Source organism: Theropithecus gelada, chromosome 18 (assembly GCF_003255815.1).
Source record: "Theropithecus gelada isolate Dixy chromosome 18, Tgel_1.0, whole genome shotgun sequence".
Classification (NCBI taxonomy): Eukaryota; Metazoa; Chordata; class Mammalia; order Primates; family Cercopithecidae; genus Theropithecus; species Theropithecus gelada.
The window spans coordinates 23,307,914-23,380,002 of record NC_037686.1 but is presented as its reverse complement, the minus strand read 5'-3'; the positions used below and the strand labels follow the sequence as shown (position 1 = coordinate 23,380,002).

General features: G+C 35.4%; 2 protein-coding genes and 1 non-coding gene across 4 annotated transcripts in view; 1 reads left to right on the top strand and 2 right to left on the bottom strand.

The window, feature by feature from the left end:
• DSG4 (desmoglein 4) overlaps positions 1-5,010 on the bottom strand; it is a 39,480-nt gene extending 34,470 nt beyond the window's left edge. Inside the window, exon 1 of one of the 2 annotated variants that reach the window (XM_025365462.1) lies at positions 4,834-5,010. In XM_025365462.1, the coding sequence (XP_025221247.1) occupies positions 4,834-4,902 (69 nt within the window). In that variant the 5' untranslated portion in view covers positions 4,903-5,010. The remainder of the gene's footprint in view (positions 1-4,833) is intronic. The other variant, XM_025365461.1, reaches the window with a different exon arrangement.
• A 17,665-nt stretch (positions 5,011-22,675) lies between these two features.
• On the bottom strand, positions 22,676-58,074 carry DSG1 (desmoglein 1). Its single transcript, XM_025365251.1, has 15 exons — positions 57,815-58,074; positions 49,537-49,572; positions 49,148-49,279; positions 47,501-47,656; positions 45,924-46,068; positions 44,092-44,258; positions 42,251-42,385; positions 41,803-41,988; positions 39,412-39,671; positions 37,591-37,730; positions 36,020-36,289; positions 32,272-32,405; positions 31,859-31,928; positions 29,665-29,873; positions 22,676-27,609 (listed from the first exon to the last, which is right to left on the bottom strand). The coding sequence occupies exons 1-15, from the start codon at positions 57,860-57,862 to the stop codon at positions 26,554-26,556; spliced, it is 3,144 nt and encodes a 1,047-aa protein (XP_025221036.1). The 5' UTR covers positions 57,863-58,074; the 3' UTR covers positions 22,676-26,553.
• LOC112611804 lies at positions 30,397-30,498 on the top strand. The gene has a single exon (XR_003116765.1). It is a non-coding gene; the product is annotated as a U6 spliceosomal RNA (small nuclear RNA).
• Positions 58,075-72,089: the final 14,015 nt, after the last annotated feature.

The following is a 72,089-nucleotide window of genomic DNA, read 5'->3' as shown; positions in this document are numbered from 1 at the left end:
CTCAAAAAAAAAAAAAAAAAAAAGAAAAAAAAAAGAAAAAAGAAACTAAAATTTATGTCTGTGCTAATTTCTGAGAAAGAAATGAAGAGTAAGACACAGGCCTAGAAAGAGTGACATGTTAAAATAGGAGGCAAGCAGGAAAATAAAAAAAGATATTGGGATGAATTAGGCAATGTAAAGGAAGAATGTATAGGGTTGGGCATTGGCCCAAAATGGAAGAGAGTCACTGCTGGCAGAGTGGAGTTTTGGGTTCACATCCTGACTGTCCCAGTTGTGAGCTGTCTGATTAATTTATCCCTTGAACATTTTTTTTTTAAATTTGTAAGATTTACCTTTCGAGACTTTTGTAATCTCTTCAAATGGTTTTGTTAACTGTGAAATGTTTTGTTAATGTCAGGTGTTAGAATGGCAATGTAGTGGTTGGCAGCTTCAGAGAACCAACACCTCGTCTCAATTTGAAGCAGTCGAGCTCTTTTTAAAGCTTACTAACCATATTAAAGTTGCTCATCAACATGTGGGTGGGAAATATATGATGAAGTGACTTGGTAAGAAAGATAAGTTAGAAACTAAATCCATTCATTCATGGAAACATTTTCATTGACGAAGCATGTGACAGACACTGTTCTCCATGTGCAAGACAAGTTTTGACCTGTAATAATATATATATTCCAGAGAGGAATAATAGGATATGCCATACTCTATTGTCATCTAACTTTTAGAAAATTGCAGAAATTTTTCTGAGTCTTGCTTTCTCTTTTAATACTTACTTCTAGAGAGAACACGATGATTTTATATAAGATATGTAGACTCTAAGTCATATATGCTTCTTGCAATATTGGAATAGATATTGTTCTCTTACATTCTGAGTGTATTTAAAGTAGTAGCTACAGAACAAGGCTATTTTTTCAGCTCTATGACTTACCTTTTTAAAGTAAGTAGTCAGTTTTGAAGTCATCCGCATATGTAGGACCAACTTATTAATAAGCAGTTCTTTCCCAAATAATGCTTATAATAATAATTGAGTAAAGCAATTACCATCCTACCAGGTCTACGGTAGAGTTGCCAAGTTCAAGCCTAATTATACCACTTTTGTTTATAATTGCAGGTGTATCAATAATGGCGTTTTAGTTTGTAAGCCATGTAATTTTCTGCATAGAAAAGAAGGGCAAACATTTCTCATGCAAGTTATGTCTGAAGTTTTCCCTCCAGGCACTGTTGTCACACACCCTGTAGTCAGAGCTGCTTTCCACGAGTGAGGAATTCCAACCGTGCTCCCACTTGGGGAAGGGAAGGCAACATTACTGCAGCTTAAACAACGGTTTCACTGCTCTGTAAGGAACTCCTTCCTGGATACTTAAGAACGAGAAAAGAGTCATCGGACTATGTACTCAGGATCCAGAAGCTCTCCCCGACACACAAAAAAGTATCTTTCAAAAAGGAAAAGGGTCGTACAATCCCAAGGGCCATGAAATCTTTTTAGGGCAGGATTTTTATCCTGCAAGTCAATAAGTAGATATTCCTGAGAAAACGATACTAAGTTATAGGTCATGGTAATACCAGATATCTCTTGGGATATAAAACTTTTTTTATATGAAGTTCTCACCATGGACTCTGCAGGAATTTGAAGGCAAAAAATATAAACTTATCCACTGATTTAAAATACATTTAATAATTCCTTAGCCACTTATATTAACAAAACAATAATAGAGGTGAGGTTTGCTTTGATGTAACCTTTGGGGTGATGAGTACATTCTTTCTGTAATAAGCAGTATTGAAACTGATCATTTAAAGCAATCTAGGGTATTCTGTTTAGTACAAATATCAAACCAAATCAGATAAGGTGTTTTTCTCTCCATCATATTTCTGGAAATTTGCCTGACAAGTAAATAAAAACAAATTTCTGTTCCATGTTTTAGAATAACGTATTTGAGTGCATGTGAGAACTAAATTGATAAGTGGCGAAGTTAGTTTTAAATGTGTTTTCAAATTTTGATGCCTGCTCTCAACTTGCAATGAGATAATAGCTATATTTAGCCACCTACCTTCTTTACTTCCAGGAATCAGACTATTTAATGGAAGTGTTTACATCTTATATGTAGCATGAATGGTCACCACACATAGAGAAAAATTCTTATCTGATAAATGGTTGTCTTTTATGACCTTATCAACTTTATATAATATAGGCCTCTTCTAACTAATAACTGTCCTGCCTTAAGTGATTCCTTCCTTATAAAATTTATACAATCTGTAGCATTACCTAAATCCTCAGATTCTCCAGCCAAATTTATGAAAACTATTTATGAGCCAGAAATGAACTTCTACTACGTAAGTATTCAGTGGAGATAATTTTAGAATTGCAGAGTTTCTACAGTAGAAGCAACTTAATAACATCATGTCTAACCATATATTCTCACATGGGATCAAAGGAAGCCCTGAGAAGGTGAGTCCTTTTGCCAAAGTCACACAGCCACTTTGAAGAGGAGCTGTGATTCAAACCCGGGACCTCTGAGTCTCGATTCACTGTTGATTGTCCCGCACCACCCCTATCTGTTTTATAGGAGAAGAACACGATAAGCATCCTTAGGAAGAAAATGCTAAATGACTCGTGATAAAATCAATGGCCTATTGTAATCTAGAGTTTTGAGTACCTTTTACTGGTTAGCCAGTCAGAACTTTGTTTAAAGTACTCTTTGCGGTTGAGATGTAGCTGACACAAAGTACCTGGGAGTCTCTGAGAGGCTGCCACACCCTCATTAGTGTAAGCTGCAATGATGCCCCAGAAAGTCTTTGATTTAGTTAATGAAGAAGGGGCAGAGTTCAAGTTCAGGAAATTAAAGACAAGTAGGCATGCCTACTTTCTTATAATATCTATAACATCATATTGATTCTCCTTAAATAATTCTTGTATTTGTTTCAATTTTGAAACATGCTAGAAGTCTCTACCTCCCAATTCCAGATGTTATTGATTGATATGGTAAGGGATCTATTATACATGCATAAAGAAAAAATACATAAAGAACTTTTTCACAATTACCATGAAATGTCAAACACAAAGACTTCAATATCAATGAGGAGTAGGAGGAATTAAGTATTAAAAACACTAGTGTTACCCAGGAAAATAAATAAATACTACCAAAAAAGGTCCCGAGAGTCTGAAATACAATACTCTTTCAAGATCAAGGAGAGTAATCAACTCTTCAATTAAATAATATTATCATAAAACATGCCTGTGCAGAAGGCAATGGGACAAGATTTGGTGCTCAGAAGTGGCCTCTAAAATCTTGACACATACAGTTTTCCTTACAGAAAACCAAAAGTTTATCTGAGTCAAAGCATGAAAAATTCAGAAGTGTAACAAGAGGTATATACTAATAACTTACTATTTCTATTGAAGACCAAGTTCGATTCTTGCCTCTTCTTTTAGTAACATTTATTTTTTGCAGTAAATAAATCGTGATCATTGTAACAGAATATTGCCCTTCTAGCTTGTGTTTTTAAGTTTAAGAATATTTTTCAAAAATTGTCTTGTTTAATATTCTGTCTCCTAAACTCAGAGGATGCAATATTCTACCACTGTTCTCACGTTCCCTTTTGAGCTCGGGGTTGTGTGCCCTTTGGCAGTGTTTGGCTCCTGCGCTGCTCTTGAAGTTTAGATATGTGAATTCCAGAAGAGAAGCTCTCACTGTGCCTACTGGAGAACGACGTGCTCCCATCTCTCCCAGCCCTAGCTACTCTCTGTTTCTTACAACTGATGTTCAGAGGAGTCTGGTATAATTGCCACTTGCCTAAGAATAGGATGGGAATCATTTTCTAAGCGTAGGTTGTAACACTAATGTGGATACTGCTGGGAGATTGAAGTGTGGCCAACTATAATGCATTTGTCTTAATTTGAAAAATTTGTACAATTCCTAATAATCCTGTCCTCTTATCTTCCCACTTATTTTTCTCAGCTATTTGGACTGAATTGTTCTATCATTTAATCATCAGTAGACTTAAGTCTAGTCTAGTATAACTAATTCTTTAAACAAAACTTTTCTAATTGAATTGGCAATAGTTTAGTGATTGGCCAACTGGAACTCTGTTCTTTGGAATTGAAATTATCTCTTTCTAGGGTAGGATACTTGCTATGCATGCTGCCTGTCTGGAAATCATGTCACACCTTGGGCACCCAAAGGTTAGAGGAAAGTAATATAATATCCAAAATGCCATGTTTACTGTAAAGAAATAAGTCATTTAAATATTTCTTTGCTGGTCTGTAGGAATGTATTAATAATTTGAGAAAAGGTTTGTCTTGATGGCTGGGCTTCATTTTTCTTTAGCAATATCTGACTGGAAAAAATTTTCATGACTTAAATATTTCATCCTTAGTTGCAATGTAATTTCAACATGGCTATCATTCCTCCACTTTGAAAGAAACTCATAGGGAAATAGCTGTTGAAAAGAAATGGGCTCAATTAACTTCCCTTCAAATTTAGAACCCATTTGCGCTGGGAGTTTTCACAGCAATCTATCTGATTTATTTATATGACCATAGAATATGAATTTTATTTCCAATTAAAAATTTTAAAATAGTCCTAGCACTTAAAGTGAAGTAGATTATGTCTCTGAGGGCATATAAATTTAATTCAGCCGGATTCTCACCCTGCTTCTCCATGGCACTTTGTTCCTCAAGGCACAGAGAGTTGTTTGAAATTAACAGAGGCTGGACTTCTAGAACTCTGTTTGTAGGAAGGGGATTAAAAATGGAATAAATCCCATGTAGAAAGCCCGATCACTGATAGAGACAAGACCTTGAGGCTGCATTTCCTTCCCACCTCTTTAAATTCTACTTACCACTAGAACGATCAAAAGGCAAAAGTTTCTGAAGAAGAGCCAATCCATTCCTTTGGGTTTCTCTTGCATACAAATCCTGTGAGATTCAATTTGAGCCCTTGTCTTCTCGGTTCCGAATTCTGCTCTACAGCAAAATACGCTTCGAGACACCCTTTTAGGAGGGCATGGGTGATAACTCTGGTGATCTCTGGGCAGAGAGATGAAGATATTCTATAATGACTCTGTTTCCCCACCCCAAACTCTCAGGCTGGTCTGGAAGACTGGCATTGTTTGGGCTCTGGGTAAGATTTTAGACACACCTTGATTCTTATTGCAATGAAACCCTTTGTTGGACACCAAAGAAAAACCTTACAGAGCTAGGACAAGATTTACAGGGAAGATAGCCAATGAATAATAAATTACTCACAACATAAAAAATAATTAAAACGCTAGGGCCTATCATCATGCTGAATAAAATTAGAAGCCTTCTTCTTACTGCCAACATTGTAAAAGCAAAATTACATATACTGACAACACATACACACACATGTCCACTACAGAACCCACTTCAAGGAATGATACTTTTAGCAGAGGCCATTGTTGAAAGTCATCAGGCCTCAAGTATGGTATAGGAAGAAAGATAGAATAATGAAGCTCGTCTCAATTCAGTTGATTCTTGCTTCTGTCTTTAAAATGTCTTGTAGTTGAACTGCACTCTCAATTTTAAAGATGTTCTTAAATAACAAAATTAAGACGAAGGAACTCTTATTTAACTAGTACCAGTATGTTTGTTTCCATACTTTGGCATTTTCTTTCTTGGTTATTCAGTCAAACCTCTACAATATGATATTTACAAAATCATTTTAAAGTAACTACAATATAACATTCTCACTTCTCATGGTATTACCACTGATAAAAAGTACACAGTGTGGGTGAAGAACACCGTTTACACCATCACAAACATTTATCAAGGAGAAACTGAAGTTGGAAATGTGAGAATTGGGATCTGGATATTTTTGAATATTGTTTCCGTTTTTTCATGTCTCCCTTTTCCTTTGTTACTATGGGTTTGAAACAGGTTATAGAGTATCCTGATACAAAAATTGCAGGCTGGCAGCAACATCAATAAACTTAAAAGAAAATGCAGTTAACTATTCTCTGATTTATAGATAATACATGTTGGTTGGAGAATTTCAAAGGGAGACTGCTTCCTGTCTTCACTATCCCATCACTGTAATTCAGAAACAAGGTTGACCCTGGTAATAGAATGTATTTCTAAGTATTGCTTACTTTTTTGAGAAAAGTAGTTTTAGCATTTTTGGAAGACAGATAAAGTAATTTATTTTTGCATTATTTCATGTCATGTTGAATTAGATAATTTAACTTGCCTAAGATAATTAATGAAACAACACTAGGTCCTTATGTGACATTGCTTTTCACAAGGGAAAAACAACATTCCTCTCTATTGTTGTGTTTGAAGGAGATATTTCACAAAGATTTCTACCGTTTGTTTACACTATAGATGATTTCTTCAGAAATATAAGATTTTCTGTCTACTTGAATGCTATTTATAGGATGGGTTTTAAAGAAAAGAAACAGGAAGCAATAGAAATAGGTACTAGATCATTTATGTGGGTACCTCTAGCTTTCTCCATTTGAAACTCCTGATTTCAGTGGTATCCAGAATTTGAATACAGATTATAATCATGAGCATATTTAGAAGATTCTTCAATAACTAAGGAGTGACTACCTGAAGCCCCATCATTTCATTTCTATTTACTCCTTGGAGATTTGTGGGAATGATCTTTTGTTTTAAATTTTTTTTGGAGACAGAGTCTTGCTCTGTTTCCCAGGCTGGAGTGCAGTAGTGGTCCGATCACAGCTCACAGCAACCTCTGCCTCCTGAGTTCAAGCGATCCTCCCACCTCAGCCTCTCAAGCACTTGGGTTTACACGTGCATATCATCACACTTGGCTAATTTTTAAAATATTTTGTAGAGACAAGGTCTTGCTATAATGTCCAGGCTGGTCTCAAACTCTTGGGCTTAAGTAATCCTCCTGCCTTGGCCTCCCAAAGTGCTGAGATTACAGGTGTGGGCTACTGTTTCCCACAGGGGATGATTTTACAGTGGAATTCTCAAAGACAAAACTTCGTTATGGTTCTGAGCTTGTGTAGATAAAGAGTAGCTACTTCTGTTTCTCTTAAAGAGTATCAGTCATTATAGAAACAGAGCACAAAACATTAATGCTTAAAGATAACCACAGAGATCATATAATCCAATCTCTCCTATCCTCCCTCTCTCCTACCCATGTGATAGTGATAGTCCAGAGAGGCTGTACGGTTTATTAGAGCCAAAGATAGGCAAGAATTCCATCTCCTCTTTCAAAGTCTTATATAAATACCAAACCACTTTTGGTATTTATATAAATACCAAACCACTTTTGGTATTTATATAAATACCAAACCACTTTTCATTATTAGCTATGTATATAAAGGCAAAATAATTGATGGTTTAACACTATTAGCTTTAAAAGACTTTCCCATACTTTAGAGTTTACTGAACTGTTGGTTCTATGAGCAGAATATTTTTTAGCAAGTTTTTTATAGTATTTATTTTTGATGTCAAACCAGTGACATTTCATTTGCTCAGATGAAACCGTACATTGACTTTCAGGGATGCTATTGATATTTAATTATTGTTCTTATGCTTCTGTAATGTTGTATAAAGTAGCAAGACACCTTTATTCTCCACATCACATCTGTGTAGAATATAGTGAGAGCTTTAACACACGTACTTTTCAAATCAATGCTACAGAAGGCAAAGAATTCAATATGTACCAATACAAGTTCTCTTTGAAAACAGAAATGTAATTTATACAGGCAAAGATATTGTGGAAATGACATTAGGGCAAACTTTTCCATCAAATTATTCTAGTCTAGGGTTACTACTGGATATTATTCAAGTATCCAAGGGCAATTCTATTTCTTGAAAGCAGGAGTTAGGGGAAAGGAAATTTAAAAAATATTTATGGTCCTAAAGCATGTTGGTCAAATGCAGCACAAGTTGTTTCTAGAACTGACACAAGCAAAGGGTTTTCAATTAGTCTGGGCCTGGGGAGCAGGGGACAAAAGGTAAACAAGGCTTGTCAAGGTTTTGACCTAGAGTAATTGCTGTGAATACATGTCTGTTCACCTACCACACTGAAGATAAACATCCTGTCCCCTCATTAAAGGCAACTTACGTATGGCAACAAGGGGCCGGCCAACCAGGTTATTTAGTGGGTGTTAGAAATCATAGAGATTAAACATCAGTTTCCTAGTTATGTTATTTCCATAAAGATGATGTTAGTTTATGCCCTAAAATCATACTTACATCCTGACAGAGATGCCTTGTTGATTATCTCTGTGACTTCACAGATATAGGATATATTCCAAATAAGTGGAGACGGAATAGCAAGGCTTCTAACTTTATATTAAATAAAGTGTATTACTTACATACTTATTACATAGTTGCTACATACTTATCTCGGAAATACCATCTTAGTTTACCTCCTGCCTCCCGATGACTACAGTGGCAGCCATTCTACAGTGTGATAATGACTTAGATGTCACTCTGACTTCTTCAGTGACACTGGCAGTGCCCCTCTTATGACAAAGTTGTATCATGTACCTGATTAACCTTTGATGCTGTTCGTTATATATCTGGCAGCCTTGACTATGGAATCTGGTCAGCTCAGGATGTCTGAAGAAGAAATCCAGCAATAGGAAAGTCAAAAGGTAGGCAGTATTTTTTGAAATATATTTCTTGGGCCATTATGTAGAAAATGCAGATTTCCTGGCCCCAAATTTAGTGAATCGGAATCTTTGGGGATGAGATCTAGAATTATTCATTCTTAACACGCTCTTTAGGTAATTCTGGGGCGGCAGGCTGAAGTTGAAGAATTACTGAATCAGGGTAATCACCTGGCCCTGTGGGTGGCCCAGGGAGAAATGGCACCAGGTAAACAAGAACATTTTTATTTTTTTGAGACAGCGTCTCCCTCTGTCACACAGGCTGGGGTGCAATGGTGCAATCTCGGCTCACTGCAACCTCCACCTCCTGGGTTCCAGCGGTTCTCCTGCCTCAGCCTCTTGAGTAGCTGGGATTACAGGCACCCGCCACCACGTCCGGCTAATTTTTTGTATTTTTAGTAAAGATCGAGTTTCACCATGTTGGTCAGGCTGGTCTTGAACTCCTGACTTCAAGTGATCTGCCTGCCTCTGCCTCCCAAAGTGCTGGGATTACAGGCGTGAGCCACGGCACCCAGTCAAGAACATTTTTCTAATGTGAATAAGATTAGCATCTCTTCATGGGGTGGGCCAGGGGCTGGAGAGAGATACTGGTTATTTATATTTCTTTTTATTTGAAATACTTATTTCCTTTTCCCTGGTTTTCCACTGGGCTGCTGATGTCTTTAATACTGGTTCTTTCATATACTTTTGTATATGAGAGAAATGAGCCTCTGTCATATGTGTCACAATTCACTTGTTTTTTTCTTTTAAATTTGTTTGGATTTTTTTGCAATTGATAATGATTATATTTTTGCATAGGATAGGTTTTTATAAACAATTCCGCTTTCTGTATTAGTTTGTTGTTGTAATAAGTTATGACAAACTTAGTGACTTAAAACAACACAAATTTATTATCTTACTGTTCTGGAGGTCTGAAGTCCACAATGAATCTTGGGCAAGGTTGGTTCCTGCTAGAGGTTCTAAGGAATAGATGTATCTCCCTGCTATTTCCTGCTTGGAGAGGGTGCTTTCATTCTTTGGCTTATGTCCTCCTTCCAGCGATCACATCATCTCTGCTTCCTTCCTCATGTCTCCTTTATGTCAGCAAATGTACATGAATCCCCTAGGTTGTATCAAGGTGTGGAATTTCTGGGTCATAAGTTAACGTTTTTTTAACCTGCTAGAGAATACCAACTGAGCTCCCATCAGCAGCTGAAGGAGAGTTTTCTTTGCTCACCAACACCAATATCAAAAGCATTCTTAGACTTTTAAATTTTAGCCAATTTGTAGGATGAGTATTATATGTCATTTGCATTTCTCTGATTATTGCTGTTAGGCATCTTTGCATATGTCTATTGGCCATTTGGATTTTTTCCTTTGTTATTAGTATTAATTGTTAATATTAATATTAAATTATTTAATTAATGTTATTAATATTAAATATCAATATAAACATTTAATATTTTCATATTAAAGTGTTTTCCCCTTTTTAAACTGTATTATTCTCTTTGCTAAAAATAATTTTTAGTGCTCTACGTTATGCATATCCATGTATTATTTGTTGGTTACATGCATTACAAATATTTTGAACTCATTCTGTGGTTCATCTTTTAAATTATTTTAATGAGTTCTTATCATGACTAGAAACTCTTATTTTCGGTCCTCATTTATCAATTCTTTCTTTTATAGTTAATGCTGTTATGTCTTCTTTAAGAAAGCTTTTAATGTACCTATAATATATTGCCTTACAAGTTTATATCTCTATATTACCTGGAGATGATTTTTGTAAATGGTATAGGATCAATTTCATCTTTGTTTTTATATGGATACCTTAATGTCCTAGCACATTCATTGAAAACAGTGTGTTTTTTGCACTGCTTATAATACCAGCTATCATAAGTCAAAATCTGTGCATAAAATACATAATATACAAATAAAGATATTAAAAATATAAAAATTTTAAATAAAAATAAGTGTTCATAAAAGTGTGTATCTTTTTAAGTTGCATACTATCCCTTTTTTCCTTTTACTTATTTGCCTATTCTTATGTCATTGCTAATTTCACTTTAATTGCATAGTTTTGTAGTAAATCTTAATATCTGATAGAGAAAGTTCCCCCACTTTGCTCCATCCAAGTGTTTTGGCTATTCTTGGCTAATTGTATTTCCTGTACTTTTTAAAATCAGCTATCTGTTTCACAAGTGAACTAGGATTTTGATTAGGATTGCAAAATATGTTGAAGTAAATTGGAAAGAATTATCAAATTTCATTTTTGGCTCAAGTATTAGAATACATAAACAGAAAAATCTCTTTTTTAAGGTTTATTTAATACAGTTTAATTATTTTTCACTGTCAAGGTCTTACAGAGACATTTCAAATACTTACTGTTTGGTACTTGAGATTTCTTTGATGCTAGTAGAAATGTTATATTTCGTTAATTACATTTTCTTTCAGATAGAAATGCAATTGATTTCAACCATTTGATTTTTGTGTCCAGTAATTTTGTTAAACCCATATTTTAAATTTGAATGATATTTCCAAAGATTCTTTTGGAGTTTTGACTATGCAATCATTTAATCTGACAATAATGATAGTTTTCTTTTTCTTCCAGTCTCTATAACCTTTCCCTCCTACTTTTTGAACCATCAATGCCATGTTAAATGAAGCTGTGATAGTGAACATCATTGTTATTTCTGTATTTCAAAGAGAAAACCTTTAATATTCCACTATCAGGTATTATATTTGTTTTATTGATTTTATAGAAATTGTGTATAAGGTTAAGAAAATCTCCTGCTCATAATTTGCTAAGAATGTTTATCATAAGAACATGCTGGATTTTAGCAAACATGTCATATATATTGGGAAGATGATATATTTTTTCTCAATCTACTACTGTGTATATTACACGGATAGATTTTCTAATGTTAACCTGATGTTGCATTGTTGGTAATAAATACAAATTTGGTCACTAGTATTTTTGATATATTCCTGGATTCAGTTTGTGACTATTTTGTTTAGGAGTTTTCCATCCAGGTTCATTACAACCAAGATAATGGACATATCCATTATCCCTAAAAGTCTCCCCATGCAACTTTATAATCCTTCCTTCCTACCCTACCCAGGCAACATTAATATGTTTTCTATCACTAGAGATTAATTCACATTTTATGGAATTATATATTATGTTATGTATTTATTAAAGTATAGTTTATTTTTTACGTATGGGGTTACACAGTGTGTTCATTTTTTGTTTGACATTTGTGAGCACAATTATTTTGCAATTCATACTCAGTTTTGTGCATCCATAGTTCATTTGTTTTTTATTGCTAAGTAATATTTAATTGTATAAGTATAGTACAAGTTTTTAAATTTGTTCATCTGTTGATGAACATTTGCATTGTTATCAACTTGGGGCTACCCGAAATAGAGTTGCTATAAAAATTTGTGTACACATCTTTGGTACAGATTTATACATATTCATTTCTCTTGGGTAAATACCTGGGAGTAGAATGTCTGGCTCATGGTGTAGATGCACGTTCAACATTTTAAGAAACTGTCAAACTGTTTTCCAAACTTGAGATATCATTTTACTTGCCCACCAGTACTTGGTATGGCAGACTTTTTAATTTTAGCCATTTTATTAAGCACGTAGTGGTATCTCATTGTAATTTAAAGTTGCATTTTCTTTTGTAAAAATAATTTGAACTTTAATTTTAGATTTAGGGTGTACATGTTGTTACATGGGTACATTGTGTGATGCTAAGGTTTGGGATATGGTTGATTCCATCATCCAGGTCTGAGTATAGTACTCAGTAGTTAGTTTTTCAGTCCTTGCACCTTTGCCTCCCTCCCCTCTCTAGTAGTGTCCAGTGCCTACTGTTGCCATCTTTATGTTTATGAGTGTCAATGTTTAGATCCCACTTATAAGTGAGAACATGTGGTATTTGGTTTTCTGTTCCTGAATTAATTCACTTAGCATAATCGCCTCCAGCTGCATCCACGTTGCTGCAAAGAACATAATTTCATTCTTTTTTAGGGCTGTGTAGTATTTCATGGTGTATATGTATCCCGCTTTGTCCACCATTAATGGGCACCTAGGTTGATTCTGTGTTTTACTACGGTGAGTAGTGCTGTGACGAACATACAAGTGCGTTGTGTCTTTTTGGTACAATGAGTTATTTTCTTTTGGATATATATCCAGTAATGAGATTGTAGGGTTGAATGGAGGTTCTGTTTTAAATTCTTTGAGAAATCTCTAAACTGCTTTTCACAATGGCTGAACTAATTTACATTCCCACCAACTGCGTATAAGCTTTCCCTTTTCCCTGCAGCCTCATCAGCGACTGTTTTTGGTTTTTTTTCTAAACTTTTTAATAAAAGCCATTCTGACTGGTTTGGGATGGTATCTCATTGTGATTTTGATTTGCATTTCCCTGATGATTAGTGATGTGGAGCATTTATTCATGTGTTTGTTGGTCGCTTGTATGTCTTCTTTTGAGAAGGGTCCATTCATGTCTTTTGCCCATTTTTTAATGCAGTTATTTGGTTTTTGCTTGTTCAATTGTTTAAGTTCCTTAGAGATTCTGAAAATTAGACATTGTTGGATGCATAGTTTGCCAATATTTTCTCTCATTCTGTAGGTTGTCTGTTTACTCTGTTGATAGTTTCTTTCACTATGCAGAAGCTCTTTAGTTTAATTAGGTTCCACTTGTCAATTTTTGTTTTTGCTGCAATTGCTTTTGAAGACTTAGCCATAAATTTTTTGCCAAGCCCGATGTCCAGAATGGCATTTGCTAGGTTTTCTTCTAGTGTTCTTATAGTTTGAAGTCTTACATTTAAATCTTTAATCCATCTTGAGTTGATTTTTGTATATGATGAAAGATAGCGGTCCAGTTTCATTCATCTGCATATGGCTAGCCAGCTACCTCAGCATCATTTATTGAATAGAAAATCCTTTCCCCATTGCTTATTTTTGTCAGCTTTGTCAAAGAGAAGATAGCTGTAGGTGTGTGGCTTTATTTCTGAGTTCTCTGTTCTTTTCCATTGATCTATGTATCTATTTCTGTACCAGACCCATGCTGTTTTGGTTGCTGTAGCCTTATAGTATAATTTGAAGTCAGGTAATGTGATTGAAGCAAGCTTACTTTATATAGACATTAATAACATTAATGAGGGCTCCACCTTCACAAGCTAATCACTTCTCAAAGGTCCCAACTCCTAATACCATCACCTTGGGGATTAGGAATCCAACGTATTAATTTTGAGAGGACATGAACATTCAGACAATAGCAACTCTGAAAGAGAGCTGAAGGAAAATTAACTAGTTCTAAATGTTAGTAATTTGGATACAAATTTTACTGTATTTAGTAGACATTATTTGTGTTGTGTGTGTTTTTGGGGCAGAGGGGTTAATAACCATTTTTAGGCTCTTCGTGAAGATGGGTTATTTTCCATTTTTATTTTATTTATTATTTGTTGGTTTCACAGAGCTGAGTAAAGTAAGAATGTCTTGACTCTGATATCATTTACTGCACATTCTCAATGTCTTCATTTTTGTCATCTTTGGCAGTTTCCTCTTTGTAGAAGCTAAAATATATATATATTTTAGCTTATTTATTCCTAATTATGGCTTCTAGTTTGTCAATAGTTATCTAATTATATCCCTATTTATAATTAAAGTAAATGTACTATGTCACTGAGGCATATTAAAACGTATACAAATTTAGATCTGCTCCAAATTCCAAAACTATTAACTTGGTTTTTTTTTCTATAACTTAGCTCTCTAAATTAGAATTTCCTTATTTCGCTCCCTAGTGAATTTTGGGAGATTAAATTAGATACTTTTATGTAAAGAAAATAGCACATAATTTCTTCTCTTTTAGTGTGTTCCACTTTTCAGAATTTCTAGTGAGTGTTTACATATTTTACCTGTTTACTAAAACCTATAGTATGGGGTATAGATCTGACTTGATTTTTTCCACATATTAATATCTAATATTTAGTGATAGTCATTAAATATGATTTTCCTTTTTTTGTTTGCTACTCTGGTTCATAATGCATAATTTGTGATAATTGTCTCCCTGTATTTGAAATTTGATATTATATTGATTTTTAAGTTTTATTTTGGCTTTCATGACTATTAAATATATTATTCATCTTAAAAAAGAATTCATTATCCTTACTTCACAAACCATAATGTTGTAAAAGGAAGGCTTTTAGGCTTTTGATAAAAGTGTTGGTTAAAGAAGACCAACCAGAAGGCTTCCAGGATTTTTCTAAGGAGGATTGAGCTCCATTAATAATAAAACCTATTAATTATGTCACTTGTCTAGAGTTTCCCCACTGCAAGTCTTATATTCCTGTTTTCCAGTCTCGTGTTTATTTTTGTCTTTATACTGAAAGCAGATTAGTTTTCTTGGTGATGAATTCTCAACAGTCAAGTTTATAGAAGATGATGTATAAAGCAAAATATGAATTTATTAATTTGCAGTGAGTAATAGCTCTTTTCATGGGCAATAACTTTGAAGTTCATATCCTCTCTGCAAAGGATGCCCTCTGCTTGCTCTGCTTGCCCTAGCAATCAAGGTAGCAGTCCAAAAATTATTCACTGGTCATGAACAGAGAGCAAAGATGAATAGATATTTTGACATGCCCTTCGCCTAAGCTGCAGGAATATTTGATAAAACATTTTTGTTCTAGGAGAGGGAAAAATTACATTTATCCTGCCAGAGAACAACACTTGTTCTTGAGTTCAGCAGGTTCAGAATCTTTCCATACGTTTGATTTCATCTATCAGGTGATCTTTTATACTTTTTTTAAATTTATCAATCTCACGGAGTTCTGGGAGTACATTTCTACTGCTACTATGATTTTTTTTTTTTTTTTAAGTGAAGAAAGATACATTCTTGTCCCAACTTTAGAATCCCTTTTTTGGACTCTATTTTTCAAATCTTTGACAAATGTTTATGTAAAAATAAACCATTTTTTCTTTATCCTACAGCTCTAACTAAAAATTAGTTAAGTCTAAATTTTTACATAGCTCATCTTTTCCTAAAATGCATGTAAGATAATTGGCTGAGACACATTTTACAATCTCACAAAATGTAGTCATATTGTCATTCAAAGAGGTGCTATCACACCAATGGGCAATTTGGAAAAAGTAGTTCTGTTTGGAGTGGTGAGAATTTGATAAGCAATTTGCTGTAATCGAGGGTGTCAGTTCTCTTATAGAGTGTCAATGCAAAGATGGGTTTTAGAACCATGTGAGTATAAACGAACTGCATTTATTCATGTGCTGAACAAGTTTCTGTTTGTTGCTGTGCTGACTTCTGTGCATCACACATTAATTCAACATTTGTCATTTAATTATTTTCATACCCAACTAATGGCAATATAATGTAATTTTTTTGTTGTGCCTTAAAAAAAAAACCAAACAACAACAACAACAACAAATAAATGGGGTTTTGCTCTTGTCGCTCAGGCCGGAGTGCAATGGCGTGATCACGACTCCCTGCAACCTCCGCCTCCCAGGTTCAAGTGATTCTCCTGCCTCAGCCTCCCAAGTAGCTGGGACTACAGGTGCCCGCCACCATGCCCAGCTAATTTTTGTATTTTTAGTACGGACGGGGTTTCACTACATTGGCCAGGCTGTTCTTGCACTCTTAACCTCAAATGATCTGCTTGCCTTGGCCTCCTAAAGTGCTGGGATTACAGTCGTGAGCCACAGTGCCTGGTCTGTTGTGCCTTTTAAAATAAGCTAGGTGCAAGAACATGTCTCAGAGAGTGGGTAAATTGGTATGATGTTATTAGTAACAACTTATTAAAATGTTGGGCTTATGTTTACAAAAAAATGATAACTTTGATGAATTCATAGCCTTTCCTTCTGGCAGTAGATATCAAAACCAATTATTCAGGCCATTCCTAAGTTTGTAATGGTAAAGCCAAGTCATGTATTGTAGAAAAATGGTTATATGTGTAAGCACTCTATGGGGGGCAAGCATCTGATTAACATAAATGATACGAAAGTTAATGACACAGGGGACCTGAAGATATTTCTATTTCACACCATTGGGTATTGTTACCTAATCTATTAATATGGTAGCATCTGACCCATTCTTATTTACAGGGAAATATTCAAAAGGCCTGTCACGTCAGCAAATTCTGAGGTTTCTCATGGCATCTATTACCAGAGTGCCGCAATATCCCAATAGCTGTTAACAGACCTTGACAAGGCTTTCTCCATATTTTTCTCCTATCATTTCAGTGCCCACTCACCCAAAGGGCCAGCTCCTGCATTTTTTCACTTCACTGATGCCAAAGCCTCTTTGCCCACCTGTGCAGCAGACGCAGGGAATTAACTATTTCCAGAAGTGGCCCTTAGTTATTCACTGATGGCAGCTGGTATGTATAAATACACTATCTCCCTTATTTATCCGATGGCTTAACCACAGGGCATGTACTACAGTGGCTCTCAGTATTTTCCCCAGGAGGACTAAGCTTCGATTGCCCATGGTTGTAACTGGCTTGATAGGTACAATTTATTGGTAGCTTTCCCTTGCATGTTTCATCTCCCTGTTACCTACCAGTGGTTCCTTTACCTCCTTCCAAAATTGCTCTGTAATCCTGTCTCAGAGTTTGCATTTGGGTGATCCCAATATAAGGCAGTGATCAAAACAAGCTGAGAATCACATGTCTATAATTTATTAAGCTGAAACTGGCATATACTTTGAGACACACAGTTAATAAATTGAATGGATCAAAATATTTTTCTTTGAAAAAATGTGACAAATTATATTCTGGGTCCAATCAGATGCAAACTTTGGTAAGAATCAGAGCCTGATATTCTGAGTAGTTTAGAGAAAGTTCTGGAGGCAGAAATTCTTCCTTCTAGGTTTTATATAAAAGCTAAAGAAAGAAGAGGTATGACTGAGAAACAGGCGCAGACTGGGATATACCAAGTTGCTTGGCTTCCTTTGTAAAACTAGGAAAAGCAGTTCTCTCAGGGTCAGCCGGAATTTGTCTTATTTGAACTCAATAGCCAAGCAGATGACTAGAAATTGGCATCATTTCTAAACTGTTCGACCAACCTAACATTCTCCATTTGTACTTATTATGTTTGAGTTTTTTCAAGGCAATTCATAGTGAGATTTAAATTTAATCTGTTGCTCAGTGACCTTTTTCTCTACTTTTTTTTCTGTAATTGATCTGTCCAGGGCTTTTGTTTTGTTTTTGTCACTTGTTTTGCTACCTGCTATGGTTGGATCACTCACTCACTTGGATTATCGCAGTAGCTCTTTAACATATCTTCTTGATTTTTGTGACTTCCTTCCCAAAGTGTCAACCCTGTAGGTAAAATGTTCCTTTAAAAATACAAATCCAGGCTGGGCACAGTGACTCATGCCTATAATCTCAGCACTTTGGGGGGGCAAAGTGGGAGGATTGCTTGATCCCAGGAGTTCGAAACTAGCCTGGACAACATTACAAAACTCTGTCTCTACCAAAAATACAAAAATTGGGAGGGCATGATGGCTCATGCCTGTAGTCCCAGGTATTCTAGAGGCTGAGGTGGAAGGATCTCTTGAGCTCAGAATGTTGAGGCTGCAGTGAGTCATGATCATGCTAGTGCACTCCAGCCTGGATGACAGATCAAGAGCCCATCTCAAAACAAACAAACAAATAAACAAACAACCCCAAACCTGAACAAAGCACCCCTCAGCCCCAACTCCCCAGTAGCTCTCCATTACATTCAGAATAAATTTGTTAGGATGGCCTGCAAAGCCAAGCTCAATCTCAATCTTTTCCTCTGGGATCCTACCTCCTGCTGCTTTCCTTCTTTTAATCTCTGCACACACAGAGATCTTGCTCTTGCATGAATATCCCTCTGTCTGAAATGTCCTGTACCCAGATAGCCACATGGCTTGCTCCTTAATGTTCTTTACATCTCTGTTCAAATATTACTTTTCTAATAAAACCCTGCCTCAATTACCCTATATAAAAGTACATCCCTCCTGCCCTGCAATCCCTTCCTGAATTATCCCACTTTATTTTTCCCTTGATCATTTACTGTCATGTAACATACCATATATGTACTTGTTTATTTCTTTACTTTCAGACTTCCCTCATCTCCATTCCATCTTGATCATAAACTCCACGAGGAGAAGGACTTTATCTTTCACTCTCATGTCACCACTGCTTGGTGTAACTATTTGGAATTCAATAGATATCCATAGAGTAAATGAATGAATACATGAAAACATTGACGAAGGAAAGAATATATGAGGAAATAATATTTAAATTGCTACATGAAGGATGAAAGGATGCTGCTATATAAAAGTAAGGAGGAGAATGTTTCATGCAGAGTGAGTACCATTTGCAAAAGCCAAAATGTTTCCTTAATTAATTTCTTTTCAACTTTTCCATTACATCAATCACAGTGCAAATTAACGTCATCCACTGTGGACCAATGCTACATCAGACCGCTCCCTGCAGGCTTTTCTGGGACATTCACTGGAAATCCATTGAAATTTTAAAAATAGGGGGGGTTGACTAGACACTTGAAAAAATGCTCATCATCACTGGCCATCAGAGAAATGCAAATCAAAACCACAATGAGATACCATCTCACACCAGTTAGAATGGCGATCATTCAAAAGTCAGGAAACAACAGGTGCTGGAGAGGATGTGGAGAAATAGGAACACTTTTACACTGTTGGTGGGACTGTAAACTAGTTCAACCATTGTGGAAGACAGTGTGGCGATTCCTCAAGGATCTAGAACTAGAAATACCATTTGACCCAGTCATCTCATTACTGGGTATATACCCAAAGGATTATAAATCATGCTGCTATAAAGACACATGTACGCATATGTTTATTGTGGCACTATTCACAATAGCAAAGACTTGGAACCAACCCAAATGTCCATTAGTGATAGACTGGATTAAGAAAATGTGGCACATATACACTATGGAATACTATGCAGCCATAAAAAAGGATGAGTTCATGTCCTTTGAAGGGACATGGATGAAGCTGGAAACCATAATTCTGAGCAAACTTTCACAAGGACAGAAAACCAAACACCACATGTTCTCACTCATAGGTGAGAATTGAACAATGAGAACACTTGGACACAGGAAGGGAAACATCACATGCTGGGGCCTGTTGTGGGGTGGGGGAGGGGGGAGGGATAGCATGAGGAGATATACCTAATGTAAATGATGAGTTGGTGGGTACAGCACACCAACATGGCACACGTATACATATGTAATAATCCTTCACGTTGTGCACATGTACCCTAGAACTTAAAGTATAATTTAAAAAAAATAGGGGGGTTGACTCAACCTGATTAATATTTTAAAAGGTCATATAGGTTCATCTATACAAAATTGTTTGAAGAAGGCTGATGTGGAAGCAGAGAGACTACCTAGGAGGCAGTTGCCAGTATGATGGTGACACATAAGGATTAAAACTATTAAATGGTTTGGCTCTGTGTCCCCACCCAAATCTCATCTTGGATTATAATCCCCATGTGTCAAGGGCGGGAAGTGATTGGATCGTGGGGGCAGTTTCCCCCATGCTGTTCTCATGATAGTGAGTGAGTTTTAATGACATCTGATGGTGTTATTAGCATCGGCATTTCCCCTGCTTGCAATTCTCTCTCCTGCTGGCATGTGAAGAAGGTCCTTGCTTCCCCTTCGCCTTCTGCCATGATTGTAAGTTTCCTGAGGCCTCCCAAGCCATGCAGAACTGTAAGTCAATTAAACCTCTTTCTTTTCAAAATTACCTGTATCAGGTGGTATCTTTATAGCAGTGTGGTAATTGACTAATACAAACTATTAAATGGCTTAATATATATATTGGTTATAAAATAAACAGAACTTCCTAATGGATAAAATTTGGGTAGTGAGAGAAAGAATGAGATCAAGGAGTCCTTAGTTTCTGGCTTGAGTAAGGGGTAGATGGGATAATATTTATTGGAATGGGGAAACTCTGGAGGTAAAATCATAAGTTTAATTTTGAACCTTTAAAAAGGGGTCTTGATGAGGTCTCACAGAATCAGTGTAAAATGGTAAGAGAAGAGGGCTTGGGACCAAACATTGGATTGGATAAATGAGAAACAAGGGAAATAGAATGAGCAAGACTGGCTGATGAAATACAGGGGATATCAGGAGAGAACGGTGTTACACAAGCCAAGACACAAGAGTGTTTCAAGGACGAAAGAAGGGTTACTTTTTAAAGATTTTTCCCAGAGGTTAAGAAAGAGGGAGAACAGAAAAGTGGGCCTTGTGCTTGCAATGCATAGATCTTAGACAAGCTTGATAAGGACCATTATGACAATCTGATGGGAGGACTTTGAAGTCTGATGGGACATGGAAAAGAAAAGACAGCATGTGTACATGAACCTCAAGAAGCTTGATGAAACAAGCAAACAAATGAGGCATTAGCTGCAAAGAGGGGTGCAGATGAAAATGTTCTACTGAGAGGAAGGAAAGGAAGGAAGAGAGGAGAGAGAGAGAGTAGACAGAGGAGACAGGAAGAGAATGAGAGAGAGGAGATAAAAAGAGAGAGTTGAGAGAAAAAAGATGGGAGAATGAGAGAGGAAAGAGAGAAGATAAAAGAGAAGAGAGAGAAGGAGAGGAAACAGAAAGAGAGAGAGAGGAAAAAGAATAGGAAAGGTACTATTAGGGAAGGAGCAAAGTCTTTGATTTGAGCAGAACTGGAGGACTGTGTTTTCATATGAGTAGGCCACAAATCCGTGGAATAAGCCCATGGGAGGGAGGAGATGGGTGCAAGTACCGGTGGATATGGAGGTTTTGTAGAGGAAGATGAATGCATTTGAAATGGATGACTTTTGATTTCTCAATGAACAATAGGATTAGGTCATCAACAAAGAATGAGAAGGGAAGAGGGGGTGTGGGAGGCTTGAGGACAAGGAAGACACAGAGTATCAATCTAGTATGATGAGATGGGACATCTATAAGAGAAGCAGATAGGATTTCAGGGAAGTATCTGATGTTATGCTGAGATTTGAGATTGAGTGTTTAATATTTAAAAAGTCAGCTCACTTGGATAATTTGTTTGGCTGTTTGTGTGGAGACGGAGATTGAGGGCGACAGGTCTGGGACGAGAAACAGAGAGCAGGGAAAGTAGGTTGAAGGCATTCACAAAGAAGTGACTCTAGTTGTACTCATGAAGCTAGATTAGACAGAGAGGTGAAGCTGACAGTGAGAAAGTGGTGAGAGTCAAGACACTGAAGCTTTGATAAAGTGGAGAAATGACAACAACATGAGCCCATGAGCTGCAGGGATGAGAGGGAAATGGTCAGAGGCTGTAGAGGCAGAAACTGAGGCATTCCAGGTACCAATATGCCAGGTTATGACAAGGAAATGGCAGCTGAGTGGAGGGGGAAATGGAGGTTTAGAATGAGAATCCAGGTCTTGGGTGGTTCATCCATGTGGATGTTTAAGTTACTACGAACACTTTCAGAAGTTGATAAAGTCACAAAAGACTTTAGGCCAGGACATTGGAGGCTTCATTAAAAGTGGAGACATTATGAAGAGGAGAGAGGGAAAGGATCATACGAGTCTGAAAGAGGAAGATTTTGCGCACCATGAAGTTGATAATAGTCTGGAAGTGGCATTGGAGAACAAAAGGAGATGCATCTCAGTAGAGATGAAAGCGTATGATTTAAAAGTCAAAAAAGAAAAGTCACTTTAAAAGAAATAAAATGCTGGTGTATGCAAAAATAAAAATGCAGAGTATGAAAGAAAGAAAAGTAAAAGTATAAAGATGCTACAAGTATCAAATAAAAACTAAAAATGCAGCTTTTTATCATCTGCTCATTTGTGGGGCTAACCACCTGGTCAAGACTGGGCTCTAGCATCTTTAATTAGTGGTCCAGAGAGTAGGTTCCTCAGTACACATTTAAAAAAAAGACAGCTAGGAAATGGAGAATGAAAACGTATTTTAACATTGTGAAAATAAAAGAATTATCTCTCTTCCAATACAGGATGATAATAATAACTAGATTTGATAACTTTGGTTTTACCATCTAAAACCTTCCCCTTGCTTACAATTCAGAAAAGATAAGGGAGGCATATTAATCATTTTATTGCTGTATGCATAACTCTTTGGAAATTACAAATCAACTTAAAAAAAAAAAAAAAGAACAGATAACCAAGCAAGAAACGAGCACCCAAATAATCCAAAAATGTTTATATTGAAACTTGAATAAGAGAACCTTGTTTTAAGCACCACTAGAGATGAATATTAGAATTTTAAAATGCTTGTAAAACTGATAGCAAAAGAAAAATAAGTTAGACTAGGTACAGTTTGATGATAAAGTGTTTAGTAATTCAAATACAGCTGAACTGGGGAGAGAATGCAGACAATTAAACAAGATTACACATTGTTTTAAAATTATTTGATGGATAATAGGTTGATCTTGTCAAGATTTGTCCTAACATAAATTGAGTAATCTGGAAGTGGAAGACAGATTTGATTTCAAGGAGAGTAGCACTCTACTGTGGACTGCTGTATCCTAGTACAATGGGAAATGGGTCTTAAAAAATACCAGAAATTGTTAAAAAAAAAAAAAAGTTGGAATATATGAAATAGGCATGGGAAAATGTGGCAAGTGCTTTTAAAATTGTGTTTTGGGTTTTAAATGTCTTCCCAAAATAGTGATGGGCATTTATGGTAAAGATTATAATGCCTTTCAACTCCAGCAAAAGCCAAAGGGTGTGATATGTTTTGTACCATGACAATCAAACATTGGTATACATTCAGAAATAAATTGCCTAGATTACTAAAAACATCTACTTACTAGAATAAAAAATGTAATTTTTGAAGACATATAATTAAAATTTTGTCAGAACATTTTCTTGAATAAAAATTACGATGCTAAAAACTTTATACACAAATGTAGAACAGATGTCTAGATGAAGATACATAAATATGCCTAAATATGTACTTTTTCTTTTGATTTTTCAATGCAAATACAATTACATCAGGCAACACGCTTAGAAGTAAATAATATGTAGCAGGTGTTCAGTATCAAATTTAGCTCGAGATGTTATTTTGGTTGATATTAAATGGTAAAGTATTTATAATACACTGATTTTTGCCACTAAAGACTACCTCGTTAGAAAGCCAGATAGATATTTTATAAACATTGTGGTTTGTTTTCAAACCATACATACATAGCATTAAATTACTACCTCTTTCTTCTTCATTTTGTTAAGAGCAAGTTGATCTGAAGCTCAACTTGAATCTTAATTATAGTATTCACTTATAAAATGATTTCCATATCTCTTCTTGGTCTATGACATGATATATATGATCTAGAGTAAATATCTAAAAAGAAGAATGAAGTTCTGTCCAAAGCTTGTTCATTGAAAAATGACATGCCTTTAAATAACTACTAAAATCATTGATGTCTTAAAAAGGTAATTTTAAAATTTAGGACTAAATGGAAAATCAATGTGCAACCCTGGAAGAAAAAACTGGTTGGAAAGTATCTTCCCAGAAAGATAGATGACTAATACTTCAATTTTTATTGTTTTTCCCATCAATGTGCAATCCTGGAAGAAAAGTTTGGTTAGAAAGTATCTTCCAAGAAAGATAGATGACTCATATGGCTATGTTTTTTTCTTGTTTTTTTTCCCATCGTTTAACAGTGTTTAGAAGTTCAAATGTAACTAAATTGGGGGGATCTTAACAACCATCGGACTTTAACAGCAACAGTTATTAAAGACAGCGATTTTGTTGTTTGCAAGACGACCTAAAAAATATCTCTGGAAGATATCAGATGTCTTAAGAAAAGGCTTGTGATGATATTTCATATCAAAACAGCAAGCAAGTTTCCTGTGGTCAGCTACCATTCCCTTTAATAAATTACTTAGTTAATTCATTAATAATTATTTCTATTCCTTAAAACTCCTGGACCCAGGCATACTCAAGTATATTTTAATAACTACCTTTTGACTTTATTCCTGGAAAGATTACCCATCCTTAATGAAGCCCCCTAAGTGGCAGAAAAAGAAAAGACTCCCTTTGAATGACTTTATTTATACCTCTGCATTTGGCATACTACAGACTATCAAAATTTTACATATTCTAAGACTTAAAAGAAGATGTATACTGTGGCTTTTAAAAATATTAGCCTTATCTGCTGTTATACAGAGCAAAACAGCTCTAGCTTAAATAATTCACTCCTATCCCCTTTTGACCAGTGTAGGAAGTCGAATATTCTTTGGCCTTGTAATTTCCTGGGAAATTTGAGTAATCGGGGTAAATTCTTTAAAAGTTGTATATAATTCACAACTCCAGGGCAAATGTTTTATTCTAATTTTATTTTGTCATATAGAGTTTCAGTTTAGTGAGCTTGTAGTAACATTGTATTTAAGAAAGGAAAAAGTTTCTCTACCATGCAATAGTAAATGTACCTTTTCCTTAGAATGCTTTCTTTTTAGAGATTTTTAATTGGGTAATACTATATAGCAAACACACAGAAATGGTATATCATAAATAGGACATTACTAAATTTTGAAACTAGAAAAATATGTTATACTGTATAATTTGGACACTACCTATAAATCAGAGCATAAATAAGCCCAGATCTTATTGACAAATCAAATCAGGAATTTAAAATTTATACTAGTGAGAAAAATTAGGGGGTTATCTATTATTATTTCACTCTTATCAATACAATATTGTCAACTCTGTTAAAGGTTTCTGATTGATCCCTGCAAAAGGGCAGCAGAGGTTCGCTAAAGCAACCACTGTTTTACATGCTAAAAGCAAATAATTAGTATGGTATTACTTTACAAAATAATTCTTTTCCAACTTTCCCCATTAAACATTCTACATGTTCTAAAAACATTTTTTAGATCCCCTTTAAAAAAAAATTCCCCAAAGCTTAAGCATACTGCAAGCTGCTTCTGTTTTTCTTGTCCACAGCTCAGCCTATGTAAATCATTTTAACTTCAGAGCTATGTAATAAAGAGCTGGATATGAATGAATATCACATACTAAAAACAAAACCTGAAAACACAGTTCAGTTCCCATTTGCTTACTTGGAAGGTCATTTACCACTAGTGATGACAACCATGTCTGGCCTCACTTGCTTCAATTCGAGAAGTAAACTTAGCAAGTTTTACTTTCTTAAGTCAAAACCACAGTGGTAAAGGGAAAGGTGAGTGTGATATTCCTCAACCTCACCAGTAAACAATATTCGTCAAGATTACATCTATCACTAAACACAAACTAGAATCAGAAGAATCCTTGACTCCACAGGAGATTTAACTGAGACCCCAAATTAAGATTCAGGCTCAGGCGTTGCTAGTTTACCCTGAAGAAACCTCATCCTATTGTCACTCTCTAATGGAATTTTCCTCCTAGGAAATACTTCCTAATTGGAAATTTATTTTATATAGTGCAATAATTAAGGAGGAGTGCTTGATGGTTTGTGGACTTGACTATGTAGTCAAACTTAAAAAAAATGTTTTTTGTTTTTTTTTTTAATTTTTATTTATGTTATCTGTGAAACTGAGGGCATCTGGCACACATTTTAGATTTTTCCCACAGACATGAACACATATTGCATATTTAGTTCTTTTTAAATTTTGCTCAAGCTATATGGAAAAGCAAAACAGAGCAAGGAGAATTATGCCAATTGCCGTCGTAAGGCCAGTTACATGCTGGAGATAGACTACAGGCCACTCAGGCACAAATAAGGCTCTGCCTCAAGTTTTAGTTCCTTAGTCCTAATATAAGAAAAAAGTTTACGAATGCTAAGGAGAGCTCTCCCCTAGCAGCGGTGTTTCCATTTATTTTTCTCATTGTGATTTCTCACCTTGCTCCTAGATGACCTGAGCATGAAGTTGTGCGTTATAAATCACATTGTTAGTTTTTTAGTGGTGGGAATTGGATCTAAACCACAATGATATGAAAAAGTGAGCTGGGGTCCTGACTACTTGCTATATTGCACGGTACTGTACTTTGTGATTCGACTTCGAGCTGTGCTAGGGGAGGCGGACCCAATGGTTTGGTTAAAGTGATGGTCAGAGGAACTCCTCATGTGGCCAATGGTGGCTGTCCCTCCCAAGCTGCTCAGGCCAATGCCACCACCACTTATGCCAGCTCCACTCAGGGCCCCACCCCCAGCACCCATGCTGGTGCCAACCAGGCCACTGCTGCCTATGCCACCACTGATCCCAGTGGTGCCACTAATTCCAGTTACGCCAGCACCAGAAACAACCCTCTCTGTCACAATCACATTGTGGGCATTGGTTAACTCGGGGTGCATACTAAGACTACCTATCATGCCGGAAGTTGGTTGGATTACTCTTTCTGTCACTACCACATTTGAAGACTCTCTAGGATGATGAATAGTCAGAGAGGCAGGTAGACTAGAGCTTGGTGCTATTACCCTTTCCGTCACTATAACATTTGACCCGTCTCGCAAGTCAGGCATCTCTAACATTCCATGCAAATCAGTGCCAGAGATTGGGCCAACCACTCTCTCTGTCACCACCACGTTTGATGCTTGTCGGTTATCGTGAAAGTGCACAGAGGGCTTCAGAGTGTCAGAGGTGGTGTAAGACTCGGTCACAGTGACATTACCATAGCCCAGAGGATCGAGAATAGGCTTAGGATGTTGCACACCAGGTCCCGAGGGATAGGTGCTCTCAGAAATTACTGTGGTAGTGCCGAAATGTGGGGAGATTGGTGGGTGTCCACTAACAATGGGCTCTGTTTCCTGAGGAAGGCAAACTGGTTCAGTGCTTTGGGGTGGCCAAAAAGGATCAGGGTCTGGATATGATTCAATTTCTTTTCCTAGGCTGATGTCTGCCAACTTCTTAAATTTAGGTCCCAGAGTATCCAAGAAGCTGTCATCCGGATCTTCTCCAATGAAGCTACAGCAACCCACAGAGCCAGCAGGGGAACCTACACCTTCGATGTCATATATGAGCAAACAGTCATTGGATGGGCGTCCTTCATCTTCATCTGCATAAGCATATGCTTTCTGAATTTATAGGAGAAAGAGAAAATGAAATTATAAATGCATATTTAGCAATAATAGAACAGCGTTTATCATTAGTTTTTCTTCCAGAGCATTTCCAAAGAGGAATGAAATAAAACAAGATTCTAACATCTACTAGAGATGCTTTAAAAATCATTTTATAATTGTTTGAAATAATTCGGTTAAAAATTATTTTAAGTATAATTCCAATAATGTGATTTTAAAAATTTACTTAGATGGACTTATTTATAATTGTGTACTTTGGACATAAAACCATACACACAAAAAAACACATGAATTATTTATAACAAAGTTAGAGGGAGGTATATAAAAATGCTGAACTTGAAGGACATAAAAATGTGTTGTTTTGTTTTTTGACTGGAAAAGGTAGTTCATAGTTGATTTGGGTTCACTCAGGATTTTGTTTCTTTCCTTCAGATGGAGTGAATATGATGATTCTGTGAAGTTTTATTGCAACATGGCTTTTTCAGCACAGCAACAGGAAAATTTGACTCTGGGTCTGTTCTACAAAATTAAAGGTGGGCAAAGACGTTTTTAAAAAATATAATCTCTCTAAATTCAAAGTAAAAGTTCAAAGACATATATGATTTTGTTTCATCTTTGCCGTTCATAGTAGTGGATTGTAAACTTTCAGGTTAACAGAAATATCTTATAGGAAACCAACTCATTGTGCCATTCATATAAAAAAAGTTATTGAGCCTTTGCTATTTGCCAGACACTCTGTGTTTGGAACTTAGCTATGCATAATGAACAATACCAGGTACAGTTCTTCTCTCACAGAGCTTACATTTTGGTTGAGTGAGACGGAAAATACAGAAGCCTATGGTCAGGAGGTGGCAGATGCAGGGTAAAGAAAAAGAAAATGATGGGTGTTGTTCTTTTAGATAGGGTAATCAAGGAAGGGGTCTCTGATAAAGTGATATTTGATCAGAGAGTGGAAGGAAGATATTTCTATGTTATTAAAACATAATATAAAATATTTTGTTATATATATGAATAAGTATTCCTATGGTTATCAACAAGCCTCATTACTGTCTATGGCTATATGAAGGCTTTTACCAATATTTCATTTAAAAACATCAGCCACTCTTTAAACCAACCACTAGGTTAGTTAATGAACCATTTTAGGCCAGAATGTAGAAGGACAGAAATGTTTTTCTAGTTGGTATCAGGACAGGAACTTCCTGAAGGTTGAGTATCATATGGTGTGTAACCATAGACAATTACATCTCTTCCTGTGAATGGCAAAGTTAATTCTCCTGCAGCTGCTTCTCCAGGTTTCATGCTCTTCCCACCACCTGCAGCACGTTCTTACAATGTTTTGGAAGTAGACTATGGCTCTTGACCCCACTCTTATTAACTATTGACTCTGTGTCTAGAGCTGAACTATGTACTGGCAATATAATGTAGAGAACATATGGGTGAGACACTAAAAGTGGTGGTAAACATATAAACTGACAGATTTCAGCAATGATAGGTTCTATAAATGTGTAAACAAAGTACTGCAGAAATAGAGATGAGAAAACATTACTCCTATTTTGGATGAGAGGGTTCACTGTAAAAACTTTGGAGGGAGAGTGATATTTGGACTGGGTCTTGAAGGATGGGTAGGAGTTTGTGAGAGACATAGTGGGATGCAAGCATTACAGGATGCAAGCACAGGATGAGCAAACGCATGGAGGTGAAAAGTCTGTGGCAAAGGTGCTCAGCAAGTGGAGTTGATGGCAAGGAGTAATTGGAGATGAGAGGGAGGGTTCATTTTTGTGAACAATCTTAATTAACATGTTAAGGGCTTTGGATTGCATGCCATGAACAAAAGAGAGCTGAGAGCCATTGGCTGTTCTTAAGTTGGGGAATAAAGTGCTCAGGTCAGAGCTTTAGATCTATAATTAATTAACAGCATGGATTGTTGGACACAAAGGCTGAGAATCTAGTTAGGAGACTCTTGCCCAAGCCCCTTTAGGAATTAGTGAAAGCTTGGGGTGAAGAGCAGCGGGCACATGGATGGCGAGAAAGATATGTGGCTAGGGACCTTACCTGACAGAAGTAGCTTTCCATGAAATTCATATTCAGACCTCCTTCTCTACATTCCCTCATAGAATTTCTTCTTAATGTTCCAGAGTACTCTTGACATATCTCAGGCATTCCTGAAGTTTTAACTCCCTCTGTTAGTTCAAATCCTGTCATTCTCTCTCCTCCTCCCAGATCTTGCATTTCTCTGCCACCATACTCATTTGTATAAACTCCTAAAAGTGTTGATCAAATTAAGTTTATTTTCTTTAGTCTATCACAAACTAAAAAAATTAACAACTTGCCTTATAATACATGATTTTTTCATTTAGGTATGCATTTGTGAACAAAGAAATAAAAAGATAATACATAAAGAAATGAGATATAAATACAATATTGAGCTCAAAATAATATTATTAATTTGTTAATTTGATAATTATCTGTTGAGAGATTACTGTATTCTCTGCTGGAAGTGAAGGCTGCAGAGGACTTATAAAAATCTATGCCCTAAAGAGTTTGATTTCAACCTGAAGGAAATTGGAAGAAAAATACTCAAATTCTGAAAGTTAAAAAGATAGTGTAAGAATGCCCCAATGTGTAACTAGAAGCACAGGACATCCAGAAAAAGACATGAGAACCACTGGCTTTCAGAAAGGAGGCCATGGCTATGTGAGGAGAAAGGTTTTCATGAAGAATCTTGGGTTTGCACTTGGATGTGAGGAGTAAGTGGAAGCCTGTTACTGTATTTGAGGTAGATACTTGCTTCAGTAGCACATATACTAAAATTAGAACTATACAGAGAAGATTAGCATTGCCCCTGCACAGGATGATACACAAATTGGTCAAGTGTTTCATCTTTTTTAAATTAAAAAAAATAAAAAGAAATATTTGAGGTAGGTGAGATAAAATGATGACTGGGACCGTGGAACTGCTATGGAATGATGAATGTTGTCAGTGGGATATGTATCCACTGGTTTTAGTACGTAAAGGATCTTGAGTTTGGGAACAGTGTGCTTTTCATGTTTCAATTGTCCTTGGTACCTCTTATGGTGCTTTGTTCAAAATCTGTGCAAAAGTTTGTAGACTTAATGGGAACAAATGTGTAGATAAATACTGATGGATTTGATGATTTGATAAGTCTTGAGAACTGTTTTGATGTTAGTGAATGTGAGTCAACAATGAGATTCTGCTTTTGAGGTGAGAAGACATTGGGGTTGTTAATGAAAATGGACAAATCAGGTGGAGAAATAGATTTAAAGATTACTGTGTCCAATTCTTTGAATAAGTTCCAGTTCTACAAGTTATACACATGTCTATGCCTGTTAGAGTTTAAAGTAGAAAACAATGGTTACTGTTTAAAAAGACTAAGAGAAAAATAAGCTAACCAATAATATTTATTTACCTTGAGAAAAGTAATGTGATACAACTATTTTCACAGATATGGATGTTATTTTAATTGTTCTTTTATTATAGTGGTAGTTATCCAGTTACTGTGAAATTCTAATTGTTCCCTGGTTTCTGCCTGTGAACTGGTCTAGATTCCTGTTTTAAGGCAAGTTGGATTTATACAGCCTTACCCATGTGCTAGAAGAAACTCCACCACGTGCACACAATCTCAGTTGAGAGCTTTGAAAGATTTTGATAGTGTTTCATCTACTTGCTTTGAATTAAAGAAATTGGACAAATATTTTTTAGGTAATATTTGTGATGATACTGAAAATGGATGTAATTTTTTTCTATGTTATAATAAGCAGCTAAAGTCAAAGCAATTCTGAATCCTTAAATTAATTGTGTATAAAGATTTTAGCCTCAATCAATGAGCACAGGTCTATTTTAGTTGGGTTGTGCTTTAATTTGAATTAGTGTATATATGTGTATGAAATATGTGTATCTTGTCTGTTAATGAAATTTGCTCTATTAAATTAAAAATCTTGACTAAAACTTACTCATGGTTATAATTCAGTACTTCTGCATATATAGAGATCCCAATTTGGTCATCTTCTAAGTACTCTTTGACGGTTGAGGAAAATTTTTAAAATGCAGCATATAAGAATAATAATTACTGTAGGTTTTTCCTTGCCATTTAATTTACAAATTAGTCATTTAAAAAAGAATGATATAAACACTTTTGAAGAAAAATAAGACCATCAAACAACAATATGCAAAGAGAGAAAACAGACTTCCTAATCATTTGAGTTGTTAAACAATTTTTTTTTCTTACCTGAGTTGTCAATGCATTCAATTATATTTGCATTATCAGGTGGTATTTGTGGTATGATGGTGGTCATAACCTAAAAGACAGGAAACAACATTGCCATTTGTAATGACCAATGACTGTAATCTTTCTATAGTCATACATTTGGTTTATTCTCAAATTACCTCAGGTTTCCTGGAAAAAAAAATACTGTTTAGGAAATGCTGAAATCTATTTAAAATTTGAACTTCACTTAGAAAACCTTCCCTGGTTACTTCCATCTAATTTTGTTGTGCTTTTGATTCCTCTTCATTTTCCCCATTAGATTTCTCAGCACAAAAAACAGCATAGACTGTGAGTGATGGTGGCCATCTTGGTTCATGTGTAAAGACTGAATTTCAGTGACTACCAAAGGCTATTTATTAGAATGTGGCACTTACCCCGGGTTCAGGCTGTGGTCCTTCTACTGCCCATGAATGAATTGCTCCATCTGAACATTCAGGAACAGGCTCAAAGCCAGCTGCACTACGAGGAGCACCTCCACAATCACAACAAATCATCAAAAATGGGACCACTGGTGGTAGAAGGATAGTAATACTAGATTAGCGCTTGGTGCAAATAAAAAACAGAACAACCTGACTTTTTATGGTCAAATTTGAATTCCTAATATAATTCCGGTTGGTTCTAAAATTATGAAAGTTTCAGAATACAAGCTGAATAATGGTCAGAGCCCAAAGCAAATGGGAGCTTCTGTATATTAGACTGCATTCAATTTTAGCTTGTTTTATAGTATTAAAAATTACAAATAGTGGGCCTGGCATGGTGGCTCACGCCTGTAATCCCAGCACTTCGGGAGGCGGAGGTGGGTGGATCGCTAGAGTCCAGGAGTTTGAGACAAGCCTGAGCAACATGGTGGAACTCCATCTCCACAAAAAATACAAAAATTAGGCATGCATGGGGGCTTTTGCCTGTAATCTTAGCTACTCTGGAGGCTGAGTTGGGAGGATGGCTTGAGCCAGGGAGGTTGAGGCTGCTCAACCAGGGAGGTGGGTGGTGGTTGTGCCACTGCACTCCAGCCTGAGTGACAGAGTGAGATCCTCTCTCAAAAAAAAAAAAAAAAAAAACAAAAAAAAAACATTACAGATAGTATTACATTATTAAAACCAATTAATCTTTCCATGTCATTATTTAGAAAAATATTAAAGGAGAGAAGAAGGAAAGATGAAAGGTCAGGCAATATAGTTGATCCTTTGTGTTCTCTCCTCCATGTCTTTATTTTCTTCCTTTCACATATGCTTGCCTTTATTTCAATGGTAAAATCTTATTCATGCTTCCAGCAATTCTCCTTGAGGCTACTATTTCCCCCATGCAGGTGTCTTTTCTTTCAACAACTCTTATACAAATAGAAAACATCACGCTGCTTAGCAGTGTCTTCTGTTGTTAATCAAGTGGAGTTTTCTTATTTTTCTATTTTTTATCAGCCTCTTATATAATCTAATCTTGGTAAATGGTTTTGAATAAATGGATGAAAGACAGAATTTGTAAATTAAAAATGTGAAGAAGGAGGAAAGGAAAAAAGAAGGAAGTAAATTAGGGAGGAAGGAAGATAGTAAGGATAGAAATAAGGGAGAGAGGGAGAGAAGAAAAAAGAAAAAAAGAGAAGAAGCCCATGTGTTGGTTTTCTGAAAATCTACTAGAGGAAACTTTGGGTCTACAGGTAATGATGACTCGAAGGCCCATATATAATTTGTAAATCTTTACTTAACTACAGTACCCAGAGGTAGTCAGCAATATAAAAAACCAACTCAGGCTGGCCGCGGTGGCTCATGCCTGTAATCCCAGTACCATGAGAGGCCAAAGCAGGTGGATCACGAGGTCAGGAGATCGAGACCACCCCAGCCAATATGGTGAAACCCCGTCTCTAATAAAAATACAAAAATTAACCGGGTATGGTGGTGCGCACGGGTAGTCTCAGCTACTCAGGAGGCTGAGGCAGGAGAATCGCTTGAACCTGGGAGGCGAAGGTTACAGTGAGCTGAGACTGCACCACTGCACTCCAGCTTGGGCAACAGAGAGAGACTCAATCTCAAAAACAAAAAACAAAAAACAAAAAAAACCCAAAAAACAAAAATCTCAACATGAAAGTCAGGTATTATTTACAGTAGTGATAATCAGCAGTTGGGTAATTAAGTTGCTCTTATGAAGTATTAAATTTAAATATTTTACAAGGTAAGTTGTAATCAATATGCATAACAAATAGAGAATGAACTCTTTTCATATGTATTTTATGTTATATTCTGCAGCTTCACTCGCATTTTTGCCTTCTTCCTGTCTTGGTTCATTTTGATGAGAATGCTTTTTTCTTTCTCTCTTTCCCTTTTCCCCGTTTCATAGAAATTTTCCTAGTTATTACTTCAATTAATTATGAACCAATAAGAATAAACTCTTATTTGTCAATGTAGAAATTTCATTTTTTGGAAATATGTTTTAAATTTTGGAAAAAGAACTCCAGCTTTAAGCTGTGTTATCACCATGACCAGACTTGTTTAGATGAGTCCAATATTGATGAAAACTTAAAACAAAAAATGAGTTGTTTAAAATCAGAGAAAACCCAGTTCACAAATAAATGTAGCAAAAAATATCTGTCGCTGTTCATGTGCAAAGAAAAATGAAAGTAGAAAAAAAATATTTTGTATGTAAGTGCTGTGACTTTATATTTTGTGTGTGCGTTTGATTTAAATATCTGAGGTACCTTCTGACCTTAAGATTTTGATTCCACATTTGAAAATGACAATGTTTGCATTAATTTAATTGCAATGTGCAGACTACAACCTACTTACTTTAGAGGTCCTGTTCTCATTTCTCAAAGACTGTGCCATGTGGTTTATCTTGCTCTAATTTCTATCATCATTCAAGGTAATGTTAAAGGCCACCTGGAGAATCCACTGTATTCTACCTTTATGGCTAGACCCTTGACTAGTGCTACCCTAGTGGCCATAGAACACGCTAAATGCTTCCTGTGTGGTACTTCTTTTTCATCATCAAAGCATTGTTTTAAGGTAAGTGTTATTTCATACATGACAAAAACAAGGCTCAGAAAGGTTAGGTGACCTTCAGAAGAATCAGACAATTCGGCTTAGAAACCAGAGTTTAACCCTAGGGACTCTCCTTTTATTAATACTATGCAGTGTTAGTATCAATAAAATCTCTTTGAGACCTGCCTATCTTTTAGTCTAAACTTTCACTATGCTGTCATGCAGTTATTTTATTTCTTGCACATTGGAGTTCTTCATTGCAGTACCTTGCACTCTCATTCTTTTGGGTTTTTGCACATAGTTTTTTTCCCCTTGTATTGTGTTCCCTTTCTCTAGTCCATCAGCCTAACTCTTATTCATTTTTTAAAACGCAACTCAGAGTTTACTCTTTCCCTGTAGCCTGCCTGCCTTCCTTCCTTCCTTCCTTCCTTCCTTCCTTCCTTCCTCTCTCCTTTTCTCTCTTTCTTTCTCTCTTTCTTTCCTTCCTTCCTTCCTCTCTCTCCCTTTCTCTCTCTCTCTCTTTCTTTCTTTCTTTCTTTCTTTCTTTCTTTCTTTCTTTCTTTCTTTCTTTCTTTCTTTCTTTCTTTCTTTCTTTCTTTTTCTTTCTTTCTTTCCTCTTTTCTGACTGAACGCCTGCCTCCTGGGTTCAAGCAATTCTCCTGCCTAAGCCTCTTGAGTAGCTGGGATTAGAGGCACCTGCCACCATACCTGCCTCATTTTTGTATTTTTAGTAGAGACGTGGGTTTCACCATGTTGGCCAGGCTGGTCTTGAACTTCTGACCTCAAGTGATCTGCCCGCCTTGGCCTCTCAAAGTTCTGGGATTACGGGCGTGAGCCACCAGACCCGGCCCCCTCTGTAGCCTTCTCTGATTGTCTTCTTCACTGCAATAGCAATTTGAGCCTGCTTGTCATGGCATTTCCCCATTACATTGAGACTTATTGCAAATAAGTTTTTATCCTCCACAGTCCTGTAAGGGGTCAAGAAGTTTAATTTTTTTCACCTTATAAACCCAGTGCCAAGCGTAGAAATTTCTTTATAATTGCACAAAATGAGAGTTTGTAAAATACGTTTTATCAAAGAATCAGAAAACGTATCTCTTCCCCCACCAGTGTTTGGGGTACACATATGCATAGGATTTGCTAAAGTACTCACGTCCTAAGACCAAGAACCCCATGATGAGCAGTCCAATGCCAGCAGGACCGAAATGCACATTGTCTGCTAATGCTCCATTTTGGTATGCAGTAGAAGTTACTGGGTGAGAGAGGGTATCAATTGTGCTGGTTTCATAGTCAGTGGAAGAAGTACTTTCTTCTCTGCCAGTATTGGTAACTTCAGTGCTCGCCTGTGTATTAGTCCTGTCATCTCCATCAACATTTTGAATGTCAATATTAATTGTACCAGTGCAAGTTCTTTGAAGAGCATCTGTAATAACGTTCAAAATGGAAGAAATATTTTAGACATTTAGTGTAGTAATGGTTGGACAATACCAAATTATTTTTTACCTCAATATTTATTTCAATGTCTTTATTCCCATAATTTCTCCTCACTTGCCAAATCATCCCTTGTTTTTGACTCGATTTTAAAAATCAATTAAATTATTATATTATTATTATAACTATTAGTCATAGTAATACTATTTATTGGATTATTTCTTTACATTTGGATATTATTTATAATTGGACATTATATATAATTTGGATATTATATATAATTTGAAAAGTATAGAATTACAGAAAGAAGCAAAACAAAACCAGAAACCAAATTCATGGTAGCAGCACCCAAGGACAACCCTCGTTGATATTTTTTAAAATGATCTTTTGTCCTTAATTATAATGCCTAATGGTTGCTTATTATTTATGTTACACTGATGTGATCATATGGTTCATTCCTTTTTTTACTTTAAGCTATAAGTATTCTTTTGTATTTTAATAAACTTTTTATTAATATAGTTCCTGATGGTTATATAATTTTATATCAAATCGACCAAGGTTTACTTACCCAGTTGTCTATTATTGATGTGGTTTTCAATATTGAATTATTAGTGCTGTAATTAACATCTTGTGCATTCAGCTTGTTATATTTAAACTTTTCCTAAGATTATTGAAAGTGGAATTATTCAGCAAAAATATGGGAATAATTTGAGGTTGTTTTTGTAATCTTTATTACATAGATGTGAGCTCAGTTGTCTGACTTTATTAATTGATGTAACCCTAGAATCTGGCACAATGGCTGACATTTAGTTAGGACTCAATTATACACTTTCTAAATAAGTGAATAAAAACATTTCTGAAATATAACAGAAATACGTTTAAATCCAGTCTGTATGTTATCAAAGCCCATGTCCTTTCAGCTCAACTATGCTAATCCTGCTGTTTTGTTTTTGTTGCTATTTTTATCATTATCATCACATCCTTCTAAACCTATATTGTTATTGTTCCATTTTAAAAAAGAGACAACAGCTATAGATGGAATAAATAACTTCTCTAAGATTATATAGCTAGTACATGATGGTAGAAGACACAAATCTAGTCTTATTTCAGGACTCACGATCTTAGCTACTAAATTATACTGCCTCAAGTTGTTAAAGATATGAGTCTATAATGCCCAATGTGACAATTTTTGTTGGAAAGGGGTTACTTTAAAATGTGATAATTAAAATTTTAGTATCTTAAGATATATACAGCTTTCTCTAGAAAAGATAAAAATGTCAATTGATTTCTTACCATCTATAGAGAGAATTGTTCCTTGGTATTTTCCTCCGAGCATATTATACTGTTCCCTGGTAACTTTATTTTTCAAAGTGATTATGCCTGTTCTTGAATCAACAGCTAGAAGGTCAGCTGGATTATTTCCCATTACATATCTGTATTTGAAAGAAAATGATACAAATTAATGTCAGCTATCTAAAAAAAGAAATTTTATTTTAAAATGTATTTTTTTTTCAGTGAGTGGTTATAACCCCTAGATATAGTTTTCAATTACTAGAGACTTTATTTTTTCTCAGGGCAGTCTTAGCTATATGGGGCCACTCAGGGGTACATCAATATTTATATTTAAGAAAAAAAAAATACTGAGCACCCATTTCTGATGGAGTGTCCTTTTATGCCCGGTTGGATGTCAGAATAATCCTTTGATGCTTGCAGTCTCATTTTCATTTGATTTAGGTAGCAGCAGAACTATTACAGAAGACCTAGATCCTAGGATTTCCTGGGCTGCTCCTAATTCTAAACTATTCTTTTACAAAGCAGTTATTTCATCAACTTGGCCTGCACTTCCCCCCTGTTTCCACTCCTCCTCTCCGCATACACTAGAACTTGAAAAGACCTCTTCTGAATTCCAAAATATGGCCTTGCCTTGAGCCTCTATTCTATTCTCTTCTCATCTTTGACTTCCATGTTTTTCTTCTCATCTACTATTTGTGAAACAAACACTGGTCAGGTAATTCTGTCTCTGTCTCTGGCATTCTGCTAAGCTCTGGGTTGGGTCTACCTTCAGTGAATTCACTCCTGTGGGGTACAAGAGAGCTCATCAGCAACATGGTACAATGTGACAGGACCTCTAACAGAACTACTCACACTATGTGAGGAGAAAACCAAGAAAGAACTTTTAAAACACACGGGTGGGCTGAGTGCGGTGGCTCAAGCCTGTAATCCCAGCACTTTGGGAGGCCGAGGAGGGCGGATCACCTGAGCTCTGGAGTTGGAGACTGACTTAGCTAACATGGTGAAATCCCTTCTCTACTAAAACAAAAATAGCCGGGTGTGGTAGCAGGTGCCTGTAATTCCAGCTACTTGGGAGGCTGAGGGAGGAGAATCGCTTGAACCAGGTAGGCGGAGGTGGCAGTGAACTCGGATGGAACCACTGCACTCCAGCCTGGGTGACAGAGTGAAACACGTCTCAAAAAACAAACAAACAAACAAACCCCAAACAACAAAAAATGCATGGGTAAAGTGCTTCTCCCATTCTTCTTGTCACAGTCACATGTGCAAACACAGGTACATGTACACACACAGATTTTCTTTTGTGACTTGGTAGAAATATTTGCATATATAGTTTTAAAAAATAACATGGCATAGTTTTCCTTAATATAACTAATTTTTCATACCAGAATTATTGACCAATATTGAATGCTGAATAAAGTGAAGAATATAATTGAAATGAGCTAATAAAATCTAATTGATTTAAAGCTGGGCAGATTTACAATCGGAAAATCATTCCATAAACTCTTCTGAGGGACCAATCATGGCCTATAGTAATCAGCTAATTGATCAGTAAGATACAGAAATACAGGAGTGTCAATACTTTTGAGATATATTATTTTCACATATCACATCTTTACGGTTTAACATCTTACATCTTGCATGAATTTTTATGTTTCCTTAAGTTAAACATTTTAAATGAACAGTTTATAGTACTTTTTACAATTAAATGATAGATTCAAAAATAAGGAAAAGTACTTTAATTCAGTACTTATAATCTATAAAAAGAACATATGTACTTAAGTTCAGTACGTAAGGAAAATTAGTTGAAAATCTCACTCTTACCTAACAGTCGTTGAAGGTCCACCTGTGTCCAGGTCAGTAGCTACAAAGTCTCCCACTTTATAATTTGATCCCATATTACCAGTTACAACATATGTCTTTGAACCTGGACGAAACACTGCGCCTTCAATTACATTTAACACAGTCACAGTAATTGCAGTTGCTGTCAGTTTATACTGAGACATAATTGAATGATGAAATTCAGCTTTATTTCTGACACCAATACTAAGTTGCAGATTCTGCATAGCTTCATAATCTAAGGGCTAGAAAATACAGAGTAAAATAGTTTTAGTATAAGAAGAGAAAACGTTCCAGGTGAAAGAGAAATCCTTTGATAATAGCAAAAAAAAAATATGATTCTCTTTCTTTTATGAAACATAAATGCACACAAATACACAATTTTTAATCTTTAATTGACATAAATTTGCGCAAATAAAGTAAGAAACAATTCAATTGCCCTAGATTCATTGTTGAAAAGTTGCAAACGTATGACATGAGCTCTAATTGTTCACCAAACAAATTAAAAACTTAAAATAATATGGATAGTCAAATTTATGTATTTTTTAGTGCAAAGGCAATTTATCTTACCTTCAATCATTTTACGTTTTTCAGAAAGTAGCTATTTATTACACAGTATGGGTCAAATATATTAGGGTTTCAATCATTTGAATGGTTTTATCCATAAGAACTATTTAGAAGAAATTTCACATCTGTAAGTGTGACTCTTTGAACAAATCAGATAATATAATGTAATATATATACTATAAATAAATATTTTCTTCAACTTGTTCTAGGAAATATTTATCTCATAAAATAATCAAGTAGTGATTTTCTTTATGAAAAATGATATTAATATCTACAACACATAAAATCCACAAACAATTATGCCATTAGGCCCATATATACCAAATATATTTTTCTAAAATTTCACAAGAGTAATTTAGATAAAAATAAAGATTCACGCATTGAGCTCTCTTATTTAGCTAAAATTTTGAATCTTTGTTCTAATGTTGGTTTTATTTGTAATTCAAAGAATGACTGTAAAATCAAATGTATATATACATTACACACACATAATATATATATGTATATAGCTATAACAAAGGATTTAATATATGATATCTCTGGGCAAACGATTATCATTCCCATTTTACAGATAGAGATATTGAGGACGGATAGGTTGAATAATTTTCTAAATAATATAATAGTTGGGGCAAAATAGATTAGACTCCAATTTCCCCAGTATTGAATCCTAAATAGTATCATGGAAAGAATGTGAGCTTCATATCTAGAGAAAACTAGGTTTAAATGTTGGCTGTACTACTTACTAGCTATGAGAACTTACGCAGGTTCTGTGCTCTCTTGGAGCCTCAATGTCTTTATCTGCAATATGGAAATAATATAACCTAATTTGCAGGGATGCTTTGAGGGATAAACTAAGGCACCTGCACACTGTATCAAGTTAAATATAAGCTGTAGGCATGGTGACACTTTAAGAAGACACAGGAGGCAAAAAGTCACAGATTCTTATGGGGACAGAGTTGTTTGAGAGTCTGTTTTCCAGGCCTATTCTGAAAAAAAAATAGTTAAATAGGGATTATATTTTACCATGAAAATACATATTGCATGAAACATATACAATCTATGCACAGCTGTTGTAGATTTTAAAAATGGACCCTACAAGTTGTGTAGCACAGGGAGAAACTTGACTATCAGCTCCCTAGGAGGCAAATTTTTTTTTTCACATCTCATGAAATTTTACTGCAGGTAAATGTGGACCATTAATATGGGGAGGACATAAGGGCATTCAGTTGTTCTGGACCAGTTGACTTGGACCAAATTTCCAGTATATCTGTGTTCCTAATAAGCCTTGATCAGCAGCCACAGTGAAATGGGAGTAAGATAATTCTACATTATAGTAATTTAATTTAAACTTTATGAAAACACACTGGAGGAATAAACACATTTTTATTTACATGATGGATATTCCACATGTGTAATAATTGACTTACAATGTTGACATGGACACAGTTTTAAAGCCCCTATTAAATATGCTTTTAAAAAATTCTTAAAACATTAACCTTAAGGATTAATTATACTTTGTTGTAAGCATAAAATATATTATTTTTAAGGTGTTTTCAATTTATATGATCTATTTGGGGAGTAATGTATTGACAAAATGTTTTAAGTTAAAATTCAATGCCTGTTTTTTAAAAATGATTATAAGCAGAAAGACTATACTAAAAAGCTCTATGTTACATATAAATTTAAAACACAGTAGTCTTTATTCTTTCACTAAGTCAAGTTTGTGAAATGTTAGCATCATTTTATTTTAAGTTTAACATTTTGAAAAAAGATTAAGGAAACAAAATATTTAGGATAATTACACCATACCTTAACAACCTTTAAAATTCCCACATTTGTTCTTTCATTCATTTCTATTTCAAACCAATTTCCTTCATTTCCAGAGATAAAGAAAATTACTGCCATCCAGTTAGCTGAGAACTCTTCATCCAAATCAATTACTCTAATCTCGAGCATATTTGAATTTAGAGTATTTTCTTCAATATCCACCCTATACTGAAACAAGAAGTGAAAATTCTTAGCACAAACTGTGTGAAAAAGAGAACTATAGTAGATTTATACTGGAATGTTGTAGTTTTCATCTCATTTTTCATGGCTTAACTCCATCTATTCTTGCATAAGCATAAGTAAAAGGTATGTGTCTACATTTGGTTTGCATGTCAATAAACATAACATGTGCCTCTGTAAGAAGAATTGTTCTTATATGTTTTAGTATATAGTGAATTTAGAGTTATTAATTCCAAGAACAAATACTTACTGAAGACTGCTCCATGTAAGGGATATTATCATTGACATCGAGGATTTTAATGTTGCACTCACATTCCGCTGACATGCCATCTGCCCCGCCGTCTCGGTCAGAGCCTCTTACAGCAAGAGAATACTGGCCATATTGCTAAAAATATATATTACAAGCAATGTCACACTTGACGTAGACAGCCTTTACTTTGTCTTATGTAAAGTTCTTTGAAATGTTGGCTCAACATTTACATAAATCTATGATAGAGGGAGGGTTAACACAGAATATGGAAAATCCACAGGTTTCATGTGATTATTCCCAATAATGCTTATCATGCATTATTTAAATGATGCAACACTTTTTAAAAAGCTTCATTTCTTATTAATAATAATATGCCCAGACATTGAAAAAGTTTATAAAGGGTAAAACAAGCCAGAATGATCTCAAGGAGAGAGAGTAAGTTTACCAAAAGTGTATGGCATGAAAATTTCATAACCTAAATAATCAGCCCCGAGTGGGCAAGAAGCATATAGAGAGGTAACATAGATTTGTGTTTTGGGAGGTAGTGGGTTGTGGCAATGGAGTTATTGGTGATGTATCTATTCTTGACTCTATTCAATGGTGCTTACATTTCTAGAAGCTGGTAAAAGCTATGGAGGCTTTCTTTGACTCATGCAAAAATGCACACTCATTCGAAATGATGGATATGATTGAGGGGGTTTTATGGGGACATCTTGAGGTCTCTCCATTGACCCCAGGTTGAGAATATCTGCTCTGGTGGCTTCCCAATGGCTGCAGAGTCCCTTTCCTTCTGACAGCCCTTTCTTACAGTGCTTTACCATGAAGGCTCTTTTGACTGAACGAAACCCCACTGGGCATTTAAGAAAGTTTGAGAGAGAAAAAAGTAAACATTTAATTTCTTCTAATGTTTATTTTCAAACATGCATGAAGGGAGACTTAGGTAACTTAGAAGCTTATAACGTTTAGATAGTTAAAGAGTATTAAAATAATGTGATTTATCCTAAACCTAAAAGTCATCAGCAAGAAGATTGTCATTTTTAATAATTAAAACAAAATTAATTGAATACCATCAGAAAATAAAGCTTCCTCACTTATGCTCCTAATGTACATTTAGGTCAGCAACATTCTGTTAAAAGACAATATTTTTTAAAATAATGAAAAAGCACATACTTTAAAACTAAATCATGAAATCACATAGCATGCTAGAAACCTCACAATGCTGATTTTACTCTGTTAACAATCACTAGTTATTTTCTTATTTGTAAATAAAAAGATTGGTCAGGCTGTCATTTAATTCCTATCCATCGTTCTTATCCTGTGGTTCATTTCCCAAAGTAAATGAATGGGTGGGCTATCAATAGATGTTACGTAGGAAAAACAAGGGTTCTGTTGTCAATGGAGCTTAGATCTGCTAGGTTAAAGAAAGAGAACTTAGTATGTAAATATTCTTGGAGCCTCCAGCATACTCACATGCATTGTAACTCACCAAAATGTGGACATATAGCAAGTGATTCCTAAATTCATTTTGTTATAGAACACACTTTTTAGAGAAATAGAGTTTTTGATTGTACCTTAGGCATATTTTCATGTACTTTCACAATATAGCTTTCTTACATTGAAGCAAATTTTAATTAATTAACTACATGAAAAGAGTACAAAAAGTAATTTAAAAATCCTCCCTTTTTCATTTAAAAAATATTTCTTACATGAAAGAATTATGTGAAAAACTTATACAGGTAAAAATTTAAAACATCATTTTCTTCATCTTTTTGTCTCTTCAGTATCCTTGCTTTTAGAATCAGTTCCTTTGAGACTAAAAACCCACAAAGAAAAAGAATTACCTCTCTGTCTAGAAAATTATTCATCGTTCGAATTTCTCCAGTATTTCTGTTGATAATAAACATTGGTGAATCTGAAGGTTCTTGTCTTATAATCTTGAAGGCTATTTTTGAATTCAAATTGTTTGGTTCATCTGCATCAGTAGCATTGAGTATCATCACCAGTGTATCTAGAAATCAAGGAAAATTGATTGCAAATGGGTGACTTACATTTTTGTTACAGTATAGTATATCACCTTTCCAAAAAAGTGTTAGAGTTAGTTGATCCATATGATGTGGACTTCATTGTCTTACCTTTCTACTCCTTCAACATATGAATATCTTGGCTCTTTTCTATATCTTTGCCTAATAAAAAGATCACATTTTACTAGGAATCTAGACATTGCTGATAACTGGGAAACAAAGGAAATGTGTTATTCTGGCTATTTCTTCATCTAGTATTTTTTCTTCTTTTTTAAAGGATGTTGTGGCAAAACAAAATGATAATAAGACCAGACCAACATTTTCCCAACTTTCTCAACACTTTCTAGCTATATGATCTTGGCCTCAGTTTCTATGTCTATAAATGGGGATGATATTACTGCCATCCTCATTGAATTCATGTGAGAATTAAATCATTAATAAGAGAAAACTATATAAAGTTCCTAATGAATAATGCACATTTGATAAATATACATTATTACTGTTTTGTTTTGGGTGATCCTTCATCAAGTGTAAGGTAATTAGTAGATGTAAAGAAATGCTTGTTTAACTACATACATTGTCCTGTCTCTTATCTTTTTCATTAATTTTATAAGTAGTTTTGATGAAGATTATTGGGTTATTGGAGAATGTGAAAAACTGCCAGTGCTCATTCGTAACTTTGGAATTGTTCTCTACTCTCCAACTCCATTTCAAATACAATTTTCCTACAAATGCTCCAAAGCATCTGTCATCCCCCACCTATATTCACTGTAGCATAACCTTTAAAATGTTTTCACTAGATAATTAACATTTATATACACTTATATAATTTATATAATTAAGTTCCATGCAACTATTTGAAAGCAGTGAAACAATCTAGGTGTCCTGATATGGAAATATGTTCAAAATATATTTATATAAAAATTCATGTGGATTAGTATGTAACAGATGATACCATTTATGTTAAAAGCATGTGATTTATGTTTACATAAATAGAACGCATGTACACAGTGCATACCTCTGAAGAATGGTACTAGGAAATGCAGACAACAGATTTTTGTTCCCTTTTCCTTTTCATATTATATAAATTTAATGAGCATTTTTATAATAACATTTTTAAAAGTTGAAAGTATAGGTACAGTATTTTAATGAATAAAAGTAAAGTGTAGGGATTTTTGGAATTCACAAGAAATTTTATCACTTCCAGGTTAAACCACAAAATGAAGTTTTGTGTGGAAGTGACTTCTATAAGTGATTTTAAAGTAGCCAACTTTAAAAAGGTAGGGGGGAGGGGGGGAACGCAGTATGAGCAGAAAAGGGTGGGATTGCCCATCCACACAGTTAGACTGGGAGGCTGAATTCACATCCCGATGCCCCTGCCACCACTGTGCAAAATGCCTTTGAAATTTCTTGTTAGGACTCTTCTACAGGGCTGGCCTGAGAGTTATATGAGAAAATCCTCCTCATTGCTTTGGAATCACGCCTTGTGTCTCTCAGTTTGGAGCTGCTTCCATAGTTGAAAGGAAAGACTTGCTATTCTGCATATTTCCTATGGTTTATCTGTTACGTTCATGATGTGTATTTGACATAGTTTGGTCTCCAGTTAGGTGCCTGGCTGTTAGGAGTGATTTGGAAGCCACTACATTACTTACTTGCATTAGAATTTTCTTCTATTTGTCCTACAAATGTAGCCATTGAAAACACTGGAGGGTTGTCATTTATATCCAAAACCCTGACTCTGAGCTCTAGCGGCCTCTCTAAATCTTGGCCCATTGAGTTCAGAGCTCGGCAGTAGATCTGGGAGAGAAAAGATAAATAATTATATTGTGAAACACAGATTTATTAAGTTCTTAGTTTGAGCATTATACTAGCACTGTGGGGAATTAAAAGAATTATTATGTCTAACTAGAACATAGGCACAAGCCTTACTTACAGTCACTAAAGGAAAGCAAATGTGGCATTCTTAAGCTAGGTAGTAGCTACATGGGGGTTTGTATCATTATTATTATTATTTGTATTTGAAGCATCCCTAAGTGTAATGTGTACTATTTTACAAAGTGGCATATTTCCATATATAAATGCTTTGTGATACTAGCCTGGGCAATATAATGAGATCCTGTCTCTAAAAAAATAATAAAGATTTAAAAAATGCATTGTGCTCCAAGAAAAGCTAACAGGGTAGCATGCCTTTTTAAAGTGTGTGGGGTATCATTGTGGTACAGATGGGAGAAATAAAGATTTGGAATTGAAGGCTAAAGAATTAAAGTTGTGTGAGGAATACAGTCAGGCAGTGTGAGTGAAAACTGCAAATATCGATTATTATTTGAAGGTATTTTGGGATATGGATTGATGGGGTTTTAATAGAAGAGGTAACAGGAACAAAATAGGGTTTCTTTATTCCTAGTTTTAATATTAAGAAGCGTTGGCCATGATGATAGAGGGGAATGGGAGTAGCCAATGAGTCGGCAGAAGGGAGACAGTAAAACAGAGGTGATGGAATGATTCTCCAAGTAACTGGTAATTATAGGACGATGGAAATGTCTTGGAATATGCTGTGGGAAAAAGCAAACAATTGATCCTGCTTTTGGATTTAATGAAGAACATTTCTGAGCTGGGCGAGAGAGAAATAATTGTGGGAGTTTGTGATGGATGGTCTCAGCCTTTTTCGTGAAGTTGGTCACAATGTCAACTGCTTAAAGTGGAAATGAGGTAGAGGGTTTGAAGAGATAGGATACTTAAACTGTGTGACAGCTCCTATAAAGAATGGAGTGAGATTCCCTTAAGAAAGGATGAATTTTCAAGGTGCATTTGGAGCTCAGGCGAGCTTGAGGAATACAAATTTATAGTAAAGTATACTTGCTCAGAAAACAGTCCTGCGGTAGCTCTAGAATCATTACCTGACATTAGACTTAAAAGAAGCTAACATTCTTTACTGAATTTAAAAAAACCGAAAAATTAAAAAGTTAGATATTTGTCCTTCCAAACAAATACTCTAGTTTGCCAATGAGGACAGTATAGACGTTAGCATTTTTGCTAACACTTAAGTGAAACATTTCCTTCTCTCTGAATCTTTGCATTTCTTTTCAGTCGTGGGATGCTCGTGAATTAAGAAATAACCAAAAATGCCAAATATTGAGACTCTTGAAATCAAATTAAGTATGATCTGAGATTAAGGGCTTCTGAGAAGAATTTCAGCATGAACATATATATTGACATGAAGTCCACTTACAATGAAGAAGGGAGTGACTTCTCGATCAACTATGGATGTTATATTAATTTCACCAGTTTTCTGATTAATGACAAAGATCCCATACGGTGGCTGATCAATTCCTACTCCAGAGATGCGGTATGTAACTTGCTGGTTTGCAGCACAATCTGAGTGAATCTGCAGAACAAACACAAGTAAAAATATTACAGGAAGCAAATAGAGTTCTATATTTGATATATATATGACAGCTTTCTTGAGAGTTGTTGCATATGATGACCTTGTTATTTAGGAAATATTGACAATGGAGAATTATTTTCCTAGATAAGAGTAACAATTACAGCTCTAATATTTTCAATGGTAACTGACAATGTAATTAAAGAAATTCAGTTTCTACTTCTATCAAACAAGAAAAAAAGCAAAATATCACCCCACTATATCTAAGTCTATGCAATCATCATGCATACCTTCATTCATTCAACAGTTAAAATTTTATGTTGTCCAGCACTTTGGGAGGCCGAGACGCGCGGATTACCAGGTCAGGAGATCGAGACCATCCTGGCTAACACGGAGAAACCCCGTCTCTACTAAAAAATACAAAAAACTAGCCGGGCGACGTGGCGGGCGCCTGTAGTCCCAGCTACTCGGGAGGCTGAGGCAGGAGAATGGCGTAAACCCGGCAGGCGGAGCTTGCAGTGAGCTGAGATCCAGCCACTGCACTCCAGCCTGGGCGACAGAGCGAGACTCCGTCTCACAAAAAAAAAAAAAAAAAAAAAAAAAAAAAAAAAAAAAAAAAAATTTATGTTGTACTCTTTGCAGGGTCTGTGCTTGCACTGGAGCTACAGAATGAAATTGCTTGCCTTCTTAAGGAGTTTACCAATGTTGTCATCATGCAACTGTAATCTTCAATTTTTTTTCAATGTAAAGTTTTCAAAGAAAGTAGATTTATTTAGGTGACAAGTGTTATTTGGGTTTGAGTGGAAGCTCTAAATTCTGAAAATGGGAAGGAAGTATTAGCAGAAAAGGAAGGAGACCACGCAAATAAATGGTTATAGAAACCAGAACTCTTTCTTTGAAATAAAATATAGTTTGACTGTAAACAAATCTTAGTGGGGAGTCTTCGTGAGCGTCTGTGTGGATGTATGTGTATATTTGTGTGTGTATCTGTGGATGTGTATATCTGTATGTTCACGAATTTGTGAGGGTGTTTCTGAGTGTGTGTGTGTATGTAGAAAGGTAGATACATAAAAATGAGTAGAAAAGGGGTATGAGAGAGGGCACCTTGTGAATGTTAATAAACAAACAAAAAAGTAGGAATTCAATTCTAATACATTGTGAGGCAAAAAGAGCACACATTGAAAATTTTCCTTTGAATGTGCTGAAAGCCAAATTATTTATTAAAATAGTGATCTTTTTTCATCTAGAGTTTGGGATAACACACGATCATGTGTATGCATTTCACCAAAGAGATGAGTCAACGTTTACCTGTTTCTCTGAGCACCTGCTTAATTTGTCCTTATGAGTTTCAGTTTTCATCATCTAGATGACTATAGTTCTGTTCCGTATTGTAGTTTCTCAGTGAGACATGTTCACAAAATATTTAACAGACAGTTGCTTTTGAAACTTTATCCATTCTGATTTTCAATGTTATACTTTGGAGTTGATACTTACTTTGGCGATTGGATTCCTTTTTGAGTTGTCTTCACCTTCACGACATGCCGCTGCGAACTTGATCCATTCACGTTTCTGCCTTCGGATTGAATGCCATTTGATGGTGCCATTTTTAGTGTTATAATCTCTTACCTTAAATGACAGCAATAAAGAAATGGTATATATTAATTTGAATTCGTAATTCAAATTCCACTGAGATTTTTGGAAGAGGATATAATCTCAGAAACAGAGGATATTTAACTGGGAAAATTGGTGATTTTGGTAATCTATTAATTTTAGCATTATATGACCTTTACTTATAAGAATACATTTTCTTCAGAAAATATATTGTTATTCTCAAATTATTTTCTTGTTTAAAAATTTGGAAAAATGGATTTGTTATATATTACCTGGATTCGGAATTCACTGTTAACTTCTACCACCACCTGTAAAAAATAAGATAATCACACTAGTTATTTTTTAATTAAATGCTTCGAAATTTATATCATCCAGTTACTTTAAAAATGACATGAAATCATTGGCTTGTGAGTCATTAAAATTATTTTATGAGCCAAATAGCAGGTGGATTTGGTTTATGTCTTGGGTCTGATGATGATGCTAAGAATTTTTGTTTTTACTTTTCAATTTACTCTTCTCTTTATTACTATTATTTTATACTTGTATTTCTCCCTAAATAAGAAATTTTCAACTTTTAATTGAATTTATTTGGAATTGCAAAGTATGAAAAATTTTATTTGTATCACTGATATAAGAAAATTATAGTTTGCATTTAAAAATACTAAGAGTAGTAATTAAAAAATATAAAAAAGTTCTTATTATAATTTTAATTGTATCATAAAAGAAAATATAAACAATGTCTCTGAGTATCTACTTTTAAAAAAAGTCACAATAGATAATTCAGAAAATAAATATTTATGATCAATATGAGAAGTGTAAAAAGATAATGTTTTTATTATGAGAATTGCATATCCATTGTGTATTTAATATTAATAATTATGATTATTATTACTCTTATAATTTATTAAATAATAACTGGGTATTAGTTTATGTATTTATGTAAATCTATGCACTTAATCATCACAACAAATACATGTGGTCACGACTAATACTATCTCCATTTTACAGATGAGGAAATTTGAGTCTTGGATATTAACCTATGGCTAAATATAATTCAATACAATTTAGCATAAATTTGCACTTGAGCTGTGGGTTTTACAATAAAATATGAGATAGCCTATTGCCTCAAGTAAATTGCTACTAAGTAAAACATGCTACAAGGAATTTATACTGCAACTTTAAGAACTCGAAAAATTCTGATTTTAAACAAATCTATTATCCTTGTGATTGGTAATATTTACATACAATGATAGTAATACAACACGAAGAAAAAAAAGAAAAGTAAATTGCCCAAATTTTAAAACATATAACTGAAATATTATCTGTAGAACCCATCTTGGATGCAGAACTGAAATGATGAAATGATGTTCATGTAAATGCATGCTCCTTGCTACCTGTGAATTTATGAACACTCTTCTCTCTTGTTTGTGAGTGTGGGATGGGAGATGGGCATACCTTATTTGTCTGTTTGAAAGCCATTTCTTCATAGCTGCAGAATTGTGCGTGCATCTGTTATCTGTTATTGCACTTCCCTTACTGCATTGGAGCATCAGTGCTTGCTGTTTGTTTTGGAAAACTATGCAGATGACTAAGAAATATTTCCAGCTTTATGAAGCTAGGTCATTCTTTTTCCCATGAGAGACAACTTGGGCAGAAGACCAAGTAGGTTTCGCCATACAGTCAGACTCTCAATTGGATCTGTAATCTAAAAACTGCCACGTCTGCTTAAAAATGTGGTGGGTTGGTGTAAGCTTATTTTCTATTGCTCAGAGTCTAGAATAAACTCTGATACAAAGTCACTCTTGGACTTTCAAAGGCAAAATAGTGAAATCTGAGTCTTGATAGAGTTGGAAAAGCTTCAATATATTTCCTCAATTCTCTGAACTTTAGTTTCCTCACTTGTAATGACAAAAGTAGACTAAATTTTATACAGGTAACTTTGCAGCTCTAATATTAAATGCCTGTGTGCAGTAGGAAAATATTGAAGTACTTAGATGTGGGAAGGGCATGATAAAATTGTGGTTTTAAAGCTTACTCTGACAACAGTTGGTAGGACTAGTGACAACAGTCGGTAGGACTAGTGGGAAGAGGCGGTGATTACAGACCTCTTGAGGGTCTCTGTATCAAAGCAGACCGGAGGTGAGAAGGAGGTATGCTGCAGCAGAGGCAGAGGCAGAGGGAGTGGACGGGGAAAGATCAAGGGATACTGCAGCATAGCATTGGCAGGGCTTGAGAACAAATGGGATGGGGGTGTTCAAGCGAGGGAGGAAGCTCAGGGGATGGCAGTTTTAAACTGTGGGACTGGGAAAAAGACAGCAATAGAATTTAGCAGATTAGAACACATTGAGTTTGAGATGTCAGATAATGCCTGGGTGAAGATGATCAGCAACTGGAAACATGGATCAAAAGTTGAGCAAAAGTTCAAACTGGATATATAGATTTTGAGGTACATCTGCTCAGGCAGGCTGGTTGAAATCATGTAAGAATTTGAAATTCCTGAAGTAGAGGATACAATCAAGAAGCAGCCTGCAATTGAGGATAAAACTAGAAGAATTTCTACATTTATTGAACTACGAACAAGGACAACAAACGAATAAAAAAAAAAGGAAGGAGGGGGCCGGGCGCGGTGGCTCATGCCTGTAATTCCAGCACTTTGGGAGGCCGATGCGGGTGGATCACGAGGTCAGGAGATCAAAACTATCCTGGCCAACGTGGTGAAACCTCGTCTCCACTAAAAATACAAAAATTAGCTGGGCGTGGTGGTGCGTGCCTGTAGTCCCAGCTACTTGGGAGGCTGAGACAGGAGAATCAGTTGAACCCGGGAGGCAGAGGTTGTAGTGAGCCAGGATTGCACCACTGCACTCCTGGGGACAGAGCAAGACTTTGTCTCAAACAAACAAACAAACAAACAAACAAACAAAAAACAAAAGGAAGGCGAGAAGGAGTGGTGAAAGAAACAATAGGAAAATATAATGCGTTGTAATGGAGGTCAGAGGAAAAGGAAAATGGAAAGACAGATAGGGTTGAAAGAGATAATGTAAAAAAGTTGAGCAGAGTGAATTCTGAGGAAATCCTGAGGTTCTGAGGGACCTTCGAGAGAATATTTTTAGCAGGATGGAACATGCACTTGCTTGACAGGAAGGGGTTAGGAAATAAGAGGAGGAGAGGAAGACACAAAGATGGTCACTTTTTCAAGATATTAGTGATAAAAGGGAACAGAGGGACAAGATGGTAGGATTAGATATAGCATTCAATGACATTTTTTGAGAGAGGGGAACCTAAGGATTTTTGAAAGTTAAGATAGAAGCTAGGAGGAGATTTTGATTTAAAAGGAGATGTTCAGAAGGAAGATTCTTATAGAAGTGTTGTGATGGGGAGAGCAGGAGAGAACGGGCAGAAAAAGAAAGGACCTCAAAGACAAAGGCAAGGAAAGGTAGAGATGAAAATCAATCAATTAGGAAAGGGAAATTGGAAGACATTGTACAAAATGACCTAGACTTTGTCCCTGGAGTAAGGGTGAGGTGGATGGAGATTAAAATCAATAAATTAGGAAAGGGAAATGGGAGGACACTCTCCTAAATAACCTCACCTGTTATTTGCTGGCAATTAAGGGAGAAGTTTGGATTCCCAAATGAGTTTGGAGTGTGTGCTATGGAGGCTGTGATGGAGATTTACCTAGAGATGAACACCGGGGTTGTCAGGCTGAGTATATCTCAGCTGTCTTGCCCGGTGGATAGGGATGTTGGGGTAAGTCATTAAATCAATCTGTGCCTCAGTTTCCTCAGCTGTATATGAGACTAAAAGTCCCCTCTAGTCCTAAAATTCTGTGAAAGCAGTAAATAATTCACCTGAAATGCATCCTCAATGAGTTTTCCCTTCGTTTCTGTGTTAGGAACCAATCCATATATGTACTTTTTAAAAGCTACAGGAGACAAAATTGCAGGCTAATTTTATGAAATCCCCAATTACAGTAATTTTTCATGTTTTTCTTTTTAATATTGAAGTTCATGCTTCCTTGCACATAATAAAAATGGGCTTGAGGGTAACAAGCTATTTTTATTTTTAAAAATCTCTTGCATTTAACAATTGTGAGATGGTCTTCCCAGTCACTTTTTGCTAAGCATTCAATTCTAACGTAATTGTTAAGTTTTTGTTAAGAATTCAATTCTAATGTAATTGTTAACTTTTACATACATTGCAAGGATGCACTTGAAACAAAGCTAAAATATCACAATTTGCTTTAAAAACCTCCTCTTGCATTTACTTTGTACTGCCCTGACAAAGGCAGTACAAAGTCTGGGGTTGACAACAGCTCAATGGGTTAAATTCTCTAATTTATTCTTTTTGTTTGTGTTTGTGTTTGTTTTGTTTGTGTATTTTACAAGTACAAAATGAATGTGTATTATGTGGATCCAATGCTAGATTAAGACTTTTAAAGGCCTAAAAATATTATAGTAAGCCTCAGATGAAATGCAAAGTGAATTTAATACTACACTATTAAAATGCTGGGGAAATCCAGTATTATTATTTCTGTGTTTAATAGTGTAATAATTTTTTTGGAGTGTGTGGGGGAAGAGCTGTAAAAATTATTCAAAAATTTCCTTGTGGTACCTCTGCTGTGTGTGATTAGACATCTTTTGAGCAATCTTGCACTGATGCAGGGCACTATAAGGGATACAAAAGCAAATCAGACACAGAACCTGCCCTCAAATAACTTACAGTCCTGCAGTTTTACGAGCAACAGGCAACCATTAATTTGTAGAGATATGATTTCTCATTAGACAAGTATGGAAAACTGTGCCCTGTTCTCATAGACCAATTAAGAGCATGGATCAGCAGCCAATGGCATTTAAAAAAATTTGACCTGTCTAAGTCCATTGAAGGAATTTGTATATCAAGCATAATCAGCAAGGGTGGCATGACCCAGCACTGGGCAAGGGTGTTCCCTGAGTTGAGGGAGCACTATAAATCTAATTGCGACGCCTGGCAGAGCAGGCTTCCTGCTGATACGTTAGGCAATGTCTATTAGGACACAGGGATACTCAGCAGCCATGGTCTTTGATGAATGTATCATGGAGAAAGAGTTACCAGAAATTAAGTGCTCTGGGTAGAGATAAGATAATTTCTAGATTGATGAGATTTGTTAAACAAGTGAATCTTATTCCTAGGGTCAGCCTTTCAGATTTAAGACAGCATTCTTCAGTGCTTTAGGTTCTACCCTTTCCTAAAACAGGGATGACAAAATGTTTTTACTTTGCGGCAACTCAAACCAATTGAGCGATGATAAATTTGTACCCCCTGTTTCTGTAAAGGTGACAGAAGATGCTAATCCTAAATCTGCAGTGAAATAATAAAGCTTTTATGAACACCATATATAACTGTTAATGATGATACTTGAATGCCATTTGTAAGTTTCACTGAATAGGTGAACAGAAATATTCCTTCCATTCTCTATAAAATATTTTACTGAAACACTAATCTCTATGCTGTATATCACCATAATACATGCTCAAGAAAGTACAAAGAGCCCTCTCTTTTGCGTGCCTTCTGTTTGGTCTGCACTAGCTTGTTAGTCCTTCTTTTGCTTTAGGCATCTGTGAATGCAATTATGAGGACTTAAGATGTCTTCAAGTAAGTTTAGGAACTATGTAATGAAATGTGTTTTATTTTCTGTGCGTTTTAGCCTGAGTGCAGAAAGTACTCTTAAAAACTCCTGCTCGTATTTTACAGAATTTAATTTCAGTTCAGTTCAAACTGTGGAGTTAGTTTATCAGGTGGTCAGAGGGTTGGAGTTTTGTTTGTTTGTTTGTTTTGAAATGAAATATTAACCCATAGAAAGAGGGGGAACATGGTTAAAATAATGCACCAAAATACTCAGATCATTCATGGTCATAGATAAAAGTCATTTTCTCTGTTCTTTGAGCATGAGCTGCAGAAATTTACCTTTTTAGAAAAAGACATCTTCATATTTGTAGTGACTTAAACGGACTAATTGGACCTGGCAAAGTTGCAAGTAATTTTCAGAAATCATTAAAACCATAGAGGTCCCGCTGGCTCTGTTTTGCTTTCCCACAGTGACCATGCTGTACTTTTTACCATTGTCATACACATGCACACAGATTTCTTTTATCTGGTGCATAGGAGGCATTGTTCTCTGGCCTAGAGAAAATACATTCTAACTTCTTTCCCTACTCCATACAATGATTATACAGAAACAAAAAGAAGAAAGCAAAATAGATGTAGAATTAACAAAATGTGTTTGACTTGCAGTGTTATAGCAGGTGTAATCTCTTGTCTGTCCAGGAGACTTGTCAGAACAATAGACTAGCCATAGAGCAATCTTGTTTGCTGTAAGAGCAGCTCCTCCAGCTTTGTTCTCCCTGATTCAACCCACTCATTTGAACAAGGTTCACAACCTTCAGATGCATTGAGCTGAATACACAGTATGCTTGCAAACAGATAGTTACCCAGTTCTCAGGTGGATTTACTTAAAAGACATGACCAATTTAAATATCTTAAAGGCCTTAACCAGTGTACAAACACACTTCCTAATGCAGATTCCCACTTACTGACTTTGAGTAGAGATGAATATAAAGACTTTACATAGATTTTTTTTTCACTTTTTGGTAAAAGCACGCATTTATAATGGGACTAGAAGAAAGATAACTGAAAGAATTTGCTATAGTGGGTGGTTGTTTTGAAGAAAAAAGTATTTTAAAGAAAAATACAGATTAGGAAACTCCAAAGGACAATTACCAAAATTATCCCATGTGGCAAAATCAGTATTAAAATAAATTTTGATCTTCCAAACCTTAGAAAGTGAAATGTTTTCCAAAAAAAGCTGTTATGTCAATGTGAAAATGAAACATTGTAATTCATGATAGTGTAAGTTATTTGAGAAATAATTTTCATAAGGCATGTGAGAGACTTGTGATTGATTTCAGTATAAAATAAGGTAACCTCCTCTTCCCCCATTCCCCAAAAAACCCCATAAACCAACAAAAAACAATCTAGGCACAGCCAGAGAAAGTTCAATAAAGATAAACGATTTTGATGATGATACATTTTATTGAAGAATGACTAAATAGAAAGTGGTTGTTTAAAGACATTTGATATGCTGTAATTAATTTGAAATAAATAAATCAAGAAATAAGGTACATCTTAGAGATTCTATGAAAGTTAGTGTACACCTTTCTGAACAAGCTGATCAACTAAAACTATAATAACCCTTAATGGATCAAATTTATTTGAAATTTTAAGTCAAAGTATTTGATTACTGACAATATGAAACTCTTGCATTTCAAATGACATACTGTATGATGCTCAGGGATCCCTACCAAACCCTAAGTAATGAAATCAACTGATCCTAAATATCCACTGAAAAGATCATGGGATAAGACTAATGTTTGAAGGAAAGCTTGGAAGTAAAGCCACCATTTTACTGATGCTCATTTATAACTAAATCTACTGATTATGTCCCGCCTTAGTTAATAAACTGAAATCAAACTAACCAGCATACCTTGAATCAAAGATCTAACTTATTATACCAACCCAACATTCCAGTTCAAAAATCAAGCAAGTAGAAACAAATGTGAACCACAGCATTATACATCCTGCCAAGCTGGAGGGCAATTGACTTGGCACCTGCCTTTTTGAATTACATTAACCTTATTGTGAGAGAGGTTACAATTTTCAAATTTTCACTGAAAGTGAAATTGACATAATACATTAGTGGTACACTTAGTATTATCTTTACAAAGAGAAAACGAATTACATGTAAGGGGGCAATGGCAAAGTATTTCATCACATTCGTCTGACCATCAAGTGCACAACTTTTGTATCACAGTCATCACTGACATTCCAGTAGTAAGATCAAGTGTAATAATAGTTATATTTACTCTTTAATTGTAGCCACTTCTTCACTTCATATGTCATTTATAAACCTCCTATACTGCCATTTTTTGAAATTAAAAATCTTTTAAATAAAATTGTAAACAGTGTGGGGCTTTGTATAGTAGTGATACAGATTCTAACCAAATATGCAACTGATGAGTTTATTTGGATAGCGAGGCCAGCCACAAACTGTTATGATTTTAAATTATGTGGATGCCATTTTTATGTTTTAAAAATTAGAGTAATTCCACTATCAAAGATACTAAAAAAAAAAAAAAAAAAAAATTAGGTTAAAAACCCAGGCACACTTGTGATATTTAGTTTAAAAGCCCTCTTGCAAGAGATTTTGAACCACAAAGTGCTACTAACTAGCGATAGGAATTTCCTAAATTCAATATTTTCCCAGCATGACTTAGCAATGACTTCAGTGTCAGAGATGTAATACAATGAGTTGACACTGATGCATTAACATGATCTTGAGTCTTCAGTTAAAGAGAGAAATGCTGTTGAAAAATCTAGTTCATAAAATCACCTTGTCATTAACATATATTTTAAATGGCTTTAGGTTAGAAATAATGCCTATTAACATTTTCTAAGAAGTTTTCACTTGTTTACAATGAGCACGATTATGAAGGGTTTTTACCAGAATCCACTCACCAGAAAAATGAACAGCACTGCAGCTACTCTGAAGAAACGCCAGTCCATCTCTGCTGGATTCTCTTACATCCAAGACCAAGGGAGTTTTGTTTGTTCTTCTCTGTTCTTTTTCTTTCTCCCACTCAGCTGGTGTCTGATTAAAATAATTTCTCAGTAGATGTTCTTACATGCAGGCTTTGAGGTGTTTCTGCCTTCCTCTGGGAGAAGGACTGAAGGTACGTATAACCAGTCTGGATCCCCACCCTAAAAACTTGGGCTGGTCTCACTGAAATGCTTGACAAGATCATCATTGCTCCCAGGTAAAAACTTGGGGACACACCCTTCTTCCAGCTGAAAAGCAACTCTCGATGGGGCAAGGAAGATTCACTCCTTTACTGAAGGTTTTCAGTAGCAGGCTCTTAAAGTGAACAGAAATGTGGAGGGTTATACAGGTGATGGGGGCTTCTCACCCCATGCTTTCTTTACAGGTAGTTTAGTTTCTCCCCATATTCAACAGGTAGGTATAACTTGAATGCTCACATTATTCATTCGATTAGCTGTTTGTAGCCAAACCCTAGGGTCATAGTAGAAAATTACAAACTTTCCATTTTAGTAGATGTTGGGAAACTTTCAGTTATTTTCAACTGTTAAGAGAAGGAAAATTTGCTAATGTGAGTGAAGTTTTTTTAAAGTTATTAATTCAAACAAGTAAAACCGTGATGCTTATAATTATTAGATCCTCTGCATAAGTCACAATTCTCATTAACTGACCAGCCTTAAGTCTAAGGAATCCTCCATTTTCCCTCTAAAGGAATGATTTTCTTTCCCTAAGTATTTTTCTTTCTTTATGATTCTTTTTTTTAAATGCAATAAAACAAAAATTTAAATATTACTAAACTTAATTAAGGGTGAATAGTGAGGACTATCAATTAAAATCCTGATAATAATTTTAAAAATGAGATTTGGTGCCTGAAATACTAATGGAAACGCAGAAAGCTGCTCAACAGGTGAGGTGGGTTAAAAGTCAATGACAATTCCCAAGCACAGAGCCAAGAATCTGTACAGTGAGCCAATTAGAACAAAGGGAATACACTGAAGAAATGGCTGCCTACACATGTAGATGGGAAACTGAATGCAGCCCTGTGGTTTGTGAAAATAAATAGCAACCTTCACAAGGCAGCATTTGGACATATTTTTGGACTCTATTCTCTTCCCCTGACAATGTCTAGTATAAATATTGTGAGTGGCAGGAAGCTCATAGGCACTGGATGCCCTCAGAGTTTGAAACGGCTACTTGGAACAAGAGACCTATCTGATGAGATGTTGATTATGGTCAAAAAATACTCAAAATGTCTCCAAAAGAAAAAATATCTCTGAGGGTCAGAGAGTCTATAGAAGGCTGTCATTTCACTACAGATTTGTGGCCAAGAAGATGTGTGGTTTGAATTTTCATATTATCCATCATAGACCGTAGAGGGTAGGAGATAAGCTGCCCATGTTTATTTGCAGTGAATAAGAATGCTTATGATTGTAAATAGCAGATGTAAATAAATAAAATTTAGAAAGATGGGTTGGTCAATTTTCTCTAATGAGAAATGTCAAGTAAAATAGACTGCATAAACCTATGACTTAGTCTGAGCAATATATTAGTATCAGGTTGTCTGACCATGAATAACAGAAGACTCATTGGGCACCAGACACAACTGGACCTACTCTTGCAGCTTTCCAGTGGCAAGTCAATGTGTATGTACCTTGGATTCTGGGCACGATGCTAGGACATGCACGGGGCCTTCTTCATCCATTAAATTACCTTTCCTTAAACCCAACCCTGACTCCACCTCTAACTCAATGCCTCACTCCAACCTTCCTATCTGACTAGGTGATTCATAAGGCAGCAACCTCCCAAACATCTTTCTGGAGAGGAGGTGTGGTAGAACTCCAGCACTGCAGAGCAGCGTCTGTGTTGGCAATCACATGAGAGCCAATTAGATGTTAAACACAGTGGGAGAGGGAAATTATTAATCACTTTCTCTCTTTTGCCTCCTTCCCTACCTTTTTCTGTTTCTTACTCGTTTTAATGTCCTAGAACAGTGGTATCCAGTAGAAATTTCTGCAATACGAAAATGTTCTCTCTTTATGCTGTCAGATATGGTAGCCACTTATAATGTGTGGCCACTGAGAATTTAAAATATGGTTATTATGACTAAGGAAAAGAATATTTAACTTTGCTTAATTTAAGTTTAAATAACCACATGTGGCTAGTGGTTACCATATTGGACAGTGCAGACATCGTTGCTTTTGTTGTCTATCTTCTCTCTTACTCCAAGATTTAATTCCTTCTGGTTTTTACAAACTCAACTCTCTCAATCTACCCTATGCCTTTTCTTAACTGAGAACTCCACCATTGTTCCAGCTTTCAATTAGCACATTTAATTAGTTTTCCTTCACGTACTCCTATCTCAGTTGGTCCTGTCCCTTTTCCTGACTTAGTGGTCCTCTTTCCTAATGCCAGTGAGTTAACATACTTTACAACATAGGCAACACAAACCGTTTCATTTCCGCATTCACATTGTTTTCAATTCTTTCTTCCAGCAATCTCATCTGTAACCTCACATCACACTGTTGCTTCTTCTTTCCCATCTCAGTGAACTCCTTTTCTTTACTCTGAACGTTGTTCAGTATGTGTACCTGCATGTACATAGCAACAGTTCTCATTTCATAAAAATTTTGTGAAATTTGGGGTGATGTTTCTGTCTGGAATTTCCCTGGTGAGCTGACAAAGTTTTCTATAGAGACTAAAATTCTCTAGAGAAAAGGATTTTCCTCTTTTTAAGAAGGCATTGCAAACTCCAGAATGTATCTTAAGTATTTGCATTTCTACATTTGTTGTTAGCTTGAAATATTGCAATACCTTCTAAGAAAACAAAATAATCAGCCTCTATAAAAGTAATTTTGAAAAACAAAATAATCTGCTTATTTAACTAAAGGTAACATGTTGTATTGATCTAGAAGTTCTCAAGCCTAAAGGCAGTAACTGTTTTATCCACCTTCATTTACATAGCATCCATAGCATGAATTCGTATTTCAGAGAAATTCTTTGGAATGTGCTTTTTTTCCATTTAGCAATAAAGTATTTTTAAATTGATATATAGTAGCTGTACATATTTTCGGGGTGCATGTGATGTTTGCATACCTGTATGCGTTGTTATAATGATTAACTCAGGGCAACTGTGACATCCGTCACCTCAAACATTTATTATGTCCTTGTGTTGGGAAGCTTACAATTCTTCTCTTGTAGCTATATTGAAATATACCATAAATTACTGTTAACTATGTTTTAATGTTATATGTGAACCTCTAGTTTTACATATGTGTCAAAATTTTCCTAATGAACTCTACAAATTGTTTAAAAAAAATAGGTGAAAGGTAAAAAACTTAAAACTGGAGGAGAAATTGAAGTAAATATGTTAGGCATTATATAAATAGAAATTTTCTTTTTGCCTCTATAGTGTTGTAATATTCCCATGAGATATATTGATTGTAGATCTTGTTCACATTGTTTAAAATTAAACTATTCCTCAAAGAGTCAATGTCACACCCACATATGTCTGGGAGATGGGGGTTGCATTTTAAATTAAAAGATACTTTTCTTTTTAATATATAACAATCACATGCAATGTCTGGTTGGTAAGTGGATTTTTGGTTTGGACAAAAGAGCTACAGAAGTAATTTTGGAATATTGAATATCTTGGAAAATAGGAACTATAGAAAAGTATGACCTATTTTATCAGGTTATATTATATTATGTCTTTTTATTTTTTTTGAGATGCATCTAGCTCTCTTGCCCAGGCTGGAGTGCAGTAGCGCGATCTCAGCTCACTGCAACCTCTGTCTCCCAGAACAAGTAATTCTCGTGCCTCAGCCTCCCGAGTAGCTGTGTCTACAGGTGTGAGCCACTACGCCCAGCTAATTTTTTGTAGTTTTAGTAGAGATGGGGTTTCACCATGTTGCCAGGCTGGTCTTGAGCTCCTGACCTCAAGCATTCTACCTTTCTCAGCCTCCCAAAGTGCTTGGATTACAGGTGTGAGCCACCGTGCCTGGCCATATTATGTCTATTTTTACAGATATGTGAATTATGTTAGGAGTGAAATGTCATGATGATGGAAATTTTCTTCATGATAATTCAGCAATGAAACAGATAAAATAAATATGACAAAATATTAACAACTGTTAAATCTAAATGATATCGTATGGTTTTCTTTGTTTTGTGTATATTTGAAAATTTTCCTAATAAAAGTAAAAATAATGAACTTAAGTAGATGTCAGCAAATTATTGCCATGGGTCAAATAGGGTCCACTGTGTGGTTTTTGTTTTTTTTTTTAGTTGAACAGTCATAGCCATTTGCATATAAATTGTGGCTCCTTTCACTCTACAACAGCAGGGCTAAGAAGTTATGACAGAGACCATGTTGGCGTAGAAAGCCTAAAATAATTACTTCTCTTGCCCTTTACAGAAAATGTTTGACAATCCCTTGACTAGATGAATAGATTATAGCTTGCAGTACGGAATATGACTCATGAGTAGATTAGTTGATTTTAGGAGAAGTCACAAAATTGATCTCAAGGATGTGAACAGAAATCATGATGACTGAAAGTAACCATTAAAATTCAAAAACCTAGGCCAGGCGTGGTGGCTCTTGGCTGTAATCCCAGCACTTTGGGAGGCCGAGGGGGGCGGATTACTTGGGGTCAGAAGTTCGAGAGCAGCCTGGCCAACATGGTGAAACTCCATCTCTACTAAAAAATACAAAAATTAGTCAGGTGTGGTGGCAGACACCTATAATCCCAGCTACTTGGGAGACTGAGGCAGGAGAATTGCTTAAACTGGGGAGAGGGAGGCTGCAGTGAGCTGGGATGGTGCCACTGCACTACAGCTTGGGCAACAGAGCGAGACTCCATCTCAAATTGAAAAAAAAAAATTTTTAAAACCAATCACTGAGAAAAAGATATTTACAATAAAACTGTAGTTTTAGTTTTATATGTTTAGAGAGATTTTGTTTATAACTGACCAAAATAATCTACAGCCTAACTCTTCTTCCTTTCTTTCTAGATCTAAGGGAAATCTTAATTATTTTTCTCCAGTCAATTCTAGAATGAGAATTCAACGGCATTACATCTTTTTATGCCTTTCTCTATATAGAAACAATGTTTATGAACAAGGGAAAATCTTAAATGATTTTGAGAACTGTGACCTCTATGTAATATGTGAGTATTTTATGATGAAATAAGAATGGTGAAAGAGACTAAGCTATTATTGCTTGTGTTTTGAAGAAGTTAAAAATATATGATAATTCTGAGTATTGCTACATGTTCATCACTGTACTAGGCACTGTGTTCAAAACAATTTTGAACTCTGCTCTTAAGGAGCTTACCTTGTAGCTACAAACACACTGACACAGAAGTATTTCTACTCCCTTCTGGAAAACTGTTCTACTCATACACCTATGTGGGTTAGCCACCATCCCACTGGAGTGTTTGGATTTCATGTGCAACTTCAGGCTTTTTTTTTTTTCTTGTAATATGTTATCACCAGGCCAGGTCTACAGCATTTATTTTTTTGGCCTACGATATTCCTTGCACTATACTAGTGACTGAGGTTACAAAGATGGATAGAATACGGTCTTTGCCCTCATGAGGCTCCAAGCTAAGTGGAATGGAGAAAACAACAGATTTTTTTTTTCCACTTGCTGAACAGAAGCGTACATAAGATGCTTTGGGAATCCATAGCCCAGTTTTATTGGAGGTGACATGAGAGAAATCTTATAATGTTAATGGCTACACATTTGTGGCATAATAGAACTGATTGCTAAAATACTTAATTGCTTCCTTTCTTTGTAGCTTACCTACATCTCTCATCTTATACTCTAAATTTTATAGTGTTTAATTGAATGCAGCCATAGTCAATTGCTTCTATTGTCTGCACTTTGCCTTTCGGTCTTCATTTCTGCTCTCATTGTTTCTCTCCAGGCCCCCTTCACCTGGTGTTGCTGTGCATACTTCTGATTATACATTTTGTATCCAAACTCTTCATCTTAGTCCCTGTTGTATTTCTTTTCCAGAATAGTGTTTCTAAAACATTGCTTTCTTTATGTCATGCCTCTTCTTAAGAAAGTGCTGTAGGCTGGGCGCAGTAGCTAATGCCTGTAATCCCAGCACTTCGGGAAGCTGAGGCAGGAGAATGGCTTGAGCCTGGGAGTTCAAGACAAGCCTGGACAAAATGGAGAAACCCTGTCCCTACAAATGAATGTGAAAATTAGCTGGGTGTGGTGGTGCACACCTGTAGTCCCAGCTACTCAGGAGGCTCAGGTGGGAGTATTGCTTGAGGTTGGGAGGCAGAGGATGTACTGAGCTGAGATCATGCCACCACACTGCAGCTTGGGCAACATTAAGACCCCGTCAAAAAAAAAAAAAAAAAAAAGGAAAGGGAAGAAAAGAAAATGCAGTAACTCCATATTTCCTCTCAGATGAAAATGACTTTACATTGTAAAAACATTATGGCAAATTTATGTCTGCAGGTTATTTATTGTATATGATGGAAACAAAGTGCCATCACCCTTATGGTCTTAAGATTTTTCCACCATTGCCTTTCATTTTTGAAGACCCGGCTTTTGATAGTGATGATACCAATATGAAAGGTAATAGTCGTGATTGATGTTTGTCCAGGATATTTTTCATTTATGGGTATGTGTATAGCCCATAGGCATGTAAACAGCTTACTCCATCATTTTCAGAAAATGTTTTTTGACTGCAGTTTTAAAAATCCAATTGCACTGATGTTTCCTGAGCCCTGGTAGGGACTGCGATAGTTGCCAGGACAATTAAAACAATTTTAAATTTTACTTTAAGTTCTGGGATCCATGTGCAGAATGTGCAGATTTGTCACATAATTAGAATGGTGATCATTAAAAAGTCAGGAAACAACAGATGCTGGAGAGGATGTGGAAAAATAGGAATGCTTTTACACTGTTGGTGGGAGTGTGAATTATTATTATTTTTTTCTTTTTTTTTTATTATACTTTAAGTTCTAGGGTACATGTGCATAACGTGCAAGTTTGTTATATATGTATACTTGTGCCATGTTGGTGTGCTGCACCCATCAACCCGTCAGCACCCATCAACTCGTCATTTACATCAGGTATAACTCCCAATGCAATCCCTCCCCCCTCCCCCCTCCCCGTGATAGGCCCCGGTGTGTGATGTTCCCCTTCCCGAGTCCAAGTAATCTCATTGTTCAGTTGGTGGGAGTGTAAATTAGTTGAATCATTGTGGAAGACAGTGTGGCAATTCCTCAAGGATCTAGAACAAGAAATACCATTTGACCCAGCAATTCCATTACTGGGTGTATACCCAAGGGATTATAAATCATTCTACTATAAAGACACACGCACATATATGTTTATTGCAGCACTGTTCACAATAGCAAAGACTTGGAACCAACCCAAATGCCCATCAGTGATAGACTGGATAAAGAAAATGTGGCACATATACACCATGGAATACTATGCAGCCATAAAAAGGGATGAGTTCATGCCCTTTGCAGGGATATGGATGAAGTTGGAAACCATCATTCTCAGCAAGCCAGGAGAAATTTTTAAAAAATAGATAATAGAAGTTTCAAAGTTTAAGAAGGCTATCATCTTGACTGGATCTCAAAGGTGTGATGAGGCAGGCTTGTTCCTTTTACTAAGCACACTGACATATGTGGTATAGGAAAGACTTATAGTGTTTTATGAGCCCCTGCAAAAGGGAAATAATTTTCCCATTAAAGGAATTTGAGAGCACTTCATGGAAGAGGTAGATTTTGAAATTTTCAGGATGACTACATTCACAACAAATAAAGATACAGATGTAAAAGAAAGCAGAAAGAAATACATATTTTTCAGGACCCAAAGGAGTCACATTGGACTAGGTGTCTCACTTGTGAGAGTTAGCAGGGCTGATAATAGAATAGAGTGAAAGCAGAACGTGACGGACTTTGAATGCTCTGCTGAGAAATTTGGACTATATTCAATGGCAGATAGAGAACCAGTGTGGGCTTTTGAGCAAGGTATTGACCTTAAAGTTGTGTTTTTGGAGTTTGTCCTGGAAGCTCTGTAATGAGTGGGTAGGCAAGAGACACTACAGGGAGAAAGATGAATTTGGAAGCTACCATAATAGTTTAGGTAAAGAACCTGAAATAGTGTGGTTTCAATGGGAAGGGGAAGAGAGATGGGAGCATGATGAAGTTAGAATAGACAGTAGCAGATGGCAGATTCAAAGGGGGTGGAGGAATAGGGTGATGGAGGCTCAGGGGAAACACTTTGCTTCTTTTGAAATTAGGTGCACAGGGAAGATACTTATCCCATTAATCACAACAACAAAAAAAGAATCTGTTAGAGTTTTTTGTGGAAGAACTGACCAGTTTTTAACATGTAGTTTGTTTGTGTTTTTTCTCTATTTTTACTTTAAAATTCAAACTTTTATCCAGATTTACAATATGTTAACATTTTGTCCTATTAGCTCTTTCTATGCATAAACACATCTTTTGCTAAATAATTTAAAAGTGAGTTGTAGATATTGTGCCACTTAATTACTACAGCATATACCTTATAATAATGAAGACTTTTGCTACACAATCATAGTTTTAGTGTCTTTGTTGCAAAAAGTACTAAAAATTGACGCTAATGAGCTATTTGGCACGCTGAATGAAAAAGAATACATGAGTCCATAGTGTTTCTCAACAGGGTGGTGGCGGTGATGAAGAGTAAACTTTTCTTTAGGGAAGATTGCTAGTAAACAGAGAAGAAAATGATAGAGGTAGAAAATTGAGATATTGCACCCAGCAACATAAATAACGGATTCAGACCAAGACCATCAATGGGTATTCATACTATTGAGTAAAAGTTTGTTAGAAAACTAGGAGTTTACATGGTCTCCAAGTATCTCACCATCTTACTGATTGATAAAACCTAGTATTGTTAATAATGAGACAAAGTGACAATATGTACCTCCTTTCATGATGTAATGAAAACTATACAATGTCACACACAGTATTCTTGCCCAAAATATTTAACCTGAATTATCAAAAGAAGAAACAATCCAAAAAACATCAATTTTAGAATTTCTAATAAAAAATAACCTGGATCTTTAAAAAATGTCATTGTTATGACATACAAAATATAGTAGGGGATTGTACTAGACCAAAAGAGACTAAACAGACAAAGCATGCGAGGCTTAAAACCTAGATAATGGGTTGATAGGTGCAGCAAACCACCATGGCACATGTATACCTATGTAGCAAATCTGCATGTTCTGCACATGTGTCCCAGAACTCAAAGAAAAAAAAGAAACAAATACGACGTTCAATCCTTAATTGGATCACAGAGCCTCCATCAACAATAAAGAATAGCAGTAAATGTAGTCCCAGCTACTCGGGAGGCTGAGCCAGGAGAATGGCGTAAACCCGGGAGGCGGAGCTTGCAGTGAGCAGAGATCCGGCCACTGCACTCCAGCCTGGGTGACAGAGCGAGACTCCGTCTCCAAAAAAAAAAAAAAAAAAAAAAAAAAAAAAAGAATAGCAGTAAAGGACATTTTATGGGAAAATGGGCAATTTAAAATGTTGATTTTGGGCATTTTAGACTCTAGAAAAAAATAAAGTTTTTAAATGTTCATTTCTCTTAATATTTTTAATGTCATTGGTCTATGTATCTGTTTTTATACCAGTACCATGCCGTGTTTGTTTTTGTACCACTACCATGCCATTTTGGTTATTGTAGCCTTATAGTATAGCTTTAAGTGGGGTAATGTGACGTCTCCAACCTTGTTCTTTTTGCTTAGGATTGCTTTGGCTATTTGGGCTCTTTTTTGGTTTCATATGAATTTTAGAATTTTTTTTTTCTAGTTCTGTGAAAAATGACATTGGTAGCTCCATAGGAATAGTATCTGTGGATTGCTTTGGGCAGTACGGCCATTTTAATAATATTGATTCTTCCAATCCATGAACATGACATGGTTTTTCATTTGTGTCAACTATAACTTCTTACAGCAGTGTTTTTTAGTTCTTCTTGTAGATATCTTTCACCTCCTTGGTTAGATGTATTCCTAGGTATTTTATTTTCCTGTGTGGCTATTATGAATCAGATTGCATTCTTGACTTGGCTCTCAGCTTGAATGTTGTTGGTGTATTAAAAATGCTACTGACTTTTATATATTAGTTTTGTATCCTGAAACTTTACTAAAATCATTTATCAGTTCCAGGAGACTTCTGGGGTAGAATCTTTAGGGTTTTCCTAAATATACAATCATATTCTCAGTGAAGAGAAAGAGTTTGACTTCTTCTTTTCGTGTTTGGATGAGGCAAATTAAAAAAAAATGAGACAACTAAATATGTAGATTGCAATACATGGTGAAGAGGTAATAGTTATAAATATTTTTACATCAGGTGAAATAGCATAACATGCTAAACAAAACCTACAGGCAAACTAGACAGGACAAAGAGGTTTTAATTTATATCTTTAGTCATTGACAGATGATAAAAAATGGTTCTGCAAACAAATTAGACAAAGACAGCAAACATAAAATGCAACACAACAACAAGCCAAATGGAGTAATCATATTCACTAATATAATTGCTAATGTTTGAAATAATACACTGATGTATAAATCTGAGGAGCACAGTAAAAGAATAAGTCATGACCAATTGAAATTCTTTCTAAAAATGCAAGTCGGTTTAATGTTTAAAAAGATCTATTACAGTAATTAATCATTATAACAACTCAAATTAAAAAAATAACTTCTATGCATATTTGAAAAACTTGATATAATTAATCATTTGTTTTTAAATGAAAGAATAAGTATAAAGAAATAGGATGGTTTCTCACTTAATAAAAATGATGTATTATACAAAAATCTACTATTATTCCTAGTGTCCAAATGGTAAACACAGTCTTACTAAAATCAGGGGAAAAATAATCTCACTATTACATTCTTAATGTCTGTAGATGTAATAGCCAAAGGAAAATATTGGAAAGGAGTAAATATTATTATATTAATAGACCATAAATTTGTCTACATGGGAATTCCAAGAGAATCAATTATAACTTGTAAGACACATGAAAATTTAATTAAGATTGTTGAGTACATAATTAATAAACAAATTAAATAAATAATTATTAGTTACAGAATATAATGAAATAAATATGTCCCACTTAAAGTGGCAACTGTGAGTATAAACTATCTTATAAAGAAGCTGAGAAGAAATGTGTAGCACCTGCCTGACAAAAACTTCAGGCTTTCTCAAGAGACAGAAGAAGTCATGAATCAATAGAAAAGTGCTCTTGTTTTTGTACAGAAAGAGGCAATATCATAAAGAGACCTCCAAGTCTTTTGTGTGTGTGAAATTTGTCAAAATTATTTCATATTTCATATGGAACAACAAATAATCAAGAATAGAAATGAACATTCTGGAAAAGAATAGTAATTAGTAAAGTCAAGTCTGACAGATTACTAAACATAGTAATACTATAGTTATTAATGCAATTTGGAACTGGGAAATGAATAAAATATTAATTAGAGATCCAGAAATAAACTTAATAGAAGAGGTAACAAAAGCTCTCTAGTCGGAAATAAAGATGGCTTTTCAAATCACTGAGCAAAATGTACATAACTCAAAAGATGGTGTTGAGCATGTGGCTAGCCACTTAGAACAAAATTCACCAACTTCTTATGCCAGAAAAAATTCCAGATGGAAAAAAGATTTAAATGTAAAAGAAACTAATAGTAGGGAAAAAATAACTGAGTAAAAATGGAAGTACCTTGAAGTGGGGAATGTCTCTCTAAATCCAGGACCAAGAAGGATTGACACATTTAGCAACATAAAAGTTAAAATGTCTATCTGTTAAGTAAGCATAAGCAAAACAAAAAGAGTGGCAAGGTAGAATAAAAGGTTTTTTACATATATAACAAACAAAGGTCTAGTTTCCAAAATATATACTTAACTCTTGTAAAACTATAAGAAAAAAATTGATGACTCAAAAGAAAAATAGGCAAAAGAAATAAAGAGGTCTTTCACTTACATGAACACAAATAGGTCTTGCATTTAAAAACATATAAAATGGTTAATATGCAGAAGTAAAGATGTTCACCCTCAGTCAAAATCAGATATATAAATAGCAAAAACACCAACAACCAAACAAGTAAAAAAAATTTCATCCATCAGATTGGCACTTTATAACAAAAGTACTAGAGTTTTGTTATAAATACTAGATATCTATTGCTGAGGCAGAAGTAGAAAATCATTTACTTGACTGAAGTGAAAGTGTAAGTTTATATAATGTTTTGGGACAGCAATTTGACAACAGCTAACAAAATTAAAAAACATATACACTTTCATGCAACAATTTCTATTCGTTGAATTTAGCTCAAGATACACTGGCACAACAGATTAAAAATTACCTACAAGGATATTAATTTCATTGTTTTTGTAATAATGAAAAGTTCTTAGCAACCCCAATGTCTATTAGAATAGAATTTGGTCAGAAAATTTGGGTTCATTTGTACGGCGTAACAAAAAAAAATGGCAGATCTTTATATATTGATAATGAATGGTGTCCAACTTACAGTAAGTGTAAAATCAAGTATGTAGAATGATGGGTCCAATGTGAACACTTGTGTATAAAAATAAAAATATGTTGTGTAGATATATTTTATATATGCATAGAAATTTTTGTAATTATTCACTAAAATCTGTTAACTGAAGAAATAATTATATGCTTAATTTTCTATTCTTATACATTTCTACACTTTACAATTAACAGGCCTTTGTTTTATAACAAAAAGTAAAAATATTTTAAGCTTCATAATTGACTTTCTGCAGCAATGTACATATATAGTATTGGCACAGCAACTCGATGAGATGATGTTTTGTCCATCTGAGGATACAGATGAGAATTAAAGATGTATATGTAAAAGTTGTCAGTTTAAAGGTGTTAATGATATCACATAAGTGGAGGAAATCATTTAGGGAGAGCTGAAGAGAAAGACATGAAAATATCCGAAGAGCAAACTGGCTTGTCCACGTTTGCTTAGAAAGAAGAAGAGTCAGCTAAGGAGACAGAAAAGGTGCTTCAAAGAAGTCATAGAACTAGCTCAGTCCAACGTAATTTAAATCAAAGGCAATGCTTCGAGGTAAAAAGTTTCCATGCGACTCCTGAAGATAGGAGAATAGGAAGAGCACTGGGATTCCCCTGATGTTCTTTCCAACTTTCTGACTGTTACTCTTCTGTTTGTTTGCCAGTATATTCTTCTCTAACCACCCATTCAATGTATCATCACATGAAGCTTGGGTCTGTGTCCCTCTTTCCTGTTTGTTGTCTCTCCCAAAAGTGATCTCCTGCAAATAACAACTTATAGATAGATTATCCAGTTGAGGCCTTTTCTCCTGAACTCCAAACCTACACATCCAATTGCCTACTTGATGTTTCTCTTGGAATTTTCAAATACAATTCAAACTCAATGTGTTGGAAATTCATTCTCACCTTCACCAGTGATCACTTCCCAGAAAATAATACCCCCATCTATCTAGTTGTGCAAGACAGAAACCCAAGAGATATTATCAACATTCTTTTTTTCTTACCCTTCTATTTTAATCCATCACCAAGGTCTATTGATTTTTACATCCAAAATATCTCTCAAGTTCATTCACTTTTTTCCATCTTGACTACCACTATGTTAGCCAGGTGATTATTGTCCTTCGCCAGAATTTTTGTTATAACTTTCTGGCAGGTCTGCGTCTATGCTGGCCAGCCTCCAATCTGTTTGCTACACTAAAGGTGGAAAAATAATTTCAAACAGCAAACCTAAGCGTTATCAATTCCTTTAAAGAAAAAAAAAAAAAACACTTCTTGGTAACTTTTAGAATAAAGGGTAACAAGAGTCCTTCGTCTGGACTGCAAGGTCCTACATTATCTAACACTTACTTATAAATACAATATTTATTGCCCACTCTCCAGTCTCACCTTATACCACATTCAGTCCAGAAGGAGCTCTTGGGACCCTTGTCCATCTCCTCCTTCACATCTATCATAGTTGCCAAGTTTACAGGTATTCGTGTGATTGTTACTCTCTATCCTCACTACCAGACTGTTATGTCCCTGAGAACAAGTAAAACGTTTTAATCGAAACTGTGTTCTTGGAACCTAGCATATAATAAATGTTTTTGGATTAATGGATAAATTAATGAAAGCAAAGTGGAGTTTCA

Coding starts and splice junctions, on each gene's coding strand:
- DSG1 (XM_025365251.1), bottom strand. CDS start 57,862: ATGGACTGGCGTTTCTTCAGAGTAGCTGCAGTGCTGTTCATTTTTCTG. Junction 49,573..57,814: donor CAGTGCTGTTCATTTTTCTG/GTGAGTGGATTC, acceptor TATTTTTTACAG/GTGGTGGTAGAAGTTAACAG. Junction 36,290..37,590: donor AACAATTCTCTCTATAGATG/GTAAGAAATCAA, acceptor ACGTTATTACAG/ATGCTCTTCAAAGAACTTGC.